The following is a 72089-nucleotide window of genomic DNA, read 5'->3' on the forward strand; positions in this document are numbered from 1 at the left end:
CCTTCCAGCTGATGAACTGGAGGGACCAAATAAGACAAAAATATACAAATAAGAGGATCAAAAGAGTGGATTTTACAACTAAAGGATGAAAATATGCGAATACGAAGACCAAAATGACTGATTTTGTATTAGAGGGACTAAAAAAATAGAAAACGCAAAATAAATAGAATATTTTGATATTTATACTTTCTAAAACCTATTTTGTAAAATTGTTACTTTCTAGATTATTCTCCAGAAATGTGCGGAGACCATGTTCGTATTCAAGAAATTCTGGATATAATATTGATATATTTTCAATGAGTGTTTATTTTCTAAAAATTTTGGACTATTGCAATATCATATTTACCTTTTTGGTAAGTCTGAGATATTGTCCAAATATTACCTTGTTTTTGTTCCTCGTTAATAGAGGCAAATACTCCCATAACAAAATGTATCGCTAACGAAATTTTTTTTTTTTTTAACGAATAGGTGATAAGCCCCCAATCCCATATTTAAGGGATTATTAAAGGGACAAGTATGTATAGAGGTACATCAGTTACAATGGGTTACAAACTACCTAAAAAATCCCCTATCTTGTAATCACAAAGAGATGAAACTGCTATTTCTCCTGCAAAAAAAACCACATCGAGACCTATGAACGGTACAGATTAACAACCTTCGTCCTAACCTTTGCACTCTTGTGTCATACCATTTGGCTATACAATGGTTGACTAATGAAATTAGTTTCATTATTATGTCATTGGTAAAAGAATAATGGTTTCTTGCTTTCTAATTCAGGTCTTTGAAGAATATAAACAAGTCATTTTGCAACATTTATCCCTATGCGTAATTTTGATCATAACATTAATCTTGTTGTTTAAACTGGGTAATTGACCTTATTGATGTAGAAAATATTTGTGGTTTGTGTTACAATACATCCTAAAGTTGTGTTTATTTCTTGACTATTACTTTCAATTATTTATCTTTCAAATATCACAAAGCATTACTATTTTAAGTAGATGCTTATTGAGTTTTCGAACTCATAAATTAAGAGATTCCTTTTTGTTTTTTTTTTATTGTTTTTGTATTTATTTTATTGTTATTTTTTAAAACATATTAACATACACAAATTGTATATTCTAGAAAATAAAAAATGCAAAAAAAAAATTTTGATTACTAAAAACATATTGTAAAGTTTTGTTAATTTTCCCATATTTGCATAATTTTTTTATATTAGTAAACAAGATTATATTATATTAGCAAATAAAGTTTTTATATAAAAAATTTTATAAAATATAACAAAAGGCATCGGGTGACCCAGTACGCAAAGCCATCAGCCACCAATTGCCCGCCACCCATCGGTGACTCGACGCTACACAGCTGCGTGCCCACTACTCTGGTTGTCCTGTCTCTGATGGCCAGCGCTTGCCAACCCAACCCCCGCCTACTGGCTGGCAACATGCCACCATCGGCGGCCCATCACCACTAGCCGGCCTACTACCGCCAATCAACCCCTCTCCAGTGACCAATGTCTACTTAGCCACCGGACACGCATTCTTGGCCAATAGTTAAGAGATTGTGGTTCAAAAAGATTCTAATGTGTTACATTAAAAATTAAAAAACCAATATTTTAAAAATATTTTTGAAAAAGTTGAAAATATATAAAAAAAAAAAAAACATTTATTTTCAATTTTTTTTTAAGCTCGATTATCAAATATATTTTTCTTATTATTTTATTTATAATGTCAAACTTTCAAACCGAAAAATAAGAGACATTTTGAGAGAGAGAAAAAAAAAATATAATTAGATGTATATTTATCTATTTATTGCAAGGCTCAAATTGAATCAGCCTACTGATCAAACCTAGTTCCATCACAAGCAAAGAACTATTATTCATCATCAATCATTGTTATGAAGGCCAAATCAAATGAAATAAGAAAAAAGAAAGAGCTGCCTCCCCATCTACTAGCCGCCATGATTGCCTTCTTAAGTATACCACAAACATTTCAAGAAAGTAAATGCCAAAAAACTCTAAAGAAAATTCATGAAACAAATATTGAAAATCACAAAATCAATTTTGTTGTCATTTATTTCTCGTGTTATTATTATTTTTTTTTTAAAATAACTCTGCTAACTTGAAAAACAAACCTAAAGATTTTTGAAATGGAAGGAAATGAAGGAATGAACGCATGGAAACAACACCAAAATACAAAGCACATCAAAAGACATCCGGTGTATCAATCCATTGGTGTAAATACAATGTTGTGTTGCAGAAGATCCACATTTTGTCTCCCTACGAACATAATATAAGAACAAGACTTATGATAGAATGGGATCATTAGTAATTCCGGGAAGAATATCGAAAGTATAACGGCCAAGCCTTCCAGTACGAAAAAGGTTGAGTAACTTGCTAGCAACTGCCTTATAACTATCTTCACATGGTTCCTTTGGTAGTCTTAAAGGCTCATGCAAAGCTGTGAGCTGATTCTCAATCAGTATTCTCATTGTGTTTTCATTTTCCAAATTTACCGAGTTTGATGATATGCATCTAAAAAGGGTTCGGCGAACATCTCTAACAATGAAATCCTGCACACAGAATACAACAGCATTCATTTTTAAGATTTATATAAAAAAAAAAAAATCAAAATCAAAATGTTGTTTTTTGCTGATTTGCGAATCAGAATTGAATAGCCACTTAATCATGATAATGAATAGAACCTTTCTATCAATTCCAGTGTAAAAAGTATTGAAAATTCGTGTTTTGACATATGATTTTAGCTCTTAATACTTGAAATAAATCTCACCTGTGTGTGATCTGAAGGATATTGCCTTCTTCGCCCCTGGTTGAACTCAGAGGTGGATATGACCGCATCATCTGCATCAGCTTTCAAATTTTCCCAGCGTTTATATTCCTCTTTTGAGTTAAGAACAGATAGAAAATACCGAGCAAGGTCAACTTCCCCAACCAATGAATCATCAATTGCCCCTACAATTTGAAAAGAAATTTTTACGTAAAACTTATAAAACAAATTTTAGAAGAAAAAAAATAAACAAGTTGATAGATCGTTGCCTGACAAAGCTAGTTTTGACCCTAAATCATCAACACCAATTTCACCAGATAGAACACCAGGTGTGTCCAAGACATAAATGTTAGGATGAGAACCAATCTGCAAAATTGTAAAAGTTGTGACATCGAGAGCTCCATAATGTTAGGTCTAGTTGTTACCAAGAGTAGGTTCTAAACATAAACTATGGGTTCAATCTACTTTACGGCCATAAACTGAATTTGCTTTTGTCAATAAATCAGAATTTGGATTATAACAGAGCATTCAAATGATAACAATTCATGGATTATAATAAAATATTCATATGACCACGGAAGACAGTTATGACTGATTAAAATGAGTTAGTCACCTTATAACTTATAATGTCTTTGGTCTCTCCTGGCTGGGAGCTCACTGTTGCATGTCTCAATTTTCCTTTTACTGCACATTTAAATACAACACATTAATCTATCAAATAATTGTCCTATGAAATGAGCAAGTTGCCAGTTGTGGAGTAGAGCTGGGCACCTTCTGCCCCAGTCCTTCCAATCTGATGCATTGAATTGACCATTGCAGATTTGCCAACATTTGGAATCCCGACCAACAATATAGTTGATGTGTAACTACGGTCATCGCCTTTTAGTTTCTTGATCCTAGCTCTAACAACTCTCAATAGCTGCATAAAATGAGAAATGACAAAAAACTTTGTTAAGAATAACAAAATAATTTATGTACTAAACACCAAAAACACACAATGATATGTTTGTAAAATTGAACCAAGCACAATTTACCTCATTTATACTATCTTTGTTGTGGGAGTTGACACCATAGCAAATAAAGTTATGCATTTTGAAATGCCTCAACCACATCTACATGTATCAGTCCATATATTTGAAACATAAGACTCAGACTTCTCAATAATCCATGCATTCCACATACAAAAGAACCATAAGCATTCACCTCTGTCAGAGAACGATCTGCAAGGTCCACCTTATTCAGCACAATCATCTGCTTATGAGAACATGCAAGACGTCTCAAGGGCTCAAAAGCTGAAGTTAAGGGTATCTGCACATATAACTGTGAAAATTCAGTACCACTTCCAGATTTAACATAGGAACCTTCACACTAAGACATACATAATTCAGCTTAGGAATTCATCAAACATTGTAGATAAGCAGTGAAGATCCAGCTGGACATTGATGCTTAGAAGTAAATATAGCCTGCTGAAGTAGAGAGCATCTACACATAATAAGCCATGAAGATTCAATTGCAAATGTAAACTAAAAATTATATCATTTATACAGAAATTAAAGAAACCTTCAGAAATAGACATACAATCACAACTCATCTAGGAATTTCATCGAACAATATGAAGGCAAAATCAAGTGAGATAAAGGGCTACCCTGGCATCTCGGACCTCAACCACGAGATCAACAAGAGGGACACGCTCAATAATGGCACGCTCAAATGCTGCCATGCATGGCCCATATAACCCGTCAGCAGCTTTCTTCAAGCTCAACTCCCGGACAATGGCACCCACACTTTCCGCAAACAAAGAAGTCACTGCCATTGCCGCCATAAAAAGAAGCAACCAACCACCAAAGGGTAGTTAAAAAATAAAATCACCTTCTTCCCAAAATAGCCCCAAATTCACCGTAAGCATACACATGGGTACAAGCATTGCCTCAACTATACCACAAAGATTTCAAAAGAGTAAATGCAGAAAAGACCCTACAAAAAAATAAAATAGACCAATCAATATCAAAAATCACAAAATCAACTTTATTGTCATTTCTCAAGTTATTATTATTGTTTAAAAACAAGATGCATTGCTGACTTCCAAAATCTACCTATGCTTGTATTTAAATTTAAAAAAAATATGAAACCGACATTAAATATGTTTCTTAATTATTAATTGCTACTTAATAATATAAATCATATGTGGTGTTCAGAATCAGTGCACAAGAGATTCACTATTATATTATGATTTGATGGTGACCGAAGTCAAGTGAATAAAATTTAATGACAAGAAGGAAAAGCAAACCCTCAGTTCTAAAATTAGAGGGAAAAAATTTACTTACAAATAAAAGATAAGGCAGACAAGGCAAATCATTCAACCATCAATGAGTTACATTTCATAGGTAAGACAAGAAAAATAAAAACAATGCTAATTTTCCACCTTGCCTCTGCTCCATACATTTCAGGCAACTTTGCATTCTAACCCTTTAAATAAAATATAAACCACATGCGTCAGCAGCTTAGCCGCATTCCTTGTTCCGCAAATTTTCCGCTAAGCAGAACAAGGTAAAATTACCCTTTCTGGGTGATTTTACTTTTAACAGACTATTTTATTGAGCCATGATCTAGCTCTTAAAGGACTATCATATTGAATCATACTGGGTAATTTATTCAGACATAATGTTAGAATTTATTTTGCCCTATTGAGGCTTGCCTTACTTAGACCAGTTCTTAAGTCACAGAGATGGTCGTAGAAACATTCCTTTTTATATTAATAAAAAAGAATTTAGTTAACTGTTAAGCAACATGCGCAAGTAGAAATCATATGGTGTTATTCTTTCAAAAATGTAGTATCATATACCCCATCTATAGTTGTAGTAGTACATTTTTTCTGGTTACATCTTTCAATGGAACTCACCTTTTTATTTCTCATTTTAAAATACTATCCAATTTGATTGTGTTTATAGTTTATTAATTAGTACTATATTATCTCATCGACTTGGGAACCCTTGGACTAGAATGTTGAATGCTTTATGCACAAAATATTTTACTATATTACCAGCCTATCCAAATAATTCAGTATATCAAAAGAAACAAGGATTTGGCTCGACTTTTTACATCAAGACCCTTCAAATTACAAGCAACACTATTTAATTTAATTTTAATTTTCAGATAAAGATGTCCACAATAAGAAAAACTTTTTCCATCAAAAGCCTTCAAATTACAAACAATACTATTTAATTTAATTTTAATTTTCAGGTAAAGATGTCCACGGGAAGAAATACTACATGTGCCTGGTATTTTTTATTTTTGTTTTGTTTTTGGCAAAATCAGCTACATATCCTACTCTAAAAAAAATGACTCATTCAATTTATTATAGATGGTCCGTCCATAAAGAGAATAATATGAACAAAAAATAACATGGAATATAAAATTAGCATGATTGGCAACTCAATAATGCTTCACAACCTGAAATCACATCCAATCTTTCCTCTGCCACCTTTAAATAAACACGTGAAACAATCAAGAATGAAAATAAAGCAGAAGTAATCTCAGGCAGCCGAAAAGGTTTAAGAAGGATCTTTACCTTATTGACATAATCTGAGAACACAATCATCTCATATGATTTGGCAACAATTGTCAAGTTCTGGCCTTTAAGAAAACATTAACTCACACGCCTTTCGAATGTTTGTCATCATACCCTTTGTTAAACATGAAATAAAGCAGTTACCAGGTCAAACCTTGAGCATATAATATAAGAAGAAAGATATGTAACAACACAAACAAATCATCCATTCTTACGATGTTTACAACACTTGTAGATTATTCAGAACCAATAATGCTACTAATGAAACATTTGCAAGTAGCAAATAAGTCTCCTGAAAAACCCACACATGCTTAGTTTTCAACATAGAGCACACGGGCTTCCTTACCCAAGTACATGCAATGGATCTTGACCAGAAAATAGAATGCACCAAGATAAAATTGCTAAATGTGATCTCTTAAAAGCAAACAGCTCATTCAGGACAACACAGATTCTTGCACCAAAAAAGGGCATACGCTCAATCGATTCACTTGGAATAATAAATAACAAGAAAAGAATAAAGTATATATGAAATTTGAAAACCAAAAAAATTTAAATGAATATGAGACAATAACAATAAACAGTACTAATGAAGAAGTGTCTTTCACTGTATTGGATGTTCATTAGTTTTTAGAGCATAAAAGCCCATCCATTTATGAATATGAGATTAAGGAAAGAACAAAAACCTAGGAACAAACAATTTCTTGATAATGCTTTCTGACTTGAAAGCTAGCTGGCATCATGACTTTGTTAACATGCAATTTTCAAGGAAACACAATCCATAAAAACAAAGCAAACACACAACAACCATTGAAATAATCTTGAGTGAGCAGAAGAAAGTAATAATCTCTGATCACAGATAAGCCAAAGACAACATCTTTACCATATTGATCTCATTAGAAAACACAATAACCTAATTGGATTAATAAAAAGAAATTGCAACTACAAGAGCACAACCAGGCTGTCACAATTGAAACAGTCATCACATTTGATATCTTAAATATCCATAAGATATAAAACGGTGCACAATACCTATCCACCTTTCACCATGTTTTTAACTTTTACAGATCATCCAAATGAAATAGGAAACAATAAATATTTTGACCACAACATAATAAAATCCACACATCACTTTTTCACGCTAACAAAGAATCTTTTATTCATAGAAAAGGACCTTTATCACATAAATAAATAAATATATATATATATATATGAAAAAAGATAATGTAAAAAGCTTTATTAAAGCATACTTCTATTTATGAAATGAATCCAAAAACCGAATTGCCCAAATTTAATAAATGAATATAATCACAAAATCAAACCATAAAAGATGGATGCTTCTTGAAAAAAACAAAAAAAGAAAAAAACAAAAACACACTCCTATTTTAGCACAAAAATTTGACCTTAACTATTTGCAAAATGGGTTTCAATGAATAAGGATCAACACTTGGAAAATTAAACATTACACACACGCGCTGCAAAAAGTATATTTGTACGGCATCCCTTAGGACAGACAGAGAATTCAATTTATTTGTTGACTTAGAAAAGCATAAACAATTTGAATCCACTACAATGCCAGGATAAAATATTTAGCAACCTCTAATCATATGTCAATCCCCTAAACACTGTCAGACCATAATGACAACACAATTTCTGTTTTTCTTCTAGACAAATACGATATTGGGATTTTATCCCAAAACATGATTGGTTTTAATAATCACTTCCGGATCTAGGCTGAGTTAACAAGGAAGAATATTTTCAAATAAGACCTAAAAGACCAAAAATTATAGTTACGAATAGCCAAAGACACATTCAGGACACAATCTAAAATTCACAGATCAAATTTTCTTACAAACTTTGATCAAATACACCAATATAAATCTATTAAACTAAAAATAGGATATTTGACAAATAAGTGCAAATACAAGAAAAGCAAATGAACACAACGATTTCAGAAGCCAATAGTATGGTAAACTCTCCAGGAAAACCATCAAGAACTTTTGGAAAAAAGAACACCCATCTAAGCATAAACACAGATTGACAAACCTAAACCGTGACAACAAGCAGTTAATTTTAACCAATCCATGGGCTCAAAAAAACAACTCTTTAAAATCTGTCAAACATCCAAAAATATTAATGAAATGATGAACATCAGCAGCAAAATCATGGATATCAATTAAAGAAAAAAGGCAATGAATCTAGCGTTCAGATGGCAAACAAAGAGAGCATCAAGACTTTCAAACAAAATTACAATATGAGAATCTAGAGGACCTCATAAGAGAAACTCCATGCCACAAAAAACATTTGATAAACAGCCTTAAAAATATTATTGAACATCAGTGAAACTAAGAATCTGTTAAATAATTATGGGAATGGTAAACAAAGGAATCACCAGGCAAAAGAACCTTAAAAAATTTGAAACAAACCCTAATTAAATTATGTGCATCCAAGGAAACCCATTACAGAATTTCTTCCCCAAAACAAATCCACTTAACCCTACCAAGATCTTGATGCATCTAAACACAAACAAAGATCAACAAACCTAAACCCCAACAACCCCTCGGCTTCAAGAAAACTTTCACTCAACTTCGATCAAACCCTAATTAAAAACACCAGGATTTGTAGATAGAAAAAGCATTAAAAAAATAAAAAATTTTCAGGAAAACTCACCGTGATGAGAGGAAGAAGGGGGAGATGAGCCCTCGAATTCAAAATACCTACCATTCCCTCCATTGTCTACACTGCACTCTTCTCTGCTCGGGATGATGAATTTATATTAGCGTTTTGTTTGAACTAAAGGGCCTAGTGCGAGATCGACTTGTAACAGAGATCGAGATCGACTTGTAACAGAGATCTTTCTAGAGATTGAAGTTGAACTCTTTACAACTTGTTTTTGACTTGATATCATGATTCATGAACAAAATCTTCACCGTTGGTTTTCTTAGATTAGATGTTTAATGAAATTAAATACAAATTAACTTCTATTCCTTTAAAAAATATTAAAATAAAAATAAGCACCCCGATGATTTATATGAAACATCTAAACTAAAAACTTTAGATAAGTTAACAACAGTCTTTGTCACCAACGACCTTTGGGTCTATTGTCAGACACTCGGGTCATCGATAGAGCCTCACCGAGCTGGTGAGCTCGATTCCTACTGAGCGACACTTTCTGGGAGTGTGACAATGGTCACAGATGCAGTGGCTCCAGCGCCCACGTGAGCACGGCCCCATCCTCATTTATTCCACCGAAGCTTGTGCACGCCCCCTGCTCTTTCAGTGGGCTCGCCCCGCCCTCTTTCCCAAAACAAGCAGTCTTTGTCCCAAAAAGTTAACACAGGTTTATTGAACCACCCTTTTGCATATTCCAATTATTTATATAAAATATATTTACGCAATCATATAAGAAATTACATAACTAGATTCCTGTTCAAAGCCTTTTTTGAGATTGGTGTTGTTTATTATCGAACAAAATTACTAGACTTTGATGAAAAAAAAATCATACATCTAACATCCATAATGATGCAAACAGTAATTATAGATGCAATAATATATATATATATATATATATATATATATGAAAGGAAGGCCATCTTTGCTCATCAATTTTGTGTGTGGATCAAGGTTGTCAGACTCGGTTCAGACATTAACTCGGTTAAGCCTAAGAGTTAGGGATCAATGGTTTCAACCGGGTCAAACCGTGGTTAATTATAAAATATAAAAAAATATTATAATAACTAATAATGAGTAAATATAATATTAAAACCATAATTATAATATAAAAAACTACTCAAATTTGATATTTAAATTGATAAATGACTTTATATACACTAGTGTTTACTAATTATATCATTTATTTTTATGTTTTTTTAAATATTTACAAATTTAATGTATTAATATATAATTATCAAATTTCTCTCCGTGTTTTTTATTTATTTAATTATATGTTTATTGGTTGATTTTATTAGAATAGATAAAAAAAAAATTTAATTCACTAATTCTTATCATTTTATATGGATGATACATTTTATCAATAAATTATATAAATTACCCGATCTCAAATGAGTTTTTATTTTGTTTTAAATTTTCTTATATTTTTTATTTAGTTAGAATATTTTATTTTTATATTTTATAATAAAATTACACTCATTTATTGTTTTATTTTCTTAATAAATTAAAATTTTAGAAAATATTTACATACCATATTAATAGATTTTATTTTTAAATGTTAATATTTGTTGATATGTTTATGATATATATATATATATTGTAATTATATTTAGTGCATATTGCCAAAAAAAAAAACCCTAAGTTTGCAATATTGCCAAAAAGACCCCCTTAATTTTGCAATCCCTAAAAACCTCTTCCTTTTAAACTCTAAGTTTTTCAAACCCCCAAAGCATGTAACGGTGGTTAACGGAATGATTTTTAAATTTTATTAACGAAATGCCTTTGCATGGGAAGTTGTGGCTGCAGCCATTTCGGCGGTTTGAGAGGATGTGGGGGGTTTTTCTTAAGGTAACCCCAAGAGACGAATTTACTAGAGCCGTATACTTGTTTTTTTCTTAATTCACGTCTTCAGTTTTTCCCTTTCCGAAGTTGTCTCTACTTGCACATCCTCTGTAATTTCAGCTTCTCCCTTTCCACCGGTGTCTCGAACAAGAAGTCCCGCACAAGTATTCGGCATTTCATCAGTTTGCAATCTAAGGTATTGATTATGGTTTTATGTTAACTATTCTGTTACAAAGAAAGATTTTTCGGTTTTGTTTTGTGGTTTTGTTTTTATTGGAAGATATTGAAGTCTACAGGGGGATTTCTCGGTTGGAGTTTTGTTAGTCTGCAGGGCGATTTCTCGGCTAGGGTTTTTGTTTTGTTTTGCATTTTTGTCTGTATACACCATCGAAATAGTTTTTTCGATTGTTATGATTTGTATAATGTTTATAATGTACGTTTACCCTTTCATTTTATATGGTTGCAGTTTTATAAATGAGGTTTACGTTTAATAAATGAGAGGTTACCGTTTAAATATTGTTGTCTCTATTTAAGTATTGTTGTCTCTGTTTAAAAAACTAGGTCACTGTTAAACAAGTGATATCTCTGTTTAAGAATTGAGAGGTTACCATTTAAAACCTTATATTTCCGCTTAAACATTTGTGAATACTACTGGCTGAATATGTTGTTATTGTCGCAGGCTTGTGATTATGGTGGTCAACCTAGTTAATGGGCGATGCTACTTGACAGCGGTAGTGGAGACCTTGGCTGAATTGAAAGTTCACATGACCCCTCGACACTGGAAGATCAACCGAAGGACACCGTTTGCAGCATTTACTAAGCTAGAAGCTATATTCCAAGAGAGAGCCCTTCTTGATTCTCTATTGCAAAGATACGATGGCCGCACCAATAAATTCAGGATCGGGGAAAGCCTGCTGAGTTTCAGGCCTGAAGATGGGGCCCTCGTTCTTGGTTTGTGTTGTGATGGAGACGTAGTCGTGTTTCAGAAGAAGAAAACACGCTCGGCTTTCAAAGAGAGGTATTTATCAAAAACTTACGAGAGACACAGAGACTCCATCAAGAGCACTCTTGAGCAACTCGTTGGACAGATTAGAGAAAAAGAAAATTTTGCCAATCTCCATGCTTGTTGAGTTGATTTTCCGTTAGAGTGATACTAGGGTTGAGAATCCATCTTAGTAATCCTGGTGGATGAGTGACACTTCATTAGGGTTAGACAAAGCAAGGTTGGAGAGGGTCAAGAGGGTTAGTCTAGAGGTAGCTGAACGTCCCCTTTCCCTTCCGATGTGATTTATCCTACCTCCACGTTCCAAGAATTCTTTGTTGTCACGATAGAGTGAAGTGCTAAGAGACAAACTCCACTGGGGCTTAGTTGCGCAAGCAACAGAGTGAAGTGTTCAAGTAATCTTTAGTGCTGGGGCTTAATCGTGATTAGGGGTCTTTCGCCTGGACCAAAGGATTAGATCTATATTAGGGAATAGGGTTTATCACTTGGAATCCCTAGAGCTTCAAGAAACCTTACATAGTGTGAGGCGTCGAGAGTATCCCTTTCCGTCGGGGCATAGTATAGGGTTAGTCACGGCTGACCTTAGGTTTGGGACCATGTGTCTTTGGATTTCCATAACTCATTAAACATCAATTAGGAGGCATAAGGATTAGTCTTACACTTGAAACAATAGTCCTAGGGTGAGCAATGTCCGGGTACCACATCTTTCTATCGATTACCTCTCCTTTTTCCTATTGTGCTTCCTTTTCCTTTCTTTACTTCTATTTGCATTGATATTGTTCACTCAAATCACAACTTGGTTTTCACTATAGTTAGATAGCAATTTTGTGTTTCTGAGCACTATTTCCTATGGATACGACTACCCACTCACTGGTGTTTATATAAAAAATGATAATAAATAAATTAAATGTATCTCCTAATTTAAACAAAATATTTAAAATATCCAAATCTCAAGATCAACCGAGAGCACAGATCTCGAGGTGGTCTAAAATACTCAAATCTCAAGATCAGCCGAGAGCACCGATCTCGAGGTGATCCAAAATATTCAAAATATCCAAATCTCAAGACCAGCCGAGAGTATAGATCTCGAGGCGGTCCAAAATACACAAATCTCAAAACTAGCCGAGAGCATAGATCTCGAGGCAGTCTAAAATACTCAAATCTCAGGATCAGCCGAGAGCACCGATCTCGAGACGATATAAAATATCCAAAATATTCAAAATTCACAAATCTCAAGATCAGCCAAGAGCACAGATCTCGAGGTGATCTAAAAAATACTCAAATCTTCAGATCAACCTATAATAGCGATCTTGATGCAACCACAATACCAAGATCAACCACGAATATAAATCATGAGGCGAAATATATATATATATATATATATATATATATATATATATATATATACATATAACAAATATAATAAATTAAAAAGTATAATAATTAGTAAAAAATATATATATGATAAAAGATTTAAAAAAGCAATAAAAATAAAAATAAAAATAAATCAAATCGTAAAAAGAAAAAAATAAATAAATAATAAATATATATATAATAAGATAAATTAAAAACAAAAATAAGTAATATATATATAAATATATAATTAAAAATAAAATAAAACCCGATAATAAATTAAAAAAAAATCAATCAAATCAAATCAAATAATAGTCATAATGATAATAAATATAATAAAATAAAATAAATTATATATATATATATATATTAAATAAAATAATATATATAGATATAGATATATAGATAACAACAAATCAATTAAGCAAATCAAGTAAAACAAATAATAATACAATATATATATATATATATATATATATATATATATATATATATATATCTTAAAAATAATAATAAAATATTAATAATAAAATAAAATACATATCTAATAAATATACAGAAATAAAATCAGATGAAAAGATAATATATATAATAATGGTAATAAATATAATAACTAAAATAATAAAATAAAATAATAAAATAGAAATAAATAAAATAAATATCATATATACGTATATAATATAACAAAAAAATATATATAATGTAATATATATATATATATATATATGTGTGTGTGTGTGTGTTTAAGAGAGAGGGAGACGTGGGGCGGTTCATGAGAACGTGGTGGCGTGGTTGTGCGGTTGCCCCATGATGCCAGCGGTTGCAGTTGCCAGAAATGTTTTAAAAGGGGGAAGAAGAGGAAGGAGAGGGGAGGAAGATCTGAAGAGGACGGTGAAGAAAGAAGAAGAAGGAAGAACAAGCGAGAGAGAAGAAGGAGAAGGTCCACTTCATTTTCTCCCCTTTCAAACATCTATATATATACACACATAAGAAGAAAAGTTGTTGCTGCTGCCTTCACTGCTATTGCCGTCATTTCTGTTGCTACATGTTGCCTTCACTGCTATTGCCGCCGTTGCTGTTGTTGCTTGAAACCATCACTGCTTGTTATTATTGTTGTCGCTGCCGTTGCCGTATCTGATGTCACCATCGCCACATGCTGCCGCCGTCGCGTCTCTGTGAGATGGAGGAAGGAAGCTCTCTGCTGCCTTTGAGAGAATATCGAAGCCACCGGAGATAGCAGTAAATGACATTTCTCTATCAAAGAGAAAGAAGAAAAGAAGAGAGAAGACGGAAGAAAAAGACGAGCTAAAAAAAAATTTTAAAGAAGACAATAGAAGACGGAGGTGCTCCCCTTCCATATCCTCCGACCCTCCAAACTGCGAAGGCGTCTGACGAAAGGAAGACAACCCACGGATCCATTGCCTGAAGACGATCAGGCGGAGGAGATAGCTAATGCAACCCGTGGTCATCGGAGTTCTCTATAAGTGGACTAATTAAGGCTGCGATGAAGGATAAACCGGAGATGGACTCAAACCGGGCTTTGCTTGCTCAACCCACACTTTGAGGCTGCTCGAGCTCCATCAGACTATATATTGCTTCGGCCGTCAGTGGAGATTGCTGCCTTAGCGGCGTCTTATGTCAACACTCATACCAAATTAAAGACTCTTGGCTTGCCGAACCTGGTGGACTAAAAGGAAGCCCTCACGTGAGGGTTTACAACTCGAAAGTGACGGAGTTCATAGCAACGACGATGGTGATAGTGGTCGTTGCAGTAAAGGAGGAAGCATTTCATAAGGTTGCCAAAGACCTGAGATTCCTCCACTGCAAATCCCTGCACAGGTTTGAGCAAAGTGACGAGTGTATCCGGACACTGTGGGAGGAAGTAAATAATGAGAGAATGTATTTCATAACATTCATGGATGTCTCCCAGCCCAAGTGATACCATGAATGTTGCCTTGGTCTTTGCCATTAAGATGCTCTTCTTCAATGCATATTTTGTGGCCTTACTATATATATCATGAAGAAGCATACCTCTGATTTGGTAAAAATAAAAAAATAAATAATTGTAATTACATGCGTGCATGCAAGTATGTACATACCCAACCATACAAACACTTTAGTGGCCGTCTCTCTCACAATCAAGATATCCATGGATTCAAATTAAAGCAAGGCCCACCATGAAAGAGACACATGTACACAAATAAATGAGAAAAATGAGAAGCACTATGCATGCACTGACTGCTTATTGTTTGCAATGGAACTATATAAATATTAGTGGAGGATGCGTATATATGTATGTTGAAATATATATTTGAATAAAGTCTCTTCAATGCTTGTTTCTTGCAACCAGACATTTCATAGAAGGGATTTATGTTAGTGTGTTGATTGAAGGAAAGTTGGAACATTGACTGAAGACTAGTTTAAGTGAAGCTCCATGCATGACACGACGACCATAATTCATGTGAACATCGTTGCCATGGTCATCTATGTGTCGCCACCTTTGCATGGCACTAGCTATATATACGATCAACAAAGCATTGAAAGTATGACCTCCAATTTGAAACAAGGCCCAACAATATCATGATTTCTTATTATACTCATAAAAAAGAATATAGATCAATATCAGACATTATTTAAGGAAAGTGGGCTCTACCCAGGCGCATGAAGCTTTGCAAAGAGGATGTAAGACTCATAAACTTTATCAAGCGGGCCCTTCTTTGATTCAATGAAAGCCAAGCTATGACTTATGTCCATGTTTTCTCTTAATTAAATATATATAATGGCATACCAAAGTGATCAAATGCATGCATCCTCACCCGTATAACTCATAGAATTAAAAAAAAAAAAGGCATGGGCCCACCATGAAAGAGATACCTGCAAAGAAAATGAGAAGCATGCATATATGCTCACGGGCTATTATTCATTAAAGAGAAGAATTTTTTTTTAAAGGGTGGTCCCACCATTGCCCATTCATATATATATATATTTAAAACCATGAAAAGCCCATGAAATAAACTAAAAGAAAAAAAAAAAACAAGAGCATGTCATTTTGTGCATGCATACTTACGTGGATCTCTTATTTGAAGAAAAGAAATGTAACCCAATATCATCATGTATAAGAGGGACCCACCACTAGCTAACCATGCATGGCATGTATGGCTTTAGATGGCTATTAATGCAAATATTGTTTGAATGTTTGAAGCTGTGAATTAAAAAAAGCATGCCAGTGCGTGCATGCATATATATGTATATATATATATATATAAATGATGTATTAAAGTAGTTATGCGTGAGGATGCATGAATCGGTTGATTCCTTCACATTCCTGGACTACATTGATGTGTTGCACATGCTTTGCAACTTTGGAGCTTACCAAATATTAACGCCATTTAAGATGTCTCACATTCGAGCTATGTAAAATGGATGCATCAATCCAATCCAAAAGCAATAGCAAGAAAGCTTATTTCAAGGCAGCGACAATTTCTAAAATAAATATATAAATTTCAAGGCAATGAGGAAATATGCATTTCAAAGCGGCATGAAGGGCATGCAACGCGTGAGCATGAGCAAAGGCAATGGCAACTATATATAATATATATATAAAGAAAGTTATATATTGAAAAAAAGAATGTAATGAATATATATATATATATATATATATATATATATATATATATATATATATATATATATATATATGTAGTAAATAAAAATTTATAATTTGCAAATTTTCTTACCTTTACTTGTACTTGAGCTCTTAATCGGAGGTTCCTAAGATTTCAGTCTGGGGTAATTAATAATAGAGGCTTGCCTCTATTAGGAAAGGAAGAACCCACAAAGATAAAAATAATAATAATAATAATAATTTTTGTGATTCGATATATATCACCTGGTGTCTCTTCACCGACACGACGCCAGGGTGTGTATTTTCGATCCCACAACTGGGATACTTTATTACTTCGACAACCCGTGCACTTGTGGTACACAAACGCAAGGGGTGTATTAGTAAGCTATGCACACAAAAGCATTTGATCATCTTTTATGCTCCACCACTGACGTTTTTCCACTTCTTCTTTACCATGTTGATCATTTAGAACAATCTTCTCAATCCCTTTGCTGTGTGCAATAAGAGGAAATTGAGAGTTAGAAAACGAACATGTTGTTGCATTTTGCAGATCAGTAGGAGAAACTTAATCAAAATTTTTGGGTTCACTCATAGGAATTGGAAATTACTGATTTCTGCATTGGGAATTTGATTTGCCTTGCACTGATTTAAAAAATCCATTCTTGAATACACTGGATAAAAATATGGAAAATTGGTTAGTTTTGAGCATTGGGATTAATGTAAGGAAATTTTGTAAATTTGAATAATTTTGTAGATTTAAAAATTTATGAGGTATCGAAAATTTTGTATATTTGGTGGAAGAAAAAAATGAAAACTTTTGAGAATTTTGAAAATTATTTGAATTTCAAGTTTCTGAAGATGGGGAGTATTTTTATCTACAATAGGATGGAGGATTAAAAAGTGTGGATAAGTGAAGAACAATATGAACTTTTTTCTTTTTAGAATGAAACATGTATTTACAAACAAGAAAATTAAACAAATACAAAAGAATTTTACAATTGGGATTTGGGAGTCCTCTTATTTGAAAATATTAGGAGTGAGTAAAAAAATCCGAATCCGATGATCCGATCCGCTGTCTGATTTTTTGACCCAATTTTTTTGGGTACTCGATCTTGAAAAAAAAAGTCGGTTACCCGATCCAAATATTTTAGATGAAAACCAGGTCTAATCCGGGTCGGGAAAAATTAAAAATCATGTATCTAAATTTGATCCGGTTTTTAATTTTTATTATATTCTATATATATATATATATAATAATTTTAAATTTTATATGGTCTAAAAAGTAAAAATGAAAAAAAAATTCAAATCCCTCGTCAAAACCTTTAAGAGTATATATATATGCATTAATAAATTTAAATTTTGCAAGAGCTAAAAATAAAAAAAATATTTCAGAATGCCTAATCAAATAACTCTTTAAATTCGAAATCCCTGCCTCCCAGTCCCCAAGGGCCATTACCCTGCCTCTTCTCTCTCTAGCCTCTATTCAAATCTCTTCTTTCTCTAACAACTAATGATCATTATTGATGAAATGGTTGATGCTTCTTAAGATATTTAATTTTTGTAATGCCTAAGATTGATAAAACTTTTTATTATTTTTGTTATGATTTTGTTGTGTGGAGAATAATATAAGAGTTTAATGCTAAGTTATAAGTTTTTCATATTTGTTTTTTATGTAATGTTGTTATATAAAACAAATCAATGGAATAGATAAAACTTAAATTCGGATCCGGATACTCGATATCCGATCAGGTTTAAATCAGATATCCGATTTTTGGTACCCGATTTAAAGCTGATCGGATACAGATCGAGTTTTTATAAATCCAAAAAACCGGATACCCTTGGATCATGTACCTAGTTTTGTTCACCCCTAAAAAATACTATAGATGTAATGGTCTTTTTGTTTGAAAAATTGTCAATAGACATTACAATTATATTGAGCTTTTGGGGGCCACCAAACTCTTGTTTGTTCAATGTTTTACAAGTCAAAAGTTAGTTAAGCTTTGCTCATTCCACTATTAAAAATGCCGTTGTCACAAATCTGAACTTTAGCTCATTTCCATTGCTCATAAAATTATTCAATTTTACTTTTTTTTTTAATTACATTACTATATGTTATGAGAGAATTAATTTTTTATTTTTGATTTAAAATTACATTATTATTATTATTAATAACCAAGCCAGCTAAATAAGACATTTTTGACAATTAGATAGATTAGCTTTGCATCTAAAAATTAGAATTTACTTGCAAAGTTATTAAATTCATAACTAACATAATAAATGCCGCTATTAGTCTTAAAAATAAATGTCCTCTTTTGGAATCCATTGAAGATAAAATTACTCCCTTTACTCCCTCCCGTTCAAATTAAAGATGCTATTAAAATTCCTAAAAAATATAGTATAATAGGACAATTTTACTCAATAAAAGACTATTTACTCCTGCTCCTACTCCCATTGACACACTCTCTTTAAATACACTTCACTAACTAAAATAAATAAAATTGAAAAAAAAAATCATACTTAATATTTATAGGATTTTTAAAAGTAACAACTAATTTGAAAAAAATAATATGCCCAGAGAGAAATAATTTGAATTAGGGAGAGCATTTTAAAAGATTTGTATTTTTTTTATTAATTGATCAATATTCCTTACATAGCTACTGGGAAATAAAGTTCATGGAGTGAACATACCTACAAAATAAACTCCAATCAAGAAAGTTTAAACATTAGAAATCAAAATTGAGCTAAATTGTAGATATAATTTAGAATTTAATTTCATAGACATAATTTCCTTTAGAGATCCTGGTCCACAAATATTACAACAATGAAACTTAAGCAAACAAACACTAAGAGCAGTCAAAACTACACAATTGCATACACTCTCACTAAAAATAAGCAAAATATTTGACAGTCTCATGTGAAGAAAACCAAAACAAAAAGGATGATAAAAAGGACCAACAAGAATGCTATCATCATGAATTGTCCCTTTGCGCCCGCCTTCTTCATAACCATAGCAACTCTTTTCTGGAAAAGAAAAAAAAAAAAGTTATTCTCCGATCATTGTATTGTTTTCGAATAAGGTCATTACAAATAGTCATGAGTCCCATTGAACAAATGAAAGTAAAACCAAAGGAAACAGAAGAACATGGAGATTTCAAAGGCAAGAAAGAGCAAGCTTGCAGATCTAAAAAAAATATTACAGTAAAGATACAGACCTGAACGAAGTCAAGCCGATTTGAGGCAGTTTCCATCTCCAAGCTCAATTCGTCCAAAATCTTCTCCTATTAAAACACAAGATTACAGCAACTATAAGATCTAGCATGTGTTTCATAGAATGACAAGCACCCATTTAATAAATAAAGTGGCAAGATAGAATGTCTTGAGCATCCATACCACTCACAGAGAAAGAAACCAACTGTAATGTTTTGACTACAGCCCCAAGCTTGTAGAGAAGACAGAGGCCTTGAAATACAGATAAATAGGCAGTTTTTACATCACCACTAAGCATGAACTTCCAACCATCTTTCTAGAACTATCCTTCTTTCTCTTTTTAAACTTCTACAGAAACAGAATTATGTGGGCAGTTACATAATTTTCAGTGCTTTTAACTCAAAAAGCACAAAATCTTCATCTACAGCATAGTGAATGCAGGTTGCCTCCATAGTATAACAATCTCATAATAAAGAAGCAAATGCAACATCACATATGAATCTCAATAGTCTTGAATGGCACATTGCCAGCATTGTACGGAGAAATATAAAATGAATTTGGTATACAGAAGTTAGAAATCAAGTCAATACTTGTGGTAACAATCAATATCAAAAATCAACATATGCAATGAAATATTACTTGTCCAATGAGCTCTTCATGTATTGTGAGTCCTACGCCTCCTATTCGTTGAACACTTGCACTAAGTTCATCCAATTCCTCATCTTGTTGTCTGCAGCAATTTAAAATATATAGTTAGTCAACAAAGTCATTCTCAAAGTTCATCAAGTAAATGTGAATATTTAGAAAAATCATCTTACGTCTTCAACAATGATATGGTTATTTGAAGAGCATGTCAAGCAACAAAAGTCATTCTTAATGTAAATTAATAATTAGATTTTCACTCATAAAATACCATCATGATTCCCCTGCTTCAATAGACCTCCAAAACAAATGATTCCATGCTCTGCTTTAACTTTCACTTTCTTTTTCCCTGAGACAACACTTCCAAAGGGAGGTATAAGACAAGGAGCTACTGCTGCTGGGAGGGTTGGAAGGTACAGAATAGGAAACGTGGAGACAAGTACATTTCCTACAGTAGATCGTGAGCCTTTGTGACTATTGTAGTAACATATGTTCCATTCAAAACATCATATTTATCATGACCAAAGAAATTTGGATGTCACAATATGCAATCGAATTCTCAGATCTCAAGATACACTTTGCTAGACTTGATAAGCAGCAAGTCCGCTACAAATGCAGCCCCTCGAAGTCTTGTGGCAAAATAAACAAACTTTCTGCTTGACAACAACTCCATTCAATAGTGCTTCAGTTAAATTTCAACAAAATTTGAAAACCTAAGGTCACTTAAAAATAAGTAAGAACATTCCATTTTGGTCATGAAGTTAGCAAGAAAAGTTTCTGCAAGAATTCTTGAAATTAGTGTGATGCATGTGCACTAGATTCTAGTGAAACCCAAAAATGGCAAGGGGATGTGGATAATACTCAAGCCTTTAAACCATGTATATCAAAAGTCAGGAATCAAGACAATGGAAAGAACTATATTACTTTATAAGGAGCATCTGCCGATCTGATTCAGAAGTGATAAACTCCTCATTGTCATGATAAGGGTGTGATGTGCCTGTCTGAGAAGCACTATCATTTGGAAGGCGCATCAACTCCCGGCGTCCGCCATTGTAACTAGAACCAATTACACTGCTCTTCTCCCTCCCAGCTTCTAGAGTTTTCCTTATTGTATCAACCTATAAGATAAGTGGTCCTTTCAGAATAGCCAAGTATTCAAGGCAAACATCAAGTTCAGAAACCATAAATGGAGAAGTCTGAGAGTAACAAAATTCCTCACATTTATTTACGCATTTGATCTATATACAATCACACAAATAAAAGAAAATTCCAGATAAGGAATCACAATAGTCTATCGCCATATGCAAGCTCAAACTTACAATCATGCAAACGAAAGAGTAATCCAATTCAAGATATAATATTTCAATTACAACAGAAAATTATACCTGTGTATGAGCAGTTTTGGTCCACCTCTTCCTTTTATCTAGCTCCTGCACATCAAGGCCATACCACGCTGGATCTCTTGCCGCTACAGCAACTGTCTTATCCAGCTCATCTACCTTTCTACCAAAAAATGAAGGATCAGTCTACATATTGATAAATCCATCGCCTAAACCAATCCATTAGATTAGACAACACACTCAATACTTTCTATTTAGTATCTACTACCAAAAACGAAACTTATCTACTACTAAAAAAGAAACTTGTGTATATAAAATTTATATACATAACAAATTTATAGATACACAAGAGATGGAAACACATGCAATTAACTTTAGCAGCTTTCAATAACCTGCCACTCAATGCTTTCACAGCTGGTAACCAGCTCTTTGCTTAAATGAACCCATTCCCCAGTATTTGAAGGAGTTTCTCCCCATTGATGAAAAGTAGCTTGTAACTTATCAATCTGTCAAAAAAGTCAGAGAACAAATTTACTAAAAAAAATAAGGTGTTCAAATAAATCCCTCAGTCGCATGAATCAGATCCTAGTCCAAAATATCAAGACTGCCAAATATAAAGGCACGCAAACGATCCTCAAACCACACAACAAAGACTTTTTACAGTAGAGGTTATTAATAAAAAAAATCTTTGGAAAAGGAAAACAGGTTAAGTACTTCATTGCCGTGCCTGCAAGAATTATTCCCACGTTTCACAACAGATAAATTCAGACTATCATGACACAGTTCTTAAAACAACATTCCTTGGCCACATTTATGCATCTCACCACATTTCATTCTGCCATTAATTATTTCTGGAGCTCTATACAAGGATAGTTACAAATAGAAATTAAAAAATCAAAAAATTAAAGCAGGCAAAATAAACACATAAATCTATCATATAATGCATTTTTATAAAAAAATACATAATGAAAAAAAAACTTCTCCACAAGCAATACAAAGCACATCCCCGGTAATGCAGTTAGTGTAGTTAGATGAATTGCAATGCAACTCTTCTTCAAATTAATCAAGTGATGTCCCTATCACAACTTGTACTGCAGCAACTAGAACACAGAAATTATATAGATTTGGTTGCCTCTAATCAAAAGAATCCAGCTTTATCTTGATGAAACTAAAGCATATCAGGGGGAAAAAAATAATATAGGAAACAGATTAATCAAGTGACATCTTGATGATTACATTAATTTCAGAAGCAAGAACATCTTTCAATCAAAAGAATCAAGCTTTAACTTCTTGAAACTAAAAATTTATAGGAAAAAAAAAATAACTTTTTTAAAGAAGAAATCATTAGGAAAAAATAACACAACTTACAGATTCTTGAATCTCCTCCTTGACAATATAAAATGGATCTTGAGCTGGAGTCATCCTGACTTCAGTCCATTCTCTTACGACAAACTTCAAATCTCACTGCTTAACCAACAAATACCAAAACATTAAAACAAGAAATCAAGATTCCCGTCACAATAGAAATTGAAAAGAAGCGAGATCCAAGGGAGATTGGAAAAACTCCAACCTCAAAAAGCAGGAAAACACTGAGAATTCACAAGCTATATAAATTTGGTGCTCAGATCTCTAGAAATTCCTAGAGGAATTTCGTCGCAAATTTGATGACATGATTGAATGATGATGATGAAGAGGAAGAGGAAAATCAAAGGGCAATGGGCAGCAATGAAGGAGATGAAGGATCGATGCATACCGGCGATGATGGATTGGCTGTTCGAGTTTGCTGCTGGGTAGCAGCAGTCCCAAATGAGCGATAATGGAAGGAAGGAGAAGTGGCGTCTTTCATGCTGCTGATCTCAAAGAAGCGAGATCCAAGCGATTATGGTGCTGATCTTAACGGTGTTGATGATCTCGAGAGAAGGGTTTTGCTTTGAGATAGGGAAACATCTGATCTCGGAGTAGATTTACGGTGGATTGTTAGGTAGCGCATGGGTGAACTGAATATTAGGATTGGAGTTGTGTTATGATCTAATTTATTTATTAGTACTGGATAAATTGGAAAAAAATATGGATTATTTATTTATTTATTTATTTTTAAGTATTTTTTTTTAATATGCGAGGATTATTTATTTCCACATGTTATGTATATTAGAATTTATATATATATATATATTATCATTTAATAATATGATTATTTTATTTATGAATAATTTACATAATGAATGATATAATTAAAAATTATTAAAAAAATTTCACTGAGCATGAATGACTCACTTCTAGAAATTTCATTTGTTTAAATATAAAAAATATGATCATTATAGAATTTGGCCATATTTTTCTTCTAATACTTTAATAAGTGATAAGAGTTCTATATTTTTACTTTTGTAGGGAGGGGCAAAGTAGACTGTAGTGGTATAATTTGGGTACCACTTTATAAAATTATCTATACATCTAAACATAGTGTTAATTTCATCCCTACTTTAAAAACTGACACATGGTAAATATTCAATTAAAGGTTTGATTGTCCACAGGAGAAAATTTCTTAAATCTTTCCAAATATCTTTCAAATATAAAAAAATAAAAACATGATGACCCATTTTTCCATCTACATTAGTACTTTTTTTACTATGCATACATTGAATTACATATCTTTCCTCCTTTATTTTTGAATTAATGGCCTACGAAGAGGAGAAGACCTTTGCCACTGTATACATACTGAGAATTCCAGATTTTTTCTCTACCATTCCGACATCATGAAGGGCTCCTCAGCTGACGAGTTCTTGCGCATCCACGCCGCCTACACCACCCTCTCCGGCCCCACGAAGCACACCGACTACGATTGGAGCTTGGCAATTCCCGATAGGCTCTGCCCTGATAGCTTCTCTACGTTCTATGGTTATTTTCACCGGTCTTAGGAAACGAATCAGTGCTAATGATGGATCTAATTTGAGTCGTTTGATGTGAAACGGATGGCTGGATCTCCACCATGAATAGCCACGCATGTTTGGAGCTATCGGTTTGGATGTGTATTAGAGATTTTTGACCGTTGGATCTAAGTCTTAGTGGATGCAAAAAATTATAATTTGATCTCTTAAACTGGAAGAAAATTTGAAGAGGAGAGAGACACAGAACCATCAAGGCCGAGGGAATCGAGGAGATTCTGGCAACGACAGTCAAATTGAAGGAGATGGTGAGAGGGGTACCATCCCGTCGTTGTTCTGCACTACAAAGAGACGCAGATCATTGACAGTTGGCCACATGGAACCCCGCATGGCATCTGGTGCACCGGAGATGGGCAGGGGAGGGAGGGATCGAAGCAGGCAACGGCGTCGGCGATCAAGGGGAGGGGTGTAAGGGGTGTAAGAGCTTCGAGCAGCCTTGCAAATGGTGGATGGCCTTTTATGTAAATATATTTTGCAAGTTGGGTTTTGTTAATTTTATGTATAATAGGCACTTTGATGATTAAATCTAAATTACGTGCTTCTAATTCAAGAGCATAATAATATACAGATTTTCTTATTTTGGTGGTTCATCCAAATATAACTGATTTGGTATTTTAATTAACAGTAAAAGATTTATTTCATAGGTATAAGATTAAGGGGAAAAAAATTACTATAAAGAAAGGTATTATTTTTCTTCATTATTTTTTAATTTGATTCAAAATTTGAAGTTTATTTTTGTTTTGATTTTGGTTTTGGTTTGGTTCACAGGGGTAGGATATTCGAGATATATATATATAGGCAACTCAAAACATTAATCAAGATATGCGCGCGCGCACACACACATATATATATATAGTTTTAAAAATTTTCTTTTATAAAAATAGCTCAAAACATTAATCAAGGAAGGGTAAGAGTTTATTATTAAATTGTATTAACACTATTTGTAGGATAACATATCCCAAACTAATATATGGCTCTTACTATTAGCAACGACAGGATGGCATTTATATTTGCTTCAATGAATGGCATAAGCATCAATTAATTGTAGGACTAATGTGAGAATTATCAAATTAAAGAATGTGTGAAAAATATTTCAAAACAGTCAAATTTTATTGGTTGTAATAAATATTTATATTTATTAAAAAAATATTTACATTAGTTAATTAAGCGTATAGCCAGATGATATAATGGTCTCTAATGGTCAACAACGTTTGTAGTTGGTTGTTAATTTTATTTTTCATACAACACCATTTATTTGGTTTATTATGATATAATTATATATATATATATATATATATATATATATTAGATGTAATTTTTATTTTTCAGAGCATCTTAATTAAGCTATAAATAATTATTTCCATATTGATAATTTAGTTTTTTTATTCATTACATTATACATATATCCGCATCTTATTATATTATTATTTTGATTGCCTATTAATAAAAATAGAACCTCAATATGTTCAAATGTTTCATTATTTAAAAGTTAATATTTAATTAAATAAAAAACCCCTAATTATAATTGTTTTAAATTTGATATTATCAAATTGACAGAAAATTAAGGTTTTGTGAATACATCATTTATTGTTATGAGATAGATGGTATTAAACATAAACATTTTTTTTATTAGTGCATGATTGTTGTTTGTGTTTTTTTTATTGAATAATAATAATAAAGGGGATTGAAGTGTGTCGCTTACCTGACTGTTCTCAGCGTTGAGATTTGTTCCAGACACGTGTGTATGTCTATATACATGCATACTATCCTACTTTTGCCACTAAAGTTCTTCTGCTGCCGGCTGTGACACCATGGTCTTGTTTAGATAATAATTTTACTTACATACTCAATTTATTTTCTTTAATGCTCTTTTGCTTTTCCACGAAACATCATAGCACGTATGTTGATAGAACAATACATACAGTCTCATGTAAGGTTGGGTATATGGCCGCATGTGTATTGTGATTTTGATGTTATTTTGTGTAGTTGTCATCTTGCCTATTGTGAGTGCAATTATACAAAATTTCGTGTGAAGTTGGTTAATGTTCTTTCCAAAATTAGTATGATTTGGCATATATTGTAGCATTAGTGATGATTATACCCTATCGGTATATTATCATTAGTGTGATTTTGATAATGTCGCAATCCAGTTTTGTTGTGGACTTATGCCAAATAAGTTTTTGTGTACCCTATCGGTATCAAGACTTTGGTTATTGATTTGTGATTACATGTGCTTTGTTGTCCTATATTTCTTATTTATTGTGATTCGGGACCCTCAGGCGGGATCGTGATAAATAAAAAATTTGGTTAAAGGACTTTTGCCAGCTGTGCATACGAATCATTTATTTGTGGTTGCATGTTATTGTAGTTGGTTTACATGCATAATAATTCTTTGTTGTTTGTTGGTGCCAGCTTCTTTGCCAATGCAGTTAGCTTCTGTTAAAATGTTGAACAGAACTAATTTTGAAGACTGGAAAGAATCTTTGGATATATATTTGGTGATAACCAACATGGATTTGGCTTTGAGAGAGGAAGAGCCTATGGCTCTTACTAGCCAATCTATTGCAGTTGATTGGGCTTCTCATGAAAAGTGGGAGCATTCAAATAGGGTGTGTTTGATGGTTATGAAGTATATTATGGAAAAGTCAATTAGACAAAGCATACCAGAGACTAATAATGCTAGAACCTTTCTGAAATATGTTGGGGAAAAGCTTAAAACTTTTTATATGGCTGTGGTAACTCAAGAAGAGGAGTCCATTAAAAGGTCAAAGCCTCACATTGCTGAATTTGTAACCTCTAGTTCAGAGCAAAAAGATAAGTGGAAGAAAGGTCGTTGTGATAGGTTTCAAGTTGATAAAAGGAAAAGAACTAAAAAGGCGGTTCAACCTTTGGAACTAAAGAACAATTTTTTCAAAGGAAAATATAGATATTGTCATAAGTAGGGTCATAAGGTGAATGATTGTTTTGCTCTTAAGAAGAAGAAGCATGAGAAGAAAAAAGAGAAAGAAGGGGTTCACAAGCCTGAGGAAACCAAGTAAAGCTGAATCAATCGTAATTGTGGGAGATGGAGCTAGAGTAGTGATAGAAGAGATAAGAGTTGTATCTTTAGATTTGCCTTCTAAACATACTTTGTTGTTGAAAGATGTTGTTTATGTGCCTTCCATGAGAAGGAATTTAATTTCACTTTTAGCTTTGGATAGCTATGGCTATACTTTTATAATTGGCAATGGAAAGTTTGTTATGCACTTTAATTCTATTATTTTTGGATTAGCAGTTTTGTGTGATGGACTATAAATGCTAAATTTGAATAATATGCTTGTTAATTCTATTGCTGGAAATAAGCGTAGAAGGGTTAATAAAAATTCTTCCATATTATGGCACAGGCGTTTGGGTCAAATTTCTAGAACTCAAATTGAGAGATTGGTTAAACAGAAAATTTTGCATGATTTGGATTTCTCAGACTTTGAAACTTGTGTTGATTGCATCAAAGGAAAATTTACTACCAAAGTTAGAAACAAAAGTGCAAATAGGTGTACTAACTTAGTAGAATTGGTTTATACAAGCATATGTGGACCAATTACACTTAGTGCTATGGGTGGATTCAAATATTTTATCACCTTTATAGATGCCTTTTCAAGGTTTGGTTGGATATATCTTCTTTAGGAAAAATCTAGTTCCTTAGATGCTTTCAAATCTTTTAAGGCTGCTGTTGAGTTAAAGACTGGAAAGAAGATCATGTGTGTAAGATCTAATAGAGGTGGTGAATATTATGGTAGATATGACGAGACTGGAAGAAATCCAGGACTTTTTGCTAGATATCTCCAAGAATGTGGAATTAATTCTCAGTATACGATGCTTGGTACTCCTGAACAGAATTGGGTGGCCGAGAGACGCAATCGCACACTTTTGGACATGGTGAAGTGCATGTTGAGCCATTCGACTTTGCTAAAGTTCCTTTGGGGTGAAGCTTTAAGAATTGTAGTGTACATCTTATCAAGTGCCAAGCAAGTCATTATTGAAACTACCCTACGAGCTAATGACGAGAAAGAAACTAAGTTTGAGACACTTTCATGTTTGGGGTTGTAAGGCAGAAGTAAGACCTTATAATTTGTAACTAAAGAAGCTTGATCTAAAAACTATTAGCGGATTCTTCATTGGCTATTATGTTGGTTCTAGAGGTTACAAATTCTATTGTCCTTCACATTCTATGCAAGATGTTGAATCTGATCAAGCTATATTTTTTGAAGATGACTTGGATAGTGAAATGAATACACCATGTTTAGTTAATCTTAGAGAAGATCGAGTTGTCATTCCCGTGCCGGCTAGATCATTACTAGTGGATATTCTAGTTGTAATTGTGATCAAATTAATCCAAATAATGTTGATATAATGTAACCAGTGATGGAAGAACAAAGCCAAGGTGATGTCATAGAAGATCTTCGAAGATCTCAGAGAATTCGGAGACCTTCCATACCAAATGATTACATTGTATATCTTCATGAGCATGAGTATGATGTTAGTAGTGATAATGATCCTACCTCTTTTCAGGGAGGCTATGTCTAGTTCCCATGCTTCTGATTGGTTGAGCGCTATGCATGAAGAATTAGCTTCTATGTTACACAATGGCATTTGGGATCTTGTGGAATTACCAGTTGGATGTAAACCTATTGGGTGCAAATGGGTTTTCATGACTAAGCAAAATCCAGATGGTAAGTTGAAAGATACAAAGCTAGACAAGTAGTGAAAGGCTATAGTCAAAGAGAGGGTATTGACTACAAGGAGACATTCTCACCGGTCTCTATTAAGGATGTTAGTATAAGCCCTAGCCCCAATACATTGTATGAACTCTTATTATTTTGATAATTATTATGAGGCATCATTTTATCTATTGTTATTTTTGTGCATAGTTAATAAGATAAAATATCCTTGAATATTGGTTCTACTCAAGTTATCAAATGCGTGATTTGGATAGTAAAACCTTGAAGCATAAACTAGAACAATATTGTAAATGTCTCTAGTCGATTATTTTTATGGGAATGAAAATAAATTAAGACTAGTCTGTCTTTCATGAGATGGCCTTGTTTTACGGGTCATAGGATATGAGATATCAATTAAAGGACATAGATACATGTTAGGGAATAGTATACCTGGATCGATCTGCTCTTAAGAACACTACATGATTGTAAAGTCATAAGTGTTTTTCTCAAGCAATTCTTGTACTCGAATTCTTTGACCTAAAATCACTATGGATCTCGGATGAATCCTTACATGCTTTAACTTACGCCTAACGTTATTCGTAACTGAGTGGCAAGTACGGGTATATTTGGGCATGTTGCGGTTCATGCTGAGAGACATGAGTGAAGTGAAGGGATTGTCCCTCTCTATAGAAAGAGTAAATATCACTAGCCACTTGATTAGTGACACTGAGTAGTACGTGGCCACGCCCAAGGGAAATGATAAGAGTTATCATTTACTTGACTTAGTCAGTTTATTAAGGGATCAAGAAATTAATTAGCATTAAAATAAGGGTGACTCGCTCCATGCCTTATGCTAATTAAGATATTCAGTAGTAAAAGATTGTATGAGGTTGCAATAGGTTCTGTTAATTCTCGAAATTGACCTTCATTTAATATTGGGTAATCGTATTATCTTGCTAGAGAATAATTATGATTTATGAGTGTTAAAATTATTTAAGCTCATTGCCAATGTTAAATGGACCTACAGGATCGTACAAAGCTAGACAAGTAGTGAAAGGCTATAGTCAGAGAGAGGGTATTGACTATTAGGAGACATTCTCACCAGTCTCTACTAAGGATGTCTTCCGTGTTATCATGGCTTTAGTAGCTCATTTTGATTTGGAACTTTACCAAATGGATGTTAAAACAACTTTTCTCAATGGGAATTTAGGTGAAGATGTTTATATGGCCCATCCTAATGGTTTTGTTGAAGAGGGTAAAAAGCATTTGGTATGCAAATTGAAGAAGTCTATGTAGGCTTCCAAATAGTGGTACTTGGAGTTTGATCAAGTAATGACTTTTCTAGGCTTTAAGGAGAATGCTTTAGACCAATGCATCTATTTGAAGACAATTGGGAACAATTTCATAATTCTTGTATTGTATGTTGATGACATACTTCTCGCTAGTAGTTGTGTTGAACTCTTACATGAGACAAAACAAATGTTGCATAGCCACTTTGATATGAAGGACCTTGGTGATGAATTAGTTGTTTTGGGTATCCAGATTTCTCGAGATAGGTTACATGGCGTTGTTGGTTTGTCTCAAAAAGGATATATTGAAAATTCCTTAAACGGTTTAACATGCATGCTTATTCCCCATGTGATGCCCCAGTTCAAAAATGTGATAAGCTCTCTAACTTACAATACCCACAAAATTAAGAGAGAGAGTTGAGATGGAAAAAGTGACAATGCCTTTTAGCGTATGTATCGCAAGTGCACGGGTTTATCGAAGTAATAATACCCTGGTGAGTGGGTAGTCGTATCCACAGGGAATAGTGATCAGAAACACAAGGATTGCTATTTAACTAAAGTGAAGATGGATCAATAGTAGTGTGAACAATATCAATATGAAAAGAAATAAAAAGAACAAGAAAGAGAGACGCTATAAAAAAAATGAGAGGAAAGGCAATCGATAGAAAGTGGGGCACCCGGACATTGCTCCCCCTAATACTATTGCTTCAAGTGCAAAACCAACTATTATGTCTCCTAACTGATGCTTAATGAGTCGTGAAAATCCTAAAATACATGGTCCCAAACCTAAGGTCAACCGTGACTAATCCTACACTATGCCCTGGCGGAGAAATCGCTCAGTCTCAACACCTCATACTGTGCAAAGTTGCTTAAACCCCTATGTACTCCAAGTGATAAACCCTATTACCTAACATAGATCTAACCCTTTGGTCCAGGAGAAAGACCCCTAGTCACAATTAAGCTCCAGATACTAAGGATTACTTCAATGTTTCACTCAATTAAAGACATCAATTAAAGAAACAAAATAGAAAGGTCAAAGAAACAATATCATTCTAGGGTTTACAAGTCCAAGTATCCACTAGGGGTTTAGCTCTCCATGGAGCAAGATACAATCAATAATGAAATCGAAAGTAAAAGCATGCAATCCATAAGTAAAACCCCTTTGTAGTCTGTATCAATGGCCTTGTGGAGCAGCCTCATCTTCTTTAAGGGTTCCCTTGTCAAGCCTAGGGCACACCTCGCCTAATCGATGCCGATGAAAGTTCCCCCAATAACTATCTTCCGAAGGAACGCGGCGTTAAAGGCTGTAGAACCACTCCAAAAACCTTGCCAAAGCCTCCCAAACCCTAGCCGCGAGTGCCTTCAAAGATGGAGAAAAGATGAGAAAAAGATAGGGCAAAAGATTCTGAAAACGGGCTCAAATCGTGACTTAAATAGGGCTAGAGTAGGGCATCCACACGAGCGTGTGGAATTTTCACACGCCCGTGTGAATCTGCAGGAATTGATTTTCTGCGGCCTGTGAACAGTGACTTCTACAGTACTTTGCTACAGTGATTTTCTACAACACCTGCTAAGCCAAAATACTCCCGAGTCCACACTTTTCATCGAGGCCACATGAATAAGCATACATTCATGCGGTAGATCGCGTTGCTTCTTCCACAAAATCACATTTGACGATAATCTTGCTAACTTGCACAAGTCGGAACACATGAGTGTGACTGCCTTTGTGCCCCTCCACTCAGCATGTTCACTCGAGCACAATGGAGGTTGGCACCCACTCACGTGTTTTTGAGCACAACTTGTGTCTTCACGTTTGTTCACTCCAAGATTTCATCAACAAAGTGCCTCTACGATCTACTTTGGCTTTTTTCTTCCATTATTGTCTCCATAACCCTACATGCACAAAAATAACACAAATACACATGTATGAGCGATAAAATCTGAGAAAAGTAATGCTCAATGTAAGAAAAGAATACTTCGTATTACTATTACACAAGCACTTATCAAAAAGTACCATATGCTTCCTCAGTTGGCTATCTGATGTATGCTCAAGTTTGTACTCGTCCCGATATTGCATTTGCAGTAAATTCTTTAGTGAGATACTTAAGCAATCTTGGAGTGGTTCATTGGGAAGCAGTAAAAAAGGTCATGAGATACTTGTAGGACACTAAGGATTATATGTTAACTTACAAGAAGTCTGATCAACTTCAAGTTGTAGGCTATTTTGATTTTGACTTTGCAGGGTGCCAAGATTATAGAAAATCAACTTCTGGTTTCGTGTTTATGATGGCAGGAGGAGCTATTTCTTGGAAGAGTGTTAAACAGACTCTTACCGCTACCTCTACTATGGAAATAGAGTATGTCACTTGTTATGAGGCTACTTGTCAAGCCATGTGGCTAAAAAATTTGATTTCTGGCTTTCGTATTGTTGAGAGCATTTCTAGGCCACTTGTGATATGTTGCGACAATACTGTTGCTTTGTATTTCTCTCAAAATAACAAAAGATCTTTACATTCGAAACATTTTGATATTAAGTACTTGTTTGTTCGAGAGAAAGTTCAAGAATTTTAGACTCGAATTGATCATATTGCCACAGAACACATGTTAGTGGATCCAATGACTACGGCTTAACTGTTTGTCTATTTCAAAAGCATGTGACTCCTATGGGTTTAGTTAAGTCTTTTGATGTTTTGAGTTAGTGGGAGTCTCAATTTGAATGCTTGAACCCATTATTAGACATTGTGTATCTTGTTTAATTTTATATATTTTATATATATGCAATTTGATATCCATTACCATTATTTTATATAAAGTGTGGACATATTAACCTGTATGATATTTTATTCCTATTGGATATAAATTTCTGCAGTGTGAAATGTTTACCACTTTATTTTTTTTGTTGGTTTATATATGCATGTTATAATAATCCTTATCGTTTTTTAACTGAGTAATGATATCCAAGTGGGAGATTGTTGGGTAATTTGTGGATGAGCATTAATCACTTTTTTGAATCATAGTAGGATTATTAGTGTGATATAATATTTATGGATATTATTTTAAATGTAATATATATCATATTTCAAACAATGTTTTAATCTTACTATGACTATATTTTGGGTCCTAATATAGATAGGACATTATGGGTTGGACTATCTATATTTAGCTATTGAGAGGTTTCTGCTCTCATCTATCAATTCACACATCTCTTTAGTTCCCCATAGATGAAGAGATTTTGGATTTGGCGAGATAGGAAGAGAGTAGTTAACCCTCAAATTTCATTAAGATTAATATTAAGATATGGATGCTTCACTCGAACCAAGCATGTAGATTTCATTTAAGTTAATGTTAATCGTCTCTAAGATTATGCTATAATATGTGTCGATCTTTATGATCTTCAGAAGATATAGATTATCAATTTCAACACATTTGACTTGATACATTTTTCTTCAAAAGAAATGACATGAAATGGCTCCATGAATTGACCCTAATTATCTACACAATGTAGCATTCTTGCATAGACTAGCTTTCATGTATTTTCTTAGGTTGATTCTAGAAAATTGTAGTTTTTTTATTATATATATATATATATATATATATATATATATATATATATATATATATATATATATATATATAATGGAATGTATCAGTGACATGATTTTCATGTTCAAGATAGAAAGGAAAAATTGTATACTAGAAGTCCATGTGATGGTGTTTACTTAATTTTAGTTAGAATCGCTTTACTTAACATAGATTATACTTATTAGATTGGTCTTTCTTAATATAGATTACAACTTAAAGTTAACAGCTATGTATTGTCTATATAATGGAGTGTGGCATTCACATGTCAAAGTTTGGTCCAAACTAAGTCAAATGATTCATTTAGAACTGCAGGCTTATTATTATATATAATGTATCAATGTCAAAACATGGTCCATTCTATACATGTCTATGGATGCATTCATGCTATAGTGAATTTTATTATTATTATTATTATTATTATATATAAAGTGGAGTGTGGCATTAACATGTCAAAATTTGGTTCAAAATAAACCCAAAGATGCAGTTTGAACTGTAGACTTATTATTATATATAATGTATCAATCTCAAAACATGATCCAATCTATATATATATCCATGAATGCATTCATGCCAAAGTAACATGCAATAGAGGCTAATTAATATGGGTTAGGATGGCTTTATTAATATAGGTATATGTAATGGAGTCAACAACTATTAAAATAGGATGGATTTATTAATGTAGGTATATGTCATGAAGCCATCAGTTATTAAAATAGGATGGTTTTATTAATGTAGATATATGTAATGGAGTCAGCAGCTATTAAAATAGGATGGAGCTATTCCCATGCAAAGCATGGTCCAAAATCTATAAATGTCTAGATGCATCAACGTCAACAGTTATTATGAATATTTTTTTTTTAATAATTTAACATAAATGCACAGCCATGAATTAACAGTAATATTATTTTTAAAAATAGTAATTTAAAACTTTCCGAATCTATATATATATATATAATCAACCCATTCATCACTTTGCAACGAACTTAAAACCAATATTAGGGCAGGTATGAATTTATTCTTATTTAGTTTAAAATTCTGCATTGATGCTTATCCTTATCAATGTTTTTAAGTCTAATTTCTTTACAAAATTATTCCATTATATATCCTTATAAAACCTCATAATTTGCATGGTCCTTGCTGTACAAACATTAGTGAGGTGAATTGAATATTACGTTTTACTTTTTCTAAAAAAGCAATTATAAAATTTTATAAGGTTATATATCAAAAAAATAAATTGATGAACGAACTAACTTTTAACCTTTTTGCCCAACTTATATATATATATATATATATATATATATATATAGTTAGTTCAAATATTTTTTCTTTTATAAAACCTGAGTTTATATTTGGATATTTTTTTAAGAATATTTTCTTTATTTTTTTAAAAACAAATAGTTTAAAAATAAACATATTTTCTTTATTTTTTATGTTAAAAATGTAAATAAAGAAATTATTTTTTACTTTATTACTATTAAATTTTTTATATTTATAATTGTTTATAATATTGTGACAATTAAATTTATTTGTAGGTAAAATTTTTAGAAAATGCAAAATCAAGATCCTATCGTTGTTACCATGCAATTTAAAGTAATATTGAAAGAAATACTTGAAAAATTAAAGCCGTCACCACGAAGTTATGAATGTGAGAAAGGTGGCCCATATCATGGACCAAGTTTTATATCAAAGGTGGAATTTGAAGACATGCTTGAAAAACATGAACAATATGGATTTAAGGTGTATTTATTCAAATTCATTAAGGAAATACTATTTAATGGCTTGGATGAGGTGAACGAGGGTTTTGTAAAGTAGGGTATAGTAGGGTAAGGTAAGGTAAAAGAATGTTTTAAGCTATACCTTGTTTGGGGCTTAGGTAAGGTAAATGGAGGTCATCAAACCTTCTAATGTTTGGATTGAAAGTAATAGAAGGTGAGGTTTTATATTAATATTACTAAAATACCCTTGAAGCTATAAATTGTATTTTATGCTAATTTTACATATATATATAATGCTATTTTTGTAAATTAAATGTTCTTATTCGACAATTTACAATATATTATTATTATTTTTTTCCAAAAAGAACTATACATATTATGACTTTTCTATAGGGTATGGATGTAATTGTTCAAATTGATTAAGGGCATTTCGGTCATGTAAAATATAAAAACCTCCAAAAATCCCCCATTTTGGAGGGTTGAGAATTGGGGTTTAACTAGAGGTTTTTCAACCCTCCATATACCTTGACCCCCATTTTACCTTGGATTCAAACATGGTTGATCCAAAACCCTACCTTACAAAACCTCCCAAAAGCCTCTATACAAGCAAGCCCAAGGGATGAATCACTACTTGTGGAGCTTTCTTTGTGGGCTTGGTGAGGCCATGTTCTTGAACAGGACTTTTGTTATTGACCTTGATGTTTGTTTCGCTTTTCAGTATACTTTGAGTGGTAAGGATGAGGATGGAAAGGATTTTAGGTATTACTTTGATTTTGAGCACTTGAAGGAGTCAGCTTCAATGGTGGAGGAGCAGGAGTTTTTGAGGTTGGAGATCCTGGGATCAAACAATGAAAGGTAAGAAGAGTAGTGGGGGGAAGATTAAAATTTGAGTTATACCAATGTAGCTCAAAAAGGACCAGAGCATGATTATATGGAGGCAGTTTGATGGCCCTGATGTCAGAGAACTATTCATATTGAGTGTGTGAAGGCCGGGCTGCCAAGTTTATGCAGCAACCGTGGTAGGCAATGTGGAAGTCTAAAAGGTTGATGGATATTGTGATGCAAATTGCTACTAAGATGGATTAGGACTATGATGTTGTCTATGTCGTTTGAGGGGGAAAGTGTAATGAACCAAAGTGAATTGTTGAAATTAATTCAGATAACAACCCAGATTCTTACTAAAATCAGGACTTCCATACAATTAGAGCCCCATTTCATAAGAAAATCAGTCACTAAGTATACATCTAGTGATCCAAACAACATATCAACCCCAAATCTACACAGAGTATTATCGAGTCTCATCAAACACCAAATGAGAGAATTGAGTTCATAAAGCTTCAGATCTAGTAAAAAACAAAAGGAAATATAGGAAAATAGATAGGAAATAACTTCCGTCCAGCTGGATTGCCGATGATGATCACTGGAAACTGTAATAGGCCCAAGGTTCTCACTAAGCTATTCATTACCTTTCCTCTTCCTTCTATCATTTTTTTATACCCCCTTTCTCTACTACCTCATGGTCTTCCTTTCCTCCACCAATGAACTGGTTCCTTGTTGCCATGTTGGCTAGAGTAACGAAACCTTCAAGCTTCGTGTTGCTTCTTTTCTCCTTTTTGCTCTTGCGGAAACCTGGCAAGGATTCCTCCACCACATCATCCTTTCTAGAAATCAAAGCTTGGGCTGAAATGACTGACGTGCTCCTCTGCACGTGCATTTTATTTAAGTTGCTATCTCTTGGCTCCAAATGCCTTCCTTCTATAACAATATCCCCTCATGGACTTGAACCTTGTCCTCAAGGTTCAGATTAGGAAAAGATTGCCTGAATTGTGTAAGAACTTCCTATGAGTTATCCTGTAATGCTTGGCCTTCTCATTATAAAGAAGGATTTGCTATACAGGATTACCATCTCTCAGTATAGTGCGTTGTTGAAGAACAACAATGGGTTGCAAAACTGGCCCTTGTTCAGTTGAAAGGAATGGTAGTGGAAATGGAGCTGGTTGTGCCATAGGATCACCTTCACATTTCTGCAATAATGATATATGAAAGACTGGATGAATTTTGGATGCCACAGGTAATTTTATGTGATAAGCCACGGTCCCAATCTTCCTTAAAATCTGAAAGGGCCCGAAATACCTCATAGACAATTTGTGATTCTGATCTGTTTTGCTAGAAGGGTTGAAAACACCCACTCCCCTTTATTAAAAGAAAGTTCTGATCTGTTTTTGTCTGGCATGGTCTTCATTCAAATTTGTGCCTTGAGTAGATTTTTTTTCAATTTTGCCAATATTTGATCCCGTTGTTGTAGAATAGTAGAAATTTCAGGAGGATCATTATCATTAGAATAATATGGGATTAAGGATGGTGCTTCTTTTCCATAGACTATGGGGCTGTTTGTTTGCAAGGTTTGGACTGGGAATGGATTGGGAATGAATTAGGAATGGGCCCAATGCAGTGTTTGGTTGCAAGGCATGGGAATGTGTGAGGTTTCTTTGGGGAATGAGATAAAGGGAGAAGGTTGATTACCATTCAGCCCAATTGGTTGAGGAATGCCCAATCCGGATGGTGAAATATCCATTTTACCCTTGGCTTTAAAACTTTTTCCATCCAACTTTTGTCCTTCTCCTTTCCTCTTCCTTTGGTCTGTGAGAGAAACCTGCATAGAAACCACCACCGTTGTCGGTCTGTGCTAGAAATCCGTCTGCCAACCGCCTGATCTTCAAGGTTTGCATTTTTCTAAGCTTGAATTGTTAGTAATTGCACCTTTCTTTGATGGATACTGGTTAGTATCTTCAAGCTTGTCCTGTTCGTTTCTCCTTGTTTGGATCTTCAGTATCCTACATCTCTTCTCTTCTCCTTGTTCTTCTTCCTGTTCTTTATTTCTTCTTTCTTATCTTCTGAAATTTTTTCATGTTTGATTTGCAAATCTTGTCATCTAAATAAATTTTTAAAAATGGCTACAAAAAAATGGCTATCATTTTCTCAGAAGGAACAAGCTAAGCTGAATAAAAAGGCTAGTTTACTCTTCAAAGAAAATAAATCACCACTCACTTTCCAAAATAAATGTTGCATTGATCACTTGAGTTACATGTCAAAACACACGCGCACACACACACATATATATAACTTAGTTAAGGACGAAAATAAAAACTTTTATTTGAAAAAAACTTAGTTACCAATTTATTATTATTCTGACACATTTCACATTTAGTTTATTATGTCTTAATCATCAATATGAATGACTCTATTCATTATTATCATGCTCTCCACTGGATATATGAAATGGTTTTTTTTTTTTATATATATAAGATGATAGTTTCATCTTATAGACTCAAATGAACCATTTGTTGGAGAATAATTATTCTTGAATATAACAAAAAGCTAACTTATGCTTTATCAAATCAATTAAATATAAACACCCAAACCTTAAATATCAACTAACTCCCTCTGATCGGCCACCTTACAAACACTTTGAATAGAACATCAAATGAAATAATCACATGATATGTAAACCTTGATCATTCTTCCATGTGTTCATGTTTGAATATATATCTTTTTTAAAAGAAAGTCAATATTAATCTTTCCATTTTTATCTATCTCTTGTCATGTTAGTTTATATATATGAAGTGTGTGACATTCATTGGAGTTTATATATGTAGGGTTTTGTATGTACTTGAAATCCCTCTTCTATTTCACATTATATATGTTGATGTGCTTGACATATATGTATTTGTGAATTTATTGTTAGCTTTGTTCTGTATTGAGTTTTTGAGCATTTCTGTGCATGTTTGTATATATGATCCCATGAAAGTACTTAAAATGCATGATCCTTCATGTGCATCTTCGTGGAAAAACATTAGACTAAAATAATTAATTGTTATTTTAGATATGAAGAATATTAAACAACTTCAACGATATGCCGCAATGATTATGTGTTACATCTACGTGCTAAGCCTCATGATCACCACATGTGTAATCAAGCAAAGAAACAATAGAAATAAAATGATTCAACGGGAGATTGTATCAACATCTACACGCCGTCACAGACAACAAGAGTACCTTCACCGTGTGGTTTATGAAAGTGATATAAAATGCATTGATAAGTTGCGTATGGACCGACGATGTTTCCATAATTTGTGTCAGTTACTAACTACTACCGGTGAGATGCGAGGCACTGTAAATGTCGGGGTCCAAGAAATGACAACAATGTTTCCTAACATTATAGCACACCATGTGAAGAATAGGATAATCAAATTTGATTTCGTCTGATCCGGAGAAACAGTTAGCCGACATTTCCATGCAGTATTGAAGTCAGTAATTCTTTGCCACGGTGTTCTATTAAAAAAACCATAACCTATACCTAAAAACTCAAGTGACTTTAGATGAAAGTGGTTTAAGGTAAATAACTTAACTTTTTTTTCCTTTTTAGGTTTATTTATATTTTGTAAGTGACATTTATTTCAACTTAGGGTTGCCTAGGAGCATTAGATGGCACACACATCCGTTTAAATGTGCCTAAAGTTGATCGTCCAAGATATAGATCAAGAAAGTCTGAAATAACGACGAATGTACTCGGTGTCTGTAATCAAGATATGCAATTTACATATGTCTTGTCTGGTTGGGAAGGTTCAGCTCATGATGGCCAAGTTCTTAGGAATGCCATAACAAAGCCTAATGGGTTGAGAGTTCCGAATGGTAAATAAGATGTTCCTCTAAATTTTTTTTTGTCTGTCTAATATTACTAACAACGGTCCATAAGACAAATTTTACTTTTTTTTTTACACCTCTTAGGTTTCTACTACTTAGTGGATGCTGGATATGCAAATTGCCCTGGTTTTCTTGCTCATTTTCGAGGGCAACATTATCACTTAAGTGCTTGGAACGATGGACATCAACCACGCACAACTCAAGAATTTTTCAATATGAAACATGCAAGTGCGAGAAATGTGATCGAGAGGGCATTTGGTCTTCTAAAAAATTGGTGGAAAATTTTATCTAGTCCAAGTTTCTATAGCATAATCACTCAATGACGTATCATCAACGCGCATTGCCTGTTATATAATTTTATTAGGAGGAAGATGGCAGAAGACCCCGCCGAAGATGAAATTGATAACCTAAACCTGGAGGAACAAGAAGAAGATGATATGGAAAATATCACAGCTGTTGAACCAACTGAGGAGTGGACACAATTTAGACTTCATATGGTTGTTGATATGTATAACAATTAGCGTTTAGGTTGACATATGTTGTTTCATATTCTCTACTTATTATATTTTGTGAGATTGTACTTATTGTGGATTTTGGCAACATGTGTCATGAAATATATTTGGTTGGTATTTCATAATTATGTCATTTGTGTTTTGTGTGACATGTGTCATGAAATATATTTTACTTGCTCAACATGTGCTTTTGTCATGAAATATATTACTTCATATTCTCTAGTTATTATATTTTGTGAGATTGTACTCATTGTGGATTTTGGCAACATGTGTCATGAAATATATTTGGTTAGTACATCATAATTATGCCATTTGTGTTTTGTGTTTTCTTATTTGCCTAGTATGGATTCATAATCACAATCAAGGGGCAGGGGACAAAACAAGCATTTCTGGACTGTAGTTGAGGATAGAGCACTTATTGACTCATTAATTGAGTTATCTACAAATCCTTATTGGAGGGCAGAAAATGGGTTCAAAAATGGGTACCAAATTCAATTGGAACGAATGATGAAGGAGAAAATTCCCCAAACGACACTAAAGTCCGTCCCCAATATTGAGTCTCGAGTTAAATTATTTAGGAACAAAACCACTTCAATTGCCGACATACTAAGAATAAGTGGTTTTGTTTGGAATCACGAAAGGTGCACTATCGAATGTGAAAAAAGTGCATATGATGAGTACGTTAAGGTATACACAAACTGTTATTTGGTAAATTTATATTGTTATTTTATATGTTGTTTGTATTACTAATTCTACTTTTCATTGCAATGTAGTCTCATAAAGAAGCTCCAGGGCTTTATGGAAAATTGTTTCCATTTTTCAACGACCTAGTCCAAGTATTTGCAAAAGATAGAGCACAGGGCACTGTAGGAGGAGATATTGGTGATGATGCAGAGCATTATCAGCATGAGAACATTAATTTGAATGATGACATGGCTTTCTTTGAAATGGCCACCGATGATTTTGTTATGTCAACAGAAGAACCCATTCCTACTCAGTCTCCTATGGTATCTGATGCCGGTACCTCAAAATGCGTCGTAAGAGGAAAATGCCAACAACGGACCAATCATTTAATAAACTAAATGACAATTTGAATAACTTTGCAGAAATGGTTGGTCCAGGATTTCAGGTGTCACGCCCTGACCCGCGGGCCCACGGGACACGACAATCGCCGCAGCAATCCCGAGGAGGGATACCCCGCCACTCAACCCTCAGGATGCCGCAAGGCTGATCAATACACCTGGAATTCAACAATATCTAACGTAGATACAGAGACAACGATAATAATAACAACAACAACAACAACAACAACAACAACAACAACAACAACAGGATACAGGAAAATATAGGGGTTCACAAAATACACAGGGAAACAACCCTAACAACAGTAGGAAATGGTAATACACAAAAGTTTAAGAGTACTTAAACACTAAACCACGCAACAAGGTTTCTACACACTAGTGGATCCATGGGTCTTATAACATGTTCCATAACAACAAATACATACATGAACCGAAGGAAATACAAGCGAAGACAGAACAGAAGCAAATGCCCAATACGCTGCCACACTGCCACACCTACTACCTGCAACAGACTGGGAGGAAGAAAGAGGGATGAGTAACTAAAGTTACTCAGTGAGGGGAGGTTAGCACAACCTTAGCAGAGAATACACCAACAGTAAAAATAATAACAAATCATTAAATACATGCTTTACCAAAATAATACTAGTTTAGAAACTTTAACACGTATAATAGAGGTCTTTAAAAGGATTTAAAACATAATAATACCAAGAAAACCCTTTTTACCCCAACTAGGGTTTACAACACAAAAATCATAAAACATGGTTTTAAATACAAGTAAAAATAACCAAAGATCATGATTTTGAAATAAACATAATACCCAACACTCACCCAACATAACATGGTCTAGAAAACTCTCTAAACCTTCGCCGTGGCCATGGCTAGGTTCAGAGCCGCCAAGGTACTCATGCCCTTGACGTTGACCCATCAGTTCACCGGTTGGTGACTCCGGCTACCCGATGAATATCCAGTCAGGGCTCTACACTCCCACCTGAACTGGCCCTCGTAGTAATCGACCGGTCAACACGCCACCTCAACAGGCTGGCCGTGGAGACCGTCTACTGCAGTAGAGTATCACCAAAACAATTCACCACAAAAAAACACAACTCCACTCGAGTACAATATCCATTCATAATCACAAACAAGAATGCCTCGCCATTTGCACGAGTACAAGATAAACACATAAGCTAAGTCCAAACTTTTAATACAAAAATACTTTTGCAAGTCCCAACACAAGAAACAACAAAGAAATCCTATCCTTTCAACAATTCCAAATTTGTTTCAAGTCTAGGGTTTCACAAACTCAAGGATACATATATCAATCAGAATTCCAACAATAACAATTCAAAAATCCAAAATGAGACATCCAAGATTTGTCTCAACAATAATTTTCATTCACCAAAAATACCAAACGAGTATAAATCAATAAAACTTTCATGAAACATGATATGCACATAAATAGTTATTGGCATTCTTCTAATAAAGCTATGCTAAATAATTCCACTCACTGGATCGGCAATTTATCTTCCTCGCAAGCTACTCCTCGGCTAAGTCTTTGCCTCGAGCCAAGACTTCTTCTCCTTGCCAAAGCATAACAAAACACCACAAAAATTAGCAAAAACAAAACAAACAAGAAAAACCCTAAGTTTTCTAACAAACAACCCTAATTCGATCCTAAGATTAGCTCAAAACTAGGTTTAAAGGTTACCAATGAATTCCTAGGGGTTTTAGCTTCAATCTAATCCAAAGAAATCAAAGAAACAACTAAATATTACCGGTGCTACAGTAAAACCGAGCCCTATACTATGGTTTTCTCCCAATTTACAACTCTAAATCACAAATTTTCTTCTACAACATTCTCACACAAGATCGACAATTCAATGGCTTCAATTTAAACCTATAAACATGCAAATCCATGGAGAAATTCTAGGTTTTGAAAAACTAAAAACAAGAAAAAAATACAAGAATAAATACGGTATAAAAACCATAAATCTATGCTTACCAAGCTCAATGGTGAAGGAGGAAGAGATAGGATGCTTGGTTCGACGGAAAAACTTCACCGGAAAAATAAGAAAAATGGGAAGGTTCGGCCAAGACAAGGAAAGAAGAAGAAGAAATGTTTTAAGGGAAAAATTTTTCGGGTCTGCATACAGAACGTAGTCGCATACAGATGCCAGACCTCTATCAAACCAGGCTTCTACAGGAACAAGTCGCTACAAAACCGGTTTGCTACAGGATCAGGCTGCTACAGTAACGGGCTGAAAATCTATAGAAATGGGCTATAGTAATCTCATGAAAGAACACTGGGTATAACATCGAGCACTAGTCGATTCTATACTGCAAGAAGCTCGAGAAGCAGCTCGTGAAGCTCGTGAAGCAGCCCGCATAGAGGCTGAGAAAGTTGCTCTTGCGGAGCGTGATGAAAAGATAACATTGTTAGGTGAAATTATATTTGAAATTGATGGGATGACGGACGATGAGGCAATGTTCATCTTGCAAGAATTGCCTAACAATGAAACGTAAATGAAAATCTTTTTCAACTTATCGGACAACAGGAAACTACGCTTTTGTCGCTTATTTCTAGCGAGATCGTCATTTTCCACACATGGTATCAATATTCATAAAGATAAAATAATAAAATACAACTCAAGACAACAAAGATAAAAGATAAACTTATAAGGGAAATCCTTTCTGAGTGATACAAGTCAAAAATAAAATACTGGAATAAAATGAAATAAGAACAAAGAAAAGACGCACCAAGCGTCGGTGTTTGCTGGTGGCTGCTCTGCTGCTGCTGGCGGTGAAGTAGAAACTGGTGCTGGTGGATCATGGAAAAGTGCTGGTGATGCCTGCGGGGTCCTCGGTCTCATAACAAATGTTGAGGTCGCGTCTCACTCGAGGAACTTCTGTAATATGTCAAGACACGTCATCACCTCAGTGTGGTTCATGACCTGTGTAACGTGAACCTCAGCCAAATCTGGCTGTAATACCCCTACAGTGCTCTCGAGCCTCTCAAATCAATCATATGCTCGAGTCAGAGAGAAAATATGCACTAGAGGTAGCTCCTCTGCTGTAGGAGATGCCTCTGCCTGTACAGGCACTGTCTGTGGCTCAAGTGCTGGCTGTGATCCCTCTGTTGCAACTTCCTCGGCCTCAACTGGCTCTAGTGGGGGCATGTTCAGCACATATACCCCATCTCTGTAGCGTCGACTCATGCCCATGAGTCTCATCGTCTCTAAGCCAAGGGGTGCTGGTATGATCATTTTCTCGGCCCCTCTGATGGTGTCAAGAAGACCCATCCCCATTATAAGTCTAGTGATGTATGGGCCTGAGAAGATCACCCCCACTCTTGCATACTACCCTTGATGCCTTAAATACTCTGCTAAGATATGTCCCAAGTGAATCGGCTTACTCTACACTATAGAGTACAAATATAACAACTCCTGCCTACTCAAAACTCCAGTGCTGTCACCGCGGCCATTCACTGATCTGCTCAAGATGGTGTGAATGTATCTGTAGCTCAAACGAGAGAGGCATGTATCCTTTGACGCCCCAGGCTCATACTATCCTTGTCCGCACAACGCTCTGTATGCACGCTGCGGTGTCAAGCTGCCGAGGTAGTCTGTAGGCAAACGATCGTACTCCTCGGTATCGATATATGCATCATCATAAAGCCAAAATTGGATGGAAAATTGCGTGACACTCATGCTATGGTACTGTCCGAATGCTCTGAACTGAATGACATCTATACTATCAAAGCTACTGTAGGAGCGGTCAAACTCAAAAGAAGAAAGGACCTCCAAAGTCAACATACGGAACGCGGGCTCCCGTATGGACAACAACTGTCTCTAACTACCCACTTCAACCATCTCCTCAATCTCATCTGCCATATCATCAGCCAACTGAGTCTCTTTCAAAGCACCCACGATGAGAAAACGCCTCTGTCAAAATTTCAGCTTCGCCAACCTATCAAAATGAGACTGGTGCGCTGGAATCACGAACTCCATATGCTCTAGCTCAGGTGAAGGCTCTTGGGGACCCTTGCCAGCTTGCTTCTTCGATCTGGGAGCTATATCTACAAGATTTAAAAAGAAATCGATAAAATTTACTCAAGAAATCAACATTGTAAAAATCCACACGGTCATGTGGAAATTCCACAAGCCCATGTGGATTCACAGGGCATGAAAGCAGCATGGCCTCCATGCTAAAAATTCACAAATACATCACAAAATCATTTCTAAAATCATTCTAAACATGCACCAACCTTTTAATCATATAAACGAAGCAACAGTCACCAGTTTAATTGAAATAAATTAAGATTAGTGAAGAAAAGAGAGAATGAAGGTTTACCGACAAGATGAAGATGAAAAACTTGAAATCGGCTAGAAAACTCGAGTAAAAACACTCTAAATCGATGGCAAGAAGTAGGGATAGTATAAGGAGGTGTTGTTAGAGTGTTTGGGAGTGAAAAGATGAAAAGGCATAAGAAATCTATAAAGAAGAACCGCGGCCTTTTGAGTTCTGTACATCCACACGAGTGTTCAGAAATTACCCACGCCCGTGTGACTCCACAGGGGAGCTTCACAAGGGCAGACAGACACATGCCCCTGTGTGCTCTCGGGATAGCACACTTTACCTCTGAACACATCCACAGGGGCGTGTCAAAATTTCCCACTCCCATGCGCCCGACCCGCAGGGGCACCCACATTCCCCTATGGCTTCTCTGTCCATCCGAGAATTTTCTCTAAGTGTTTCACACGCCTGTGTAAAAATTCCACATGGGTGTGGATCTTCACAGGTCCACTCACAGGGGCATTCGAATGCCCTTGTGTCTTCTCGGGATGGAGGAGAACTCACTGTACAGATCTACATGGGCATGTGGAAAATACCCACACTCGTGTGTATGTCACAGAGTCATCCATAGGGGCGGACGCACGCCCTTGTGTCTTCTCAGGATGGAGCTCTAAGGCTCTGCAGAGATACACATGGCAGTGTGGAAAATACCCACGGGCCTGTGACTGTCACAAGGTCATTCAAATGGGTAGACGCATGCCCCTGCGTCCTCTCGGGATGAGATCTGAACGGAGACACACGTACGTGTGAAAATTTCACACGCTCGTGTGTCTTCTCTAGATGACTTCGAAAAATTTACAGACTCTGCAAAAAATTTCTGCACATTTACAACTACTCAGAGCCTGAATAAAGTATGCAAATGTAACCAGAGAATCATGAAAAACACGCTCAAATGACCAAGAAACTTTGCCACACACAATTAAGCACATGATAACACCATAAATCCTTAAGAAAAACACAACAATAGCATGTAAAAATCAAGACACCAACACTCAAGCACTTATTCATTCAAGCACTAAACTCAAACCTAGAAAATCAGTAAAGACTTGGGTTGGCTCCTAAGAAGTGCTTGTTTAATGTGACTTACCTTGACGTACCTGACCTTACCTCACATGGGTTCATAGATGAAGGTTTTCCTCTTACCCATAGCTTGAGAGCATGATGAACATAGTGTTTTGAAAGTAAAGGGAGAGTTATCAAGTTTGTTACCACACAAAGGTTCGTCACCCTTACTCAGTTCTTGCGCATCCACATTAGCCTAGGGGTGTTTCTTGTGATGTCTCCTTGCTCGCTTAATCTTTTAGATCATCTTCTTAATGATTCCCGAGATAGGTTTCACCTTGTCCTCTAGACCAAACATTATAACTTCTTCATTCTCCATCTCTTGGTCTAGCACCCTCTAGTATGGGTCCTGACACATCATTTCCTACACATATTCATCTATATGTTTATTGGTAGTGTCAAGAAAGTAAAGAGTATCATCAAAGTCAAGAAAATGTCTCATGGCTTCAGCGAGGTGGCATGTGGGCTTGTCAACCCCAACTCATAAAGTTAACTCCCCATCGTCTATGTCGATAAGAGCCTTGGAAGTACACAAGAATGGCCTCCCAAGTATCAAAGGAACATCCACATCCTCATCAACATTCAACACTACAAAATCCACAGGAAATATGCACTTGTCAACTTTCACAAGTACATCTTCGATGATTCCCCTCGGATGTCTCACCGTTCGGTCTGCCAATTGAAGTGCCATCGGAGTAGGCCTAGGCTCTCCCAAACCTAGCTTTTGGAAGAATGTGTAAGGCATGACATTGATGCTAGCTCCGGAATCCGCAAATGCCTTTTCTTCACCCAAATTACCAATGTTGCACAGAATGATGAAGCTTCCGGGGTCCTTCTTCTTATTCAGCATATTCTTTTGTAACACCGCCGAACATGAAGCATCTAAGATCACAAATATACTCTCCTCCAACTTTCTCTTGTTGGTCAAGAGGTCCTTAAGAAACTTTTCATACAAAGGCATTTGAGACAACGCCTCCACAAAAGGATTATTGATGTGCAACTCCTTGAATAGACCCAAAAACTTCTTATATTGCTCATCATTTTGGCCATTCATCAATCTTGAAGGGTAGTGGATTCTTGGCTTGTAAGGTGGTGGTGCCACCTCCTTCTCTTTGGCTCTCTCCTCAACCTCTACGACCTCGGGTACTTCAACATTGGTCTTTCCATTCGGAAGCCTACCCTCAACCTCACGATGACTTCTCAAAGTGATCGCCTTCACATGTTCTCTCGGATTACTTTTGGTATTACTAAGCAAGCTTCCTTTAGGTCTCTCCAATAATGACTTCGCAATTTACCCCACTTGATTCTTTAGATTATTCAATGAAGCGGTATGGTTGCGAATTGTAGCTTCGACCGACTGAAACCTTGTATCTGATGATTGGATGAATCTGGTCAAAGCTTTCTTTAGATTAGTTATCCGGGTTTCCAAGCCTGGTGATGCCATGCCCTTTTGTTGCCCTTGATTACTCCATGAAAGATTCGGGTGGCTCCTCCAACCCAGATTGTAGGTGTTGCTAAATGGATTGCCTTGGCCTCTCATTGCATTACCCACAAAATCCACTTGCTCTACCGAGGATGTACCACCAATAGAAATCGGGCAATCGGATGAAGCATGTCCTCCCCCACACCCAATGCAACTAGTCAAGGCCATCACTCTAGGAGAAGTTAGAATATCTAACTTCTTGCTTAGTGACTCAACCCGGGCCACCAATGAAGTAACTACATCAATCTCATATAGTCCAGCTACCATCTTTCTGTCTCTTGTGTTCCACTAATAACTGTTCATAGTCATTTCTTCAATGAGATGTCGGGCTTGTTCAGGGGTCTTGCTTCCTAAGGTACCTCCTATTACTGCATCAAGTAACTGCCTTGTGCTTGGGTTCAAATCTATCCCATGTCTCAAATAGAGACTCCAATTCTGTTTGCATAAAGGGGGATATTTCATTCTTGAGCTTCACAGATTTTCCAAGAGAGAAATATGGGGCAAGAAAAGCTTCTACCATCTCCTCCCATGTAGTGATCGATGCTCTAGGTAATGAATGTAACCATTTCTTTGCACTCCCCTTCAAGGAAAATGGGAAGGCCCTCAATCTAATAGCATCATCTGTAACTCCATTAATCTTAAGCATGTTGCACACTTCCAAGAAGTTCTTGATGTGGTTGCTCAGATCCTCATCGACCAAACCATTAAACTGTGCCGACTGTTGTATCATCTGGATGAATGCTGGCTTTAGCTCAAATTTTTGAGCTGTAATCAGTGGCCGCACAATACTAGACTGTGTGCCCAAAACTGGGGGTCTAGCATAATTTGAGAGTGTTCTCTGCTGCTCATTCTGTTTTGCCATATTATATGACACTTCACCTTCTACCTTAGCTTGATTTGACTATTCTTTCACAGGTTCTTTACCCCTTCTTCGAAGTGTTCATTCAATTTCAGGAACACCTTCAACCAATATCGAAGGGTTCTCTCGGATCATAACCAAGAGCTGCAACAAAAGAAAGAAAAACAAATAAGAACAATGGAGAAATAAGAGAATGTGAAATAAAATAAGTGGTGAATAACTAAAATAGCAAAGTGCAAAGTGCTTCTAAAATGCCTATTCCCCTGCAACGGCACCAAAAACTTGACAACACCCTTTGCATGTTGACCGCAAGTGCACGGGTTTATCGAAGTTATAATACCTTGGTGAGTGGGTAGTCATATCCATAGGGAATAGTGATCAGAAACACAACGATTGCTATTTGACTAGAATGAGGATGAATCAATGGTGAAGTGAAAAAACTAATGCAAATAAAAATAAGAAAAGAAGAAGGAGGTACAAATAAAAGATAAGAGAGGCAATTGACAATAAGTGGGGTACCCAGACATTGCTCTCCCTAGGACAATTGTTTCAAGTGCAAGACTAATCATTATGTCTCCTAACTGATGTCTGATGAGTCATGGAAATCCTTAAATACACGGTCCCAAAACTTCAAGTCAACTATGAGTAACCTTACACTATGCTTTAAGCTCTAGGGATTCCAAGTGATAAACCCTATTTCCAAATATAGATCTAACCCTTTCATCCAAGCGAAAGACACCTAGTCACAATTAAGCGCCATATACTAAGGATTATTTCAATGCTTCACTCTATTGCTTGCGCAACTAAACCCCAGTGAAGTTCCTCTCTTACCACTTCACTCTATTGTGACCGCAAAGAACTCTTGGAACACAGATGTAGGATAGATCACACCGAAGTGGAAAGGGAGCGTTCCGCTAAGTCTCGACTCACCCTCTTAACCTTCTCCAATCTAGCAATGTCTAAACCTCATGGTGTGTCACTCATCCACAAAGGTTACCAAGATAGATTCTCAACCCTAGTGTCACTCTAAGGGAAAATCAACTAAACAAGCATTCAAGATTGGAACTCAATTAAAGACATCAATTAAAGAAAGCATAAAAAAAGGTCAACGAAACAATAACATCCTAGGATTTATAAGTCCAAGTACCCTCTAAGGGTTTAGCTCTCCATGGAGCAGAATACAATCAATAATGAAATCAAACGTAAAGATATGCAATCCATGAATAAAACCCCCTTGGTATTCATGTCAATGGTCTTTGTGGAGTGGTCGCGTCTTCTCTAAGGATTCCCTCGTCAAGCCTGGGGCACACCTCGCAGGATCAGTGCCGACAAAGCTCCCCCAATAAGTCTCTTTTGAAGGGACTTGGTGTCGAATGACGTCAAACCTCTCCAAAAGTCTAGCCAAAGCCTCTCCAAACCCTAGCCGAGAGCGCCTCCAAAGATGGTAAAGAGATGGGCAAAAGATGGGCAAAAAGATTCTAAAATCAGGCTGAAATCGCGACTTAAATAGGGCTGGAATCGGGAATCCACATGGGCGTGTGAAATTTTCACACACCCGTGTGAATCTTCGGGAATCGATTTTTCAGCAGCCTGCAAACAGTAACTGCTACAGTAATTCAATATAGTGATTTGCTACAGCACCTACTACAGTACTTCCCAAAATACTCCCGAATCCACACTTTTCATCGAGACAACATGAACGACCACACGTCCATACGGTAGATCACGTTGCTTTTTCAATAAAAAGTCACATTGACGAAGATCTTGCTAGCGTTGCACAAGTCGGGATACGAAATGTGACTGGCTTTGTGCCCCTCCAAACCATGTAATCGCTTGAGCACACAGAGATTGGCATACATTCACGTATCTTTGAGCACAACTTGTGTCTTCACGTTCGTTCACAATAAGATTTTCATCAACAAAGTGCATTCGCAATCTACTTTGGCTTCTTTCTTCCATACTTGCCTCTACAACCCTACATGCACAAAAGAACACAAATACACATGTATAAGCGATAAAATCTGAGAAAAGTAATGCTCATTGTAAGGAAAGAATACTTCGTATTACTAATACACAAGCACTTATCATATGGCCTCAAAAACACTGTTCATGTGACCGCGTGAAAATTACATGCGGTCACGTGGGAATTTTTGTAGCTCAAGCGGGCCCGTGAAAACTCGCACTTTCATGTGAAGGCAAGTGACAATTGCAGTTTCTGACTATAAATAGCCCTTTCGCCCTATTCTTCGGAGCCGTTTTTCTAGTGTTTGAAGGGAGAAGCAGCTAGAGTTTAAAGAGGAGATCTTTAGCGAATTTAGGGGGGCATTCTTCACCAACTTTGATAGATCTTTTCTCCGTCATAGCATCAAGGGAGCCTTCGGCAACCTAGCTTCAGATTGGGATCCTTCAAGACATTGAGGCCATCATCATGAATTCAAGGGTTTTTATTCCATGGTTTTCATTGATTTTCATTGCATTATTCTTTGTTTTGTAATTTGCCCCATGGATGGCTAAACCCTAGTAGGTATTTGGGCATTTGAACCCTAAGATCTTATCTTTGTATTGATTCACTTTATGTTTTCTATTAAATTTTAGATTAATTGAGTTTCAATATTGTTTTATTATGGAAAAATTTATTATGCATCCAAACAGGGCAATTCTACACTGTAAAAATAATGTCTAAACACCCTTTATTATAATTTCTTACATAACATTAAATTCCATAAGAACGGCCTATAAGAACTACCACTATTTTTATTGAATTTAGTAGTACCCAAATAGGTATATATATATATATATATATCCTGCTAATTGGAGGAGAGTTTTGTTTATATATATATAGAGAGAGAGAGCAATGATATATGCACCGAATTCATTTCCCGAATTCGGTGCACGAATGACGTGGTTGCCCCACGTGGCAACCACTTTTTTCTTTTTTTTTAATAAAATAATTAGTAAAGTAATGTTATAGGAAGTCATTAAAATTGCCGACCGTCTCCCACTTTTATTTTTTATTTTTTTAAAACAAAATATTTAGTAAAGCTTCATGCTTCTTTCAACGCCAACATCGCTCGAATTAATTGCCAACCCCGATCTCTTGTTTTCCTAATTCTTTGCTAACCCTTCGTCACCTGAGTTTAAGAAGGGCTTCCATCATTTTCTGGTGAGTAACTTCTGGTTTCTTTTGATCCATTGTGGTGAGATTTTATTTGTATTTTAGCTGTTATTATAGATTTTTTTTTGTTGCTATTTTTTGGGGATGATTGATGTATTTGTCTTGGTTGTCTCTTGAAAAGGTGTGATTTTGGGATTTTAATGAATGATGGGGATAATTCTTTGTTGTTTGATATTTTGATTCCTCTAATTTCATATTAAATTAGATTATGCAAGATAATCTATCACCAAAGCAACTTTTTGGTGCTTGAAGGACTCTCTTGTGGATTTGCATTGCTGATCAGTGGCACTGTTTAATAATCTGAACAAGTTTCAAAGGTATGGAACTCTTTTAGATCAATTTCCAATTCTACATCAATTTGCAATTCTGCTACTCTTATTTTTGAGATAATTTTTTGACACTAGAATCTAAATAATCAATTCAGCCAATCAAGTTAGATATTAGGGAACACCATGAACAACACCAACAAATAATTCATGTATATGATTATTATTTTTTGGATCTAATCAAATATTTGGTTTGCATATGCACGTAATCCAAAGTGGTGTTTGGTTAAATATTACAAAGGTAGAATTTGAGCTTGGGTCTTCTAAACCAAGAAAGAATAGGATAGAAGGATCTTCTGGTTTTGAAATATTAAATAAAGAAAAAGAAAAAATGGTACACCTTGAAGATTCAATATGTGAAACAATTATTCCCAAGGCCGGTATGACGCTTGACTCAGAAGAAAAAGTTTATAATTTTTATCTTGAATATGCTCGGCATGAAGGGTTTGGTATTACCAAAAGAACAACAAAATCCTGAGAGGATGGAAAGTTAAAGTATTACACACTTGCATGTGTAAGGGATGGCAAAAGAAGAATATCTTCATCACAAAATTCCTTCAATCCAAGGCTATCCACCAAAACAAACTGTGAAGCAAAAATTAATGCTATTGTTGGCAATGATGGAAGGTATACTATATCTCGGGTCCATTTGGAGCACAATCATGCACTCAGTCCATAGAAATCTAGATTTCAAAAATTCAATAAAAAATGGATGTGTATGTGAAGAGAAGACTTGAACTAAATGATCAAGCAGGTATAAGTTTGAGTAAAAATTTTCAGTCTTTAGCTGTTGAAAGTGGTAGATACGAGAATTTGGCATATACAGAAAGAGATTGTAAGAACTATATTGCGAAAGCAAGGCAAATCAGGCTTGGTGTTGGGGATGCTGAGGCGCTTGGGATTTATTTCTCTCGCATGCAAAGGAGACATTGAAATTTTTTTTTTACTTGGTTGATATGGATGATAATAGCAGATAAAGAAATGTGTTTTGGGCTGATGCAAGGTCTAGAGCAGCTTATGAATCTTTTGGTGATGTTATCTCTTTTGACACAACATACTTAACAAAATAAGTATGATATGCCCTTTACTCCTTTTACTGTAGTAAATCATCATGGGCAAACAACATTATTTGGATGTGGTTTATTGTCAAAGGAGGATACCGAAAGCTATATTTGGTTGTTCAAAACTTGGTTGGAATGCATGTTGGGGAAGGCCCCAAAGGCGATAATTACAGATCAATGCATGGCTATTCAAGGTGCAATTAGGATGGTTTTTCCCAATTCTCATCATTGCCTTTGCCTTTGGCATATTATGAAAAAAAATTCTTGAGAAGCTTGGAGGACTGACTCACTATAAAGCAATAAAAAAGATTTTGAAGAGCATTGTTTATGAGGCAATAAATGTGCGAGAATTTGAAGACACTTAGTTGAAGATGATAAAAAATTATAATATTGAAAAAAATGAATGGCTGAATTTTTTGTATATACATCGTCAACGTTGGGCACCAATATATGTTAAAGGAGTTTTTTGTGTAGGAATGTCTACAACTCAAAGAAGTGAGAGCATAAATGCTTTATTTGATGGCTATGTTGGTCCAACGATATCTCTAAAGCAATTTGTGGAGCAATATGATAATGCACTGAAAAGCAAAATTGAGAAGGAGAACAAGGCTGATTTTGCTTCTTTTAGCTCAAATTCTCATTGGTAACTTATTGTTAGAGAAGCAACTACATGAAGCTTATACAAATGAAAATTTTAAGTTATTTCAAGATGAGTTGAGAGGAATGTTATTTTGCAATCTAGCACTTATCAACTCAAATGGGCCAATAAATACATTTCAAGTGACAGACATATTCAAAGGGAAAGATGGTAGATTCAGAAGGCAAGTTGTGTTTACTGTTTATCATAATGAGGATGAGTTTGATATCAAATGCTCATGTCATTTATTTGAATTAGAGGAATTTTTTATAGGCGTATATGCAAATTTTTTATTGAGAGGAATGTGAAAGAGATTCCATCTCATTATATTTTACCTCGATGGAGAAAAGATATCAAACGCAGACATACATATGTGATGAATTGTTATGATGACACACACACTAGTGATTAAAGTGTGTGCTACAACAAATTAAATTCTCATTTTGCTAAAATTGTTGAAATTGGAGTATCCTCTACTGAAAAGTATTTATTCTTGATGAAAACCACAGAGGAGGCAATGAAGAAGCTCATGGATAATTGTTGGGAGACTAGTTCTAATCAAGTTATATCCCCGATGCTTTTAAATGAAGATCATGAGCAACATTAAACGATATCTTCAACCACGAAGTTCCTAACACCTTTAAAGGTGCGTAGCAAGGGCCGGCCACCATCCAAAAGGAAGAAGTCAAAAGTTGAAGAAATCATTACTAGAAATAAAAAAAGGTATTCATTTTTAATATCATTTTATTTTCAATTTTATTTTTCTATCTAAATAATGTTAATTATTTCAGAAATCTCAAACGAAGGGAAATGTCCAAACTCATAATGAAACACAAGAAGAACTTTGTACTCAAGAAAGTGTGGTAATGTTATGTCAATTAATATTTATATTTGTTATGATCTTGCATAAAATTTTAATATAAAATTCTTTCTTCTTTGGTCAATTCGAATTCCCTCCCTCATATGCCAAATATGCATGTTGATAGCTCCATAATCCAAACTATTGGCATTGATTTTTCTTTCAAGGTAACATACATTTCAAAATTGAAAAATAAATGGTTATGATTATAAGTATATCCATTTTTTAGGTTTTTTTTATTTTGTGGTGACACATGTTGAAATTTGTGCTTCAGGGATGCTGAAGGCATTTGTAATGCTGCTGAATTCGTGCTTCAAAATTTTATTAAAATTTGAAATAGGAAGCTACCGGTTCCAATTGGTTGTTTAGTGGAAGCATTGAAGTTGTTTTGGTGATATATCACTCAATTTGTTGTAGTTTGTTTTAGTTTGTTGTAGTTTTTTGCAATTTGTTGTAGTTCTTTGTGATATATATTCCGTGGTTTATAGGTTGTTTTTGTGAGATTTGAGTGGTTTTGATGATATCACTCAATTGTAGCTTTGTGATATATATTCTGTTGTTTATTAGGTTGTTTGTTGTGGTTTTGTATATATATCACTCAATTGTGGTTTGTGACAACGCCCCTTGCATATGTCCCGCAAGTACACGGGTTTATCGAGTAATAAAATCCCAATTGAGTGGGTATCGTATCCACAGGGAGTAAGGAGTAAAAATACTTAAATTGTTTCTTAACCAAGTGAAGATGAATAATGATTGTGTTGACAAGATGCAATGTAAACAAGAATAAAATAAGAAAGAAAGAAAGAAAAGCACAGGTAAGTGAGAGATAAGGTAATCGATATAAATGGGGTACTCGGATATTGTTCCACCTCAGATAATCGTTTAAAGTGCAAAACCAACTATTATGCCTCCTAACTAATGCATTAATGAGTCATGAAAATCCTTCAATACATGGTCCCAAATCTAAGGTCAACCGTGACTAACTTTATACCATGTCCCGGACGAGAAATCAAACAATCTCAACACCTCGCACTCGGATAGAATCGCATGGAGTTCTAGGGATTCCAAGTGATAAATCGTCTTCCTAGATATAGATCTAACCCTTTGGTCCAGGTGAGAGGTCCCTAGTCATAGTTAAGCTTTAGGTGCTAAAATCACTTCAACATTTCACTCCGTTGCCTCTGCAACTAAGCCCCAGCGGAAGGTCATCCCTTAGCCCATTCACTCTACTATGACCGCAAAGAACTCAAGAAAATGGAGGTAGGATAAATCACATCGGAGGGGAAAGGGAACGCTCCGCTACCTCTAGACTCACCCTCTCGACCCTCTCCAATCTAGCTTTGTCTAACACTCGTAGTGTGTCACTCACTCACAAGGGTTACCAAAATGAACTGTCAACCCTAGTGTCACTCTAAGGGAAGATTCAATCAATCAAGCATTCAAGATTGGAACTCAAATAAAACATCAATTAATGAAAGCATAATAGAAGATTTAATGAAACAAATACATCCTAGGGTCACAAATCCAAGTACCCACTAGGGGGTTTAGCTCTCCATGGAGCTAGTTACAATCAACAATGAAATTGAATGTAAAAACAATTAATCCATAGAAAACCCCTTCGATAGTCGTGACGATGGTCTTGTGGAGAAGCCTCATCTACTCCAAAGGTCCCCTTGTCCGGCCTAGGACACACCTCGCTAGATCGATGATGACAAAAACTCTCCCAATAACCTTCTTCCAAGTGCAGCGTGATGTTGAAGCCGAAAAACCTCTCCAAAAACCCTGGCAATACCTCTCAAAACCCTAGTCGTAGCCCCCTCTCAAAGTTGGGAAAGAATGGAGAAAAGAATGCTGAAATCGGGACTAAATCGCGGCTTAAATAGGGCTGGAATTAGGCATCCACACGCCCCTGTGGATCAGCCACACGGGCCTATGGAATTTCCGCACTTGTGTAAGTATGTGTGCAAACTCACTCAAGTCAACCCAAAGTATACTCCTCAAAGTTCTAAGTATAAAGGACTTATTTATCTACACAAAGTAACACAAATTAAAATGGTGGTAGTAGTTTCACACATCCTCTAAGGTAGCCCATTCCAAAGCGGCCGCTAAGGTGGCTTTCACACTTTTGAGGTGGTAGCTCTTTCTACCGGGGTGGCAGCTTTCACTCATCCTATGAGATAGCTCTTTCTCTCATTAGGGCATGACTAGTATCTGACTTATGAGAGTAGCTTCATCTTCATAGGTGGTAGCTCTTTCCACCCAACAAGCACAATTAAACAATAAATTATTTTGTTCTTCCTTTTTCCTTTTTTCATCATTTTTTTCAATTAACAAAAGAAACAACTATAACTAGTCTCTTTAACATCGAACTTGAGTTTCCAAAAGAGTTTAATGAGTGAATAGTGCAACAAGTGTCAATCGGGCAAAAATTCCTAGAAATTCAAGCAAGAACTAGAGCATGAGAACATTCAATATTAAAAAGTCTCCTAAACTCAAGAATACAATCATTGCAACTTAGGTGAACCGCCATTGTCTATGTGAGCATCTATGTCAATCAAAACTAATACAAAAGACAAGTGCACTATGAAACTACCCCCACACTTAAGTTGTACATTGTCCCCAATGTACGCATGCAAGTTCACTCATAATGTATATCAATCGAGAGTATATGTAGGAGAAGTAATCAAAATAATACTCCCTTGACTCCTAGTGTTGTATTTGATGGAGCTAAATCCTTGGGAGTGATGTTTCGACGGGTTGTGAAGCACACATGACCAAGTGCAAAAGCACCTCGGTCGTGTCCAAGACTAGTTCTCAATTCCATACTGACCAGACCATCTGCACGCATACACGAGCGGGTTCAGTGAAGCTCAATAAACAAAAACAACTCAAGTATATAAAAATAGAGCAATGAAATACAACTTGAGGCCACAAAATGAAAATAAACTCAGAAGGAAAGTCCTTTCTAAATATACAAGTCTAACAACAATACAAAATAAAAGGCAAAAAGAAATAAAAAATGACAAATCAAGCGTCGGTGTCAAGCTCTGGCTCTGCTGGTGGTGGTGGTGAAGAGGATGATGCTGGTGGATCAGCTGGTGCTGGGGATCGCATCGCAAATGGTAATCTCGTGTCTTGCTCTAGCAACTGCTGTATGACGTCGAAACCTGTCATGAACTCGATGTGGTTCATGGCTTGTGTAGCACGAACCTCAGTCACATCTTGCTGCAATATCCCTACAGCACTCTCGAGCCTCTCAAATCAATCATGGGCACGAGTCAAAGAAAATATCCGTACTGGTGGGGGCTCGTGCACTGGAGGGGATGCCTCTGTCTGATCTCACTCGGGCTGTGACTCTAAAGCTAGCTAAGACCCCTCTACTATGGCTTCCTCGGACATAAATGGCTCTGGTGGGAGCATGTTCAGCACATAAACACCGTTCGAATATTCTCTGATCATACCCATGAGCCTCATTGTCTCTAACCTGAGGGGTGCTGGTACAATCATTTTCTCGGCCCCTCTGATCGTGTCTCGTAGGCACATCCCCAGGATGAGTCTAGTGATGTATGGGCCTGAGATAATGACACCAAGCCTGGGATATTGTCCCTGATGCTTCAGATACTCTGCTAAAATATGCCCCACACGAATCGGCTCTCTCCGTACCATGGAGTATTAATATAGAAGTTCTAGCTTGCTAAGTACTCCCGTGCTGTCACCGCGACCGTTAGCTGATCTACTCAAGATGGCGTGAAGATATCTGTAACTAGGTCAAGAAAGGCGTGTAGCCTTGGACACTCCCGGTTCATACCGACCCTGATCACATAGTATTCTATAGGCTCTCTGGGGGATTAAGCTTCCCGAATAGTCAGTCGGTAGCCCATCATACTCCTCTGTCTCAGTAAACTCCGCATCATATAACCCAAGTCTAACGGAGAACTGCGTGACGTTCATACTATAATGTTGTCCAAAAGCCCTGAACTGAATGGCGCCGATGCTATCTAAATGAGCGTAAGAGTGGTCAAACTCAAATGAGGCGAGCACCTCCAATGTGAGTAGGCAGATAGCAGGGTCACGAATAATCAACAGCTTGCGCCAACTACCCACCGATAACAACTCCTCAACCTCATCGGCCATGCTATGTGCTAATTGCATCTCCCTAAGTGAGCTCACGTCCGGTATCTGTGTCTGATTGAACTTAAGCTTCGCCAACCGCTCAAATCTAGCTCGATGTTCGGGAAGAGCAAATTCCATGCTTTCCGGCTCAGGTGTAGGATCTCTAAGACTCTTACCAGCTACTTTCTTCGATCTTGGGGGCCATACCTGCATGTATTGGAAAGAAAATCGATTAAATTCACTCATAACATAATACTGCAGGAATCCACACGGTCGTGTGAAAATTCCACATGCCCATGTAGATTCACAGGGCGTGACAACCGCACGGTCCTTTTCGTAAAACCCACGAATACACCACTCTCTCTCTTCTAGAGCTCATTAAGAACATACCACAACCATATTAGTAAGAAACCAAGGTGTAATCAATAGTTTAATTGAAGAAAATCGAAGAGAATCAAATATGAATGAAGAACAAATAGAACAAGGGTTTACCGATGAGATGAAGTTAAGACACCTGAAATTGGCGAGAAACTCAAATAATCTACTCAAAATCAACAATGGGAGGTCGGGAGAGTGCTGGAGAGTGTTCCCTGAGTTCTTGGAGGAATGTTAATGAGAAGGGCTCGATAAATTTATAAAGAGGGAACGCAGCGTTATGATTCCTGCACATTCGCACGGGCGTGTGAAAATTCCACAGGCCCGCGAGTTTTCTCTGGATGGCTTAAAAAAATCTGCAGGCTCTGCAGAAAATTCCTGAACATGTATACATACTCAAAGTTTGCCCTACTATGCAAGATACATCAGCAAAAACACGAGAAACTAGCTCTCACAACCAAAAACTTCGCCAAAACACATTTAAGCACAAGATGACACAAAAAATCCACAAGAAATCACAGCAAAAGCATCTAAAAATCAAGACACCGACACTCAAAGTCTTATTTATGCAAACACTAAACTAACAACTAAGAAAACAGTAAACGTTTGGGTTGCCTCCCAAAAAGCGCTTGTTTCATGTCACTAAGCTTGACGTACCTTGTCTTACCTCACGGGGGCTTATAAAGGAAGAATACTTCCTTGTCATCATTACCGACCTCCCCTCCATAGTATGGTTTTAGCCTGTGTCCATTCACCTTAAATGTACCCTTCTCCGGATGGATAATTTCAACAGCCCCATGAGGTGAAACTTCGGTTGCCGTATAAGGGCCAAACCGTCTAGACTTGAGCTTCCCAAGAAATAACCGTAGACGAGAATTGAATAGTAACACCTGATCGCCCACTTCGAACTTTTTCAGATTCTTAATATGCTTGTCATGCCACATTCGAATTCTTTCCTTATAAATCCTTGCATTCTCATATGCTTTCAATCTCCACTCATCTAACTCATTGAGATGAAGCATTCTTTGTTCCCCCAACTTGCTCAAGTCAAAATTCATAGCCTTGATTGCCCAATATGCTTTATGCTCTAACTCCACAAGCAAATGACATGATTTTCCACACACCAAATTATAGGGAGTAGTCCCTATTGGAGTTTTGTGCGCTGTTCTATGAGCCCAAAGTGTGTCATCCAAATGTTATGACCAATCCCGCTTTCCTTGTTCCACGCACTTGGTTAAGATCCTCTTGAGCTATTTATTTGTGACTTCCACTTGACCACTCGCCTGCAGGTGGTAAGGGGTAGCAAGACAATGATGCACTACATAGCGCTTCAACACTTTTGCGAGTTATGTGTTGCAAAAATGGGTCCCTCGATCGCTAATAATGATTCATGGGATCCCAAATTGAGTAAACAACCTCTTTGGAAATTTCACCACGGTTCTAGCATCATTGGTTGGAAGAGCTTGAGCCTCCACCCATTTAGAAGCATTGTCAACTGCCACTAGGATATATTTATTACCATTAGACTTCAGAAATAGCCCATGAAGTCAATTCCCCACACATCAAACACGTCACAAAATTGTATTGGATTTTGAGGCATCTCATTTCTTCGCGATAAGTTTCCAGCCCTCTGACAACTGTCATATCGAAGAACAAACTGATGGGCATCTTGGAATAAAGTCGGCTAATAGAAGCATAATGCCCCCCAATGGGCATTATGCCCCCCAACGGGTCTCTTTGCGATAGGTTCTCAGCTGTTCTGCTCGAAGCATAATGCCCCCTAACGGGCCTCGAGTGATAGTGTGTAATAATATTCCAACCTTCCTCCCTAGACACGCATCTTCGAACCACATGGTCTGCACAAATACAGAACAGCAAAAATAGTTCTTCAAGTCACTGAAAAACTTTTTCTTCTGCTGAAAACTGAGGCCTTGCTTCAATACCTTTCCTGACAAGTAGTTTGCAAAATCCGCGAACCATGGAGTATCCTCTGACTCTAACTCCTGAACTGCATACAAATGTTCTTCGGGGAAGAAATCATTAATTTCCTTGCTTGCCAGTTCTTGCCCCTCACAACCTTATAATCTTGAAAGATGATCTGCAACCACATTTTCGGTTCCTCTCTTATCTTTTATTTCCATATCAAATTCTTGTAACAATAGGATCCAACGAATCAATCTCGGCTTTGCGTCAGCCTTGTTCATGAGATAACGGAGTGCCGAGTGATCTGTAAATACTGTGACCCTAGCTAAGATGAGGTATGGCCTGAACTTGTCAAAAGCAAACACCACTGCTAACAACTCTTTTTCGGTGGTTGTATAATTCTCTTGAGCACTTGTGAGAGTCTTACTAGCATAATAAATCGGTCGAAACTGCTTATCTTTCCTTTGGCCCAAAACTGCTCCAACAGCATAATCACTTGCGTCGCACATGAGCTCAAAGGGTTCATTCCAATCCGGTATGGTCAAAATTGGTGCTTGCACTAATGTCTCCTTCACCAAATTGAATGCACTTAGACAGTTATCCCCAAAATCAAAAGGAGCATTTTTTTCTAAGAGTTTGGTCAATGGTTGCGTGATCTTTGAAAAGTCCTTGATAAACCTTTATGTAAAAACCTGCATGCCCCAAGAAACTACGGATGTTTTTACATTTGTAGGTGGGGGAAGCTTTTCGATAACTTCAATCTTCACCTTATCTATCTCCATACCTGCTTAGGAAATTTTATATCCAAGGGCAATGCCTTCTTGGACCATAAAGTGACATTTCTCCCAATTGAGGACGAGGTTCGTTTCTTCACATCTCACTAACACTCTCTCCAAATTCTTTAAGCAAATATCGAAAAAGTCTCCAAATACCGAAAAATCATCCATGAACACCTCCATAATGTCTTCTAGAAGATCATCAAAATGGCCGTCATGCAGCGTTGGAATGTTGCTGATGCATTACACAATCCGAAAGACATTCTTCTGTAAGCAAAAGTACCATAAGGACAAGTAAATATGGTCTTCTCTTGATCTTCGGGGGGCTTTGGGGATTTGAAAGTATCCCGACATGACATCAAGGAAGAAATAAAATTTATGCCCTGCCAATCGTTCCAACATCTGATCAATAAAAGGCAATGGAAAATGATCTTTTTGAGTGGCATCATTTAATCTTCTATAATCAATGCAGACTCGCCATCCTATGGCTGTCCTGGTTGGAATCAATTCATTCTTTTCATTCTACAACGGCCATCCCCCTTTTTTTGGAACCACTTGAGTTGGGCTCTCCCACGCACTATCAGATATGGGGTAGATAATCCATGTATCTAGAAGTTTCACCACCTCCGCCTTGACGACTTCCTTCATGTTCAGATTTAATCTTCGCTGAGGTTGGATCACAGATTTGTAACCATCTTCCATTAAGATTTTATGAGTGCAAAATGACGGATTTATTCCCTTAATATCTGAAATCTTCCATGCGATAGCCAACTTATGTCTTTTCAACATACTAACAAGCTTGCCCTTTTGATCTGCAGACAAGTTTGAAGCCACTATCACCGGGAGTTTTGATTCTTCAACCAAAAAGGCATACTCTAGATGTGCTGGCAAGGTTTTAAGCTCCAATTCTGGTGGTTCATCAATTGATGGGCACAACTTGCTCTCCTTCAATCTGTCAATCTCCTCAAAGTTGTTTACCTCCCGTTCAAAATCATTCTCCCCCTCTTCTCCTTGTGAATGTGTTTCTGTGTGGTCTTCAATGGCTATCAATGCCTCCATCCCATAAATTTCCCTTCCTGGCATCGACACACCCACGGAGAAAAGTTCCTGTCATTGTTCATGATAAGATGAATCAAACTGAGCGAGGACTCTCTCCAAACTTTCTTCTAAGTGATTACTCATCGATGCCAATGCAGATCTCTCAAACTGATCAAGCACACTATCTAATTTGCAATTCCGCTCTTGAATTCTGACAATGTAATCTTCGACCGATTCTTCTGTGGGCTGTTGAATAGTGTATGGCACTTGCAAGAGATAGCACGATGTGTCTTGTACTACAAACAATTGAACTTTCTGTTCCACATGTTTAACCATTCGTGTGGTAGTGTCGAATAACTCAGGCATGTCAATCATTTTTCTATAATCAGAGAAAAAGAACAAATCAGAACGATGATAGAAAAAGAAGATGTGAAATAGAATGAATGAATGAATAGCTAAGAAAACAAAGTGCAAAGTATCTCTAAACGCCTACTCCCTGGCAACGGCGCCAAAAACTTGACAACGCCCCTTGTGTATGTCCCACAAATGTACGGGTTTGTCGAGTAATAAAATCCCAAGTGAGTGGGTATCATATCCACAGGGAGTAAGTAGTAAAAATACTTAAATTGTTTCTTAACAAGTAAAGATGAATAATGATTGTGTTGATAAAATACAATATAAACAAGAAAAAAAGAAGCAAGAAACAAAAGCACAGTTAAGTGAGAGATAAGGCTATCGATATAAATGGGGTACTCGGATATTGTTCCACCTAGGATAATCATTTCAAGTGCAAAACCGACTATTATGCCTCCTCACTAATGCATTAATGAGTCATAGAAATCCTTCAATACATGGTCCTAAATCTAAGGTCAACCGTGACTAACTCTATACCATGCCTCGGAGGAGAAATCGAACAATCTCAACACCTCGCACTCGGATAGAAATCACATAGAGTTCTAGGGATTCCAAGTGATAAAGCCTCTTCCTAGAAATAGACCTAACCTTTTGGTCTAGGTGAGAGGTCTCTAGTCACAATTAAGCCCTGGGTGCTAAAATCACTTCAACGCTTCACTCCGTTGCTCTGCAACTAAGCCCCAGCGAAAGGACATCCCTTAGCCCATTCACTCTACTATGACCGCAAAGAACTCAAGGAAATAGAGGTAAGATAAATCACATCGGAGGGGAAAGGGGACGCTCCGCTACCTCTCAACTCACCCTCTAGACTCTCTCCAGTCTAGCTTTGTTTAACACTCGTAGTGTGTCACTCACTCCCAAGGGTTACCAAAATGAACTGTCAACCCTAGTGTCACTCTAAGGGAAGATTCAATCAATCAAGCATTCAAGATTGGAACTCAAATAAAACATCAATTAATGAAAGCATAATAGAAGATTTAATGAAACAAATACATCCTAGGGTTCATAAATCCAAGTACCCATTAGGGGGTTTAGCTCTCCATGGAGCTAGTTACAATCAACAATGAAATCGAATGTTAAAACAATTAATCCATAGAAAACCCCTTCGATAGTCGTGACGATGGTCTTGTGGAGAAGCCTCATCTCCTCCAAAGGTCCCCCTTGTCAGACCCTAGGGACACACCTCGCTAGGGATCGGTCTTGGAGTGAAAACTCTCCAATAACCTTCTTCCAAGTGCGGCCGCGATGTTGAGCGAAAAACCTCTCAAAAACCACAGCGATACCTCTCAGAAACCCTAGCATGACCCCCTCTCAAAGTTGGGAAAGAATGGAGAAAAAAGAATCTCTGAAATCGCGGGGCTAAATCACGGCTAAATAGAGTGGAATCAGGCATCCACAGCCCACATGGATCGACCACGAGACTGTGAAATTTCCATACCAGGCAGTGTGGAATTCTCTTTTTTCGGCGGTTATGAGCAGTACATTCACTGGTAATTTACTACATTGTTTCTTTGCGAGTGCCATGCTATGACATGCTGAAGCCCGAAAAACACTCCCGGAATCCATGTTTTTTCATTGAGGTAACATCAAGCTGGCTGCACGTTTACGTCATAGATCAGCTTTGCTCTTTTCAATAAACGCCCGTTAGTGAAGACCTTGCTATCAATGCTTAGCGGGAATACTCGAATGTAACTGCCTTCGTGCCCCTCCAAACCATTGTGCTATTTTGAATACACGGAGGTTGGCACAAATTCTCGCATCTTGAACCCGACTTATGTCTTTGCGTTTGACCCTTCTCAAGATTTTCTCCAAATAGTGTGTTAACGATCTACATTGGTTTCTTTCTTTAACATTCGGCTTCACAGCCTTATATGCATGAAAGTAACACAAATGCACAAGTATTAGTGCTAAAACCTGATAAAAGTAATGCTCATCATAAGGAAAGAACATTTCGCATTCTTATCACATAAGCACTTATCAGTTTGCAGTATGTTTCTGTGGTTTATTAGGTTGTTTTTATGATATAAATTCTAGGGTTTTGATGACGGCTAGACAATGTGTTTTTCTGATATACAAGAATGATACTGCAGAATCAAGATTTTTAAACCTGGAGAATATATGAAGCCTAAGATTCTTTAAAATGATACATACTGAAATTTTAGAATATATTACTCAAAACATGATACCCAAAAAACCTTGAGAATATATACAATCAGATTTTTCCTATTGGTCACAATTGTCATTACTGTCAACATTAGAAGATAACCAAATCTGAAATTTGAAATGAGTTAACACATGACAAATGCATTTCCCTTAATATACTGAAATATGATATGTATACAAAATCTGAGTTTTGAAATTTATACAACATTTGAACCGACTGAACTCTTACAATCTATACAAAATCTGAAATAAATTGGTGAATATCATATTGAACTCATCCATAAGCCTAATTTCTCTTCCACAACAATCAATTTGCATCTCTTCATACAATTGGATTCCTTGCATTTAATCCCCTGCCACATTTACATACAGACACATAAAGATAACAATCAATCTATCCAAACTATGTTTGCTACTCTAATAAAATTCAATGTGAGAATGAATTCAGATTCACATACAAAATAAGCACCTTCAACACAAAAATAAAATAGTAGATTCTATAATTCAAAAGCTGAATAGCAAATTCAAGGGGGAAAAATAATCAATTTCCATTTGACATGAACTAGCTATTATGAAATTTTCGATGCTAATCACACCCCACGCCATGTTTGTACAAAAAACAAATTGAGATTCAAATTTTAGAGTTGCCCGACCCTGCCATCATTTTTGGCCGCAAGGGAAGAATACAGCGGGGTGAGAGGCGAGTAGCCCAATCCTACCGTCATCTTTGGCCTTGAGGGAACGCAATGAGGGAAAAGTGCACTAGCGCTATATCGGTGGAGGGGAAAAAGGGAGAAGAGGGGAAGAGAAAGATGAGAGAGGAGAGCAACCGCCGTCGATGGAAACAGGAAGATCGGTGATCTTGGCGGTGACAACATTGGCAAAGACGCGAGGGAGCCGGCTTTAGACCTAACTACTCTCTTTAAAAGAGATAACATTACTTTACTAATTATTTTATTAAAAAAAGAAAAGAATAGCTGTCACGTGGGGCAAGATTACTTTACTATAACATTACTAATTATTTTATTAAAAAAAAGAAAAGAAAAAAAGTGGTTGCCACGTGGGCCAACCAGGTCATTCGTGCACCGTATTCGGGAAATGAATTCAGTGCATATATCGTTGCTCTTGCTCATATATATAGATTTTGAGTAATGATAAATGCACCGAATTCATTTCCAGAATTCAGTGCATGAATGACCTGGCAACCAGGTCATTTTTTTTTAATTTTTTTTAAATAATTTAGCAAAGTTGCTGCACGTGGTGGCCAGCAACTTTGCATCAACTTTACTTTTGTTTATTTTTTTATTCAACCCATGAGCATCCTCCCCTCTTCTCTCCTCTCCTCACCACCACCTTGCATCCCTCTTCTCTCCTCACCTTGGGTCGCCGTCGTCGCCGTTAAGCCCCCTATCACCGTTGTCATGCTGAAGTCTACCATCGCCATTATCGCTGGAGAGCCTCTCGTCACTGCTATTGCACTTGAGCCCCATTGTTGTTGTCGCCGTTGAGTCCCCATCTACGTTGTCACGCTTGAGCACCTCTCTACCAATCTTCTCCCTTCCTCCCCATGGACGTTGTCGTCTAGTGTCTTCATTGGCGCAGGCACATACTTTTTTTTGTTTGTTTATTTGGGATATTTTGTGTTGAGGAGCTGTGATTTAAATTAGATTAGTAGAAATATGATAGATCTAATTCTGCTGGCCCTATCTAACATGAATTTTGCATGCATAATAATCATTAAGATCATCCATCGAAATTACTTTATCAACCTTCATGGGCCATGGCTAGTGTGTCAAATTGATAGTTAGTTAGTGGTCTAATATTTTGTAAACTTTTCCTATATTTATATATTTTTATTAGTTGAATTGAAAAAAAGGACACCCCATCTCTCTCTCTCTCTCTCTCTCTCTCTCTCTCTATGCTTATTAATTCATAAAGCTTCATTTGGTGTGAGCTTTTTCCAAACAAATCATTGTAAGTAATTCATATGCATAGGAATTCCAAATTGGATATGTATTTGCCACGGTGTTATTACATCTCCATGCTCATTTGTAACCATTTTTTTCTCATTAAGTAATCAAAAAGAATTATAATAAATGATTAGGATTATTTATTAGTTAAGCTCTCTACGGTATAAAGCCCGACTAGTTGAAGTCCATTTTCAATTTTTCAACGAAAAAGTTTGAAAGGCAATAGGATGAGAGTTCTAAACTTTTATGTTCAGATCCATGATTAGGATTGACTATCGTCTAGTGTCTTCATTGGCGCAGGTACTTTTTGTTTGTTTGTTTTTTTTTTGTTTGTTTGGGATTTTTTGTGTTGTGGAGCTGTGATTTAAAATAGATTAGTAGAAATATGATAGATCTAATTTTGTTGGCCCTATCTAACATGAATTTTGCATGCATAATAATTAATATTATTAAGACAATCCATCCCAATCTTGTATTTGATTATTATTTCGTGGATCTAATCAAATATTTGGTTTGCATAGGTTCATAATATCCAAAGTGGTATTTGGTTAAATATGGCAGAATTAGAGATTGGGTCTTCTAAACCAAGCAAGAATGGGATAGAAGGGTCTTCTATTTTTGAAATAGTAAATAAAGAAAAAGAAAAAATTGTGCACTTTGAAGATTCAATATGTGAAACAATTATTCCTAAGGCCGGTATGACGCTTGACTTAGAAGAAGAAGTTTGTAATTTTTATGTTGAATATGCTCGGCATGAAGGGTTTGGTATTACCAAAAGAACAACAAAATCCGGAGATGATGGAAGGTTAAAGTATTACACACTTGCATGTGTAAGAGGTGGCAAAAGAAGAATATCTTCTTCACAAAATTCCTTCAACCGACGGCTATCCACCAAAACAGATTGTCCAGCAAAAATTATGTTATTGTTGGCAATGATGGAAGGTATACTGTATCTCGGGCCCATTTGGAGAACAATCATGCACTCAGTCCCCAGAAATCTAGGTTTCAAAAATGCAATAAAAAAATTGATACGCATGTCAAGAGAAGACTTGAACTAAATGATCGAGCAGGTATCAGTTTGAGTAAAAATTTTCAATTTTTAGCTGTTGAAAGTGGTGGATATGAGAATTTGGCATACACAGAAAGAGATTGTCGGAACTACATTGCGAAAGCAAGGCAAATCAGGCTTGGTGTTGGGGATGCTAATGCACTTGGGGCTTATTTCTCTCGCATGTAATGGAGAAATTCAATTTTTTTTATTTGGTTGATATGGATGATGAGGGACGATTAAGAAATGTGTTTTGGGCTGATGCATTGTCTAGAGCAGCCTATAAATCTTTTGGTGATGTTGTATCTTTTGACACAACATACTTAACAAATAAGTATGATATGCCCTTTGCATCTTTTGTTGGAGTAAACCATCATGGGCAAACCATATTATTCTGATGTGGTTTATTGTCAAAGGATGATACCGAAACCTATATTTGGTTGTTCAAAACTTGGTTGGAATATATGTCCGGGAAGGCCCCAAATGCGATAATTATAGATCAATGTATGGCTATTCAAGGTGCAATTATGATGGTTTTTCCTAATTCTCATCATCGTCTTTGTCTTTGGCATATCATGAAAAAAGTCCCTAAGAAGCTTGGAGGACTGACTCACTACAAAGCAATAAAAAAAAATCTTGAAGTCTATTGTTTATGAGGCAATAGATGTGCAAGAATTTGAAGACATTTGGTTGAAGATGATAAAAGATTACAATATTAAAAAGAATGAATGGCTAAATTTTTTGTATATGAATCGTCAACGTTGGGCTCCTATATATGTTAAGGGAGTTTTTTGGGTAGGAATGTCTACAACTCAAAGAAGTGAGAGCATAAATGCTTTTTTTGATGGCTATGTTGGGCCAACAACATCCTTAAAGCAATTTGTGGAGCAATATGATAATGCATTGAAAAGCAAAATTGAGAAGGAGAACAAGACTGATTTTGCTTCCTTTAACTCAAACTTCTCATTGCTAACTGATTATTATTTTGAGAAGCAGTTACATGGAGCTTATACAAATAAAATTTTTAAGCTGTTCCAAAATGAGTTGAGAGGAATGTTATTTTGCAATCTCACACTTATCAACTCAAATGGGCCAGTACATGCATTTCAGGTGACAGACATATTCAAAGGGAAAAAAGGCAGATTCAGAAGGCAAGTGGTGTTTAATGTTTATTACAATGAAGCTGAGTTTGACATCAAATGTTCATGCCTTTTATTTGAGTTTAGAGGAATTTTCTGTAGACATATATGCAAACTTCTTATTGAGAGGAATGTGAAAGAAATTCCATCTCATTATATTTTACCTCGATGGAGAAAGGATATCGAGCGGAGACATACTTATATGATGAATTGTTATGATGACACACAAACTAATGAACAAATGTGCGCTACACCAAATTGTATTCTCATTTTGCCAAACTTGCTGAAATTGGAGTAGTAACTACTGTAAAATATTTATTCTTGATGAAATGCATGGATGAGGCAATGGAGAAGCTCATGGATAATGGTTGGGAGCAAGAACAACCAATACTTTCAAATGAAGTTCATGAGCAAGAACAGCCAATGTCTTCAACCACGAAGTTCCTAACACCATTGAAGGTGCGTAGCAAAGGACGGCCACCATCAAAAAGAAAAAAGTCAAAAGTTGAAGAATTAATTACTAAAAATAAAAAAAGGTATTCATTTTTATATCATTTTATTTTTAATTTTATTTTTTTATCCAAATTATGTTAATTATTTCAGAAATCTCAAGCAAAGGGGAATACTCAAACCCATAATGAAGCACTAGCAGAATTTTGTACTCAAGAAAGTGTTGTAATGTTATGTCAATTAATATTTGTATTTTTTATGAACTTGCATAACATTTTAATCTAAAATGTTGGAATACATTCTTTTCTCTCAGGTGAA

At 35.8% G+C, this 72089-nt stretch overlaps 2 protein-coding genes and 1 pseudogene across 10 annotated transcripts; 1 reads left to right on the forward strand and 2 right to left on the reverse strand.

Annotated features, from left to right (window-relative positions):
- Nucleotides 1-2197: 2197 nt before the first annotated feature.
- LOC120251512 (DAR GTPase 2, mitochondrial) lies at nt 2198-9257 on the reverse strand. Of its 6 annotated transcripts, none has more exons than XM_039260051.1 (11): nt 9067-9257; nt 6349-6463; nt 4650-4754; nt 4426-4586; nt 3984-4088; nt 3815-3892; nt 3552-3699; nt 3394-3464; nt 3050-3146; nt 2784-2965; nt 2198-2565 (listed from the first exon to the last, which is right to left on the reverse strand). In XM_039260051.1, exons 3-11 carry the CDS (start codon nt 4702-4704, stop codon nt 2299-2301), a joined length of 1164 nt encoding a protein of 387 aa, XP_039115985.1. In that variant the 5' UTR covers nt 4705-4754; nt 6349-6463; nt 9067-9257; the 3' UTR covers nt 2198-2298. The 6 variants fall into 6 exon arrangements, with proteins under 6 accessions (XP_039115985.1, XP_039115983.1, XP_039115987.1 ...); XM_039260049.1 differs by having other exon boundaries at nt 9016-9257; XM_039260053.1 differs by having other exon boundaries at nt 4426-4564; nt 9016-9253.
- Nucleotides 9258-19593: 10336 nt separating this feature from the next.
- Nucleotides 19594-23886, reverse strand: LOC120251926 (syntaxin-61-like). Of its 4 annotated transcripts, none has more exons than XM_039260574.1 (8): nt 23781-23886; nt 23396-23491; nt 22420-22533; nt 22073-22186; nt 21612-21805; nt 20685-20775; nt 20051-20116; nt 19594-19859 (listed from the first exon to the last, which is right to left on the reverse strand). In XM_039260574.1, the coding sequence occupies exons 2-8, from the start codon at nt 23447-23449 to the stop codon at nt 19749-19751; spliced, it is 744 nt and encodes a 247-aa protein (XP_039116508.1). In that variant the 5' UTR covers nt 23450-23491; nt 23781-23886; the 3' UTR covers nt 19594-19748. The 4 variants fall into 4 exon arrangements, 3 of the variants coding, with proteins under 3 accessions (XP_039116508.1, XP_039116509.1, XP_039116510.1); XM_039260575.1 differs by having other exon boundaries at nt 23396-23494; nt 23781-23881; XM_039260576.1 differs by lacking the exon at nt 23781-23886 and adding an exon at nt 23598-23765.
- Nucleotides 23887-36871: 12985 nt separating this feature from the next.
- On the forward strand, nt 36872-37365 carry LOC120251494 (annotated as a pseudogene).
- The last annotated feature ends 34724 nt before the right edge of the window (nt 37366-72089 follow it).

The sequence above is a fragment of the Dioscorea cayenensis genome, chromosome 20 (assembly GCF_009730915.1).
Source record: "Dioscorea cayenensis subsp. rotundata cultivar TDr96_F1 chromosome 20, TDr96_F1_v2_PseudoChromosome.rev07_lg8_w22 25.fasta, whole genome shotgun sequence".
In the NCBI taxonomy this organism is placed as follows: Eukaryota; Viridiplantae; Streptophyta; class Magnoliopsida; order Dioscoreales; family Dioscoreaceae; genus Dioscorea; species Dioscorea cayenensis.

Bases quoted from the DNA above. Each gene is read 5' to 3' on its own strand.
- LOC120251512 (XM_039260051.1), bottom strand. From the start codon at position 4,704: ATGCTTGTACCCATGTGTATGCTTACGGTGAATTTGGGGCTATTTTGG. The intron at 3,700-3,814 runs GTAAATTGTGCT...CATTTTATGCAG, and splicing joins ACAAAGATAGTATAAATGAG to CTATTGAGAGTTGTTAGAGC. The intron at 2,966-3,049 runs GCAACGATCTAT...TTCAAATTGTAG, and splicing joins GTCAAAACTAGCTTTGTCAG to GGGCAATTGATGATTCATTG.
- LOC120251926 (XM_039260574.1), bottom strand. From the start codon at position 23,449: ATGACTCCAGCTCAAGATCCATTTTATATTGTCAAGGAGGAGATTCAA. The intron at 21,806-22,072 runs GTATAATTTTCT...CTTATCTTATAG, and splicing joins CCAAAACTGCTCATACACAG to GTTGATACAATAAGGAAAAC. The intron at 19,860-20,050 runs GTCTGTATCTTT...TTTCTTTTCCAG, and splicing joins ATCGGCTTGACTTCGTTCAG to AAAAGAGTTGCTATGGTTAT.